This window comes from Medicago sativa, chromosome 8 (genome assembly GCF_051527215.1).
Source record: "Medicago sativa cultivar Bolivia chromosome 8, Bolivia_mono, whole genome shotgun sequence".
In the NCBI taxonomy this organism is placed as follows: domain Eukaryota; kingdom Viridiplantae; phylum Streptophyta; class Magnoliopsida; order Fabales; family Fabaceae; genus Medicago; species Medicago sativa.
Genome location: NC_140756.1, coordinates 65,801,298 through 65,873,386, shown reverse-complemented (window position 1 = coordinate 65,873,386; position 72,089 = coordinate 65,801,298). Strand labels below are relative to the sequence as shown.

Sequence of the window (72,089 nt, the reverse complement as noted above, 5' to 3'; positions counted from 1 at the left end):
GAAATCTGTCGAAGAACAATCTCAGGAGCTTCAGAATATAGCTCATGAGATTTTTGTTGAAGGAATTCAATTACCTGAGCAGTTTCAGATTGCTGTGATAATTGATAAACTGCCCCCTGCTTGGAAGGACTTCAAGAATGCCCTTAGGCATAAGACTAAGGAGTTTTCTCTTGAAAGTCTGATTACTCGACTTCGTATTGAAGAAGAGGCAAGAAAACAAGAACTGAATGAAGAGGTGTTTGCTGTCTCGAACAGCAACACTAAAAAGAAATCTGTGGGTGCTGTTCTGAAGCCTGCTGGCAAACAATTTAAGAATCAGAACCGTCCTGCAAATAAGAATTCCAATCGGAATAAGAATGGGAACCCACAAAAGGTCCCAAGAGCTCAACCATCAAAGAATGACCCTGCTCAACCGTTTAATTGCTACAATTACGGACAACCAGGTCATATGGCACGAAAGTGTAGAAACCCATCCACTCGACCGGCTCAAGCTCAGGCTCACTTGACAACAAATGAGGAGCAGCCGTATACTGCAATGATAACTGAAATCAACATGGTGGGTGGATCTGATGGTTGGTGGATAGACACTGGTGCATCTCGCCATGTCTGTTATGAACGTGCTATGTTTAAGACATACACTGCTGCTGAAGATCAGAAGGTGCTGTTGGGAGATTCTCACACCACTGAAGTTGCTGGAACCGGAGATGTGGAGCTGAAATTCACCTCTGGGAAGACTCTCATATTGAAGGATGTGCTGCACACTCCTAGAATTAGGAAGAATTTAGTTTCTGGTTTTTTACTGAATAAGGCTGGTTTTGAACAAATCATAGCATGTGATATGTACTCTATTACTAAGGATATGGTTTTTGTTGGGAAAGGGTATGCTACTGATGGTATGTTTAAGTTGAATCTTATGAATAAAATTTCTCCTTCTGCTTATATGTTGTGTGATTTTAATATTTGGCATGCACGACTCTGTCACGTTAATAAACGAATCATTTCTAATATGAGCAATCTCGGTTTAACTCCTAAGTTATCTTTGAATGAATTTGAAAAATGTCAATTTTGTAGTCAAGCAAAAATAACAAAAGGATCTCATAAATCTGTAATAAGAGAAACCGAACCATTTGAATTAGTACATTCTGATATATGCGAAGTTGATGGTAACTTGACTAGAAACGGGCAAAGATACTTTATAACTTTTATCGATGATTGCTCTGATTACACTTATGTGTATTTAATGAAAAACAAAAGTGATGCGCTTGATATGTTTAAAAATTTTGTCAAAGAAATTGAAACTCAATTCAATAAAAGAATCAAGCGCTATCGTAGTGACAGAGGCACTGAATATTTATCACACACATCCAATGAGTATTATAAAGAGCACGGAATCATTCATGAAACAACTGCACCTTACTCTCCTGAGATGAACGGTAAAGCGGAAAGAAAAAATAGAACCTTTACCGAATTAGTAGTTGCTATCATGCTTAATTCTGGTGCAGCGCCTCATTGGTGGGGGGAAATTTTATTAACTGTTAGCTACGTGCTAAATAGAGTACCTAAAACTAAGAACAAAATTTCTCCTTATGAAATTTTGAAGAAAAGACAACCTAATTTGTCTTACATTCGAACATGGGGCTGTTTAGCCTATGTAAGGATTCCTAATCCCAAGAGAGTCAAACTTGCAAGTAGAGCCTATGAATGTGTATTCATTGGGTATGCCTTGAACAGTAAAGCATATAGGTTTTATGACCTAAAGGCTAAGGTGATCATAGAATCAAATGACGCCGATTTCTATGAAACGAAATTTCCCTTTCTATCAAGAGATAGTGGGGGTAATAGTGGGGGCGCAAACATGAACACTACACCTGATCACAATCCAGTAATCAGAAATAGTGATGAAAACATCATAACTGATGTTACAGAACTTCGAAGAAGTAAGAGAGCAAGAACTGCTAAAGAGTATGGACCTGAATATGTGGTCAATACATTAGAAGAGGATCCATCAAATCTCAAAGAAGCTTTGTCTTCCTTGGATGCAGACTTATGGCAAGAAGCCATAAATGATGAAATGGATTCTCTACAGTCTAACGATACTTGGCACTTGACTGAACTGCCTCCAGGCTGCAAACCAATAGGTTGTAAATGGATTTTGAAAAAGAAACTGAAACCTGATGGAACTGTTGACAAATACAAGGCACGCCTTGTAGCCAAAGGTTTCAGACAAAGAGAAAATATAGATTTTTTCGATACCTACTCACCAGTTACTCGAATCACATCCATAAGGGTACTAATTTCCTTGGCTGCTGTTTATAACTTGATAGTACACCAAATGGATGTGAAAACTGCTTTTTTGAATGGTGAGTTGGAAGAAGAAATCTATATGGAACAACCTGAAGGTTTTGTAGTCCATGGACAGGAAAGCAAAGTATGTAAGTTAGACAAATATCTGTATGGTCTAAAACAAGCCCCTAAGCAATGGCATGAAAAGTTTGACAACTTAATGATTTCGAATGAGTTCAAAGTGAATGAAAGTGACAAATGTATCTACTACAAGTATGATAAAAACATTTGCACTATCATATGTCTATATGTAGACGATCTACTCATATTTGGGTCAAACATTCCTGCCATAAATTCTGTGAAATCACTGTTGAGTAACAACTTTGATATGAAGGACCTAGGAGAAGCTAATGTAATTCTTGGCATCAAGATTACTAGATCAGATAAAGGAATTTCCTTGGACCAGTCTCATTATGTTGAGAAGATATTAAGGAAATACAACTACATTGATTGTAAACCTGCAAGCACACCTTATGATCCAAGTGTAAAACTTTTTAAGAACACTGGAGATGGTGTTAGACAAACTGAATATGCGAGCATCATTGGCAGTCTCAGATATGCCACTGATTGTACTAGACCCGACATTGCCTATGTCGTGGGACGCTTATGCAGATTTACAAGTAGGCCAAGCAAGGAGCATTGGCATGCTATTGAGAGAGTCATGAGATACCTGAAAGGGACTATGACATTAGGACTGCATTATCAAAAATATCCTGCTGTACTTGAAGGGTACAGTGATGCAGATTGGAACACCTTGTCGGATGATTCCAAAGCGACCAGCGGCTATATATTTAGCATAGCTGGAGGAGCTGTTTCTTGGAAGTCTAAGAAGCAGACCATTCTGGCTCAGTCCACAATGGAATCTGAGATGATAGCACTAGCTACTGCTAGTGAAGAAGCAAGTTGGCTAAGATCCTTGCTAGCTGAAATCCCTTTATGGGAGAAACCGTTACCAGCTGTGTTAATTCATTGTGATAGTACCGCGGCTATTGCAAAGATTAAGAATCGTTATTACAATGGTAAGAGACGACAGATAAGGCGTAAACACAGCACGATTAGAGAGTGTATCTCTAATGGAGCGGTTAGAGTTGATTTTGTACGTACGAATGAAAACTTAGCTGATCCTTTGACGAAAGGACTTAATAGAGAGAAAGTCCGAGAAACATCCAGTAGGATGGGACTAATGTCTATAGCCCACTAAATGATGGTAACCCGACCTATATGACTGGAGATCCCAAGATTTAGGTTCAATGGGTAAAAACAAGTCATGAAGTGGTAGAACATGCTATGAGAGAAAGAATATAGAAAGCATGATCCTGCAGCGAAAGAAGGATGAGTTAATAGTAACTCTTAATGAGATCTATACTCTAATTGAGTGGGGTACACAGCTACAGGAGTACCCTTGATAGACTCACCTATACGAATGTGGAACTTAGGCCGGTCCTATGGAATTTTGAGGCAGAATTTCTAGAGCATTCGTTAAAACCGGGATACACGTGCAGGGCCTTAAAACGCACGGGCTTTTAGAATACACCTATGAAAAGGTTTGTGTGTGGATTCTATGTCTGAGATAGAGTTCAATGCTGTAAGCAACTCTTGTTAAATCAGAATACCTTCCACTATGCAAAGGTTCAAGTTGTTAACAACACCTTTGTATATTAGCAAATCTTATGGAAACGTTTTACGTTATTTCTCGAAACCATTTTGAAGTCAAGTGGGGGATTGTTGGAACACTAGTTAAAGTCTAGTGAAAAAATTGGAAAGAAAGAAAACACTATGAGAAACTAGTGTGTGGGTATGTGACTTAAAAATGTCCCACATTGGAGAGTCACCCCAACTAGTAAGTGTTTATATAAGGGTGGGGTGACCTCCAAGGGTGTGCCCTTGGGGTACCCATTTTTGTGAACGGGTGAACGCTTACAAAATACATATATCACACGCGCTACGACGACGACGCCGTCCGTCCGACCGGCCGGGCCGGGCTTGGGTCGTGGGTCGTGGGTTGGAAAATTGATATATATATTTTTTGTCACTTGAAAATGTTAAATTAATTAATTAATTTTTCATTATACGAAAGCGTTCGCGTAACAAATTAATGTGTTACATTTCGACCCGATCCAAACCAGTATCCAGAAACTTCCGGATATTTCCAATTAAAGAAAACGCGTTTGCTTTGCTTAAGGATTAAGCAAACTTAATCCCCAAGTCACGCGTAAAACGCGTTTGCTTAAGGATTAAGCAAACTTAATCCCCAAGTAATTCTCGCGAACTCTGCCTATAAAAGGAGAGCTCCCCCCACTCATTCTTCACACCAAAATCTCACAGTTGATGCTTCCTGTGCGATTTTCTCTCTTCTCCCTTCGATTTTAAATCGTTCTTCTTCTTCTACTCCTTTCTGTCCCATCGGTTTCGAATAGAGCGGTTACGTACCGTATCGAGTGGCTTCGATCAAACGATTGAACCATAATTTTGAGGTGTAATTCTCGAGCGACTATATACTGTGCAGTATATACTCGTAACAGTGATCTGGGCTGTTTTATCCTGGAGACGGCGTGGTTGTTAGTCTACCTTGCACAAACTAGGGTAGTGCCGCGAAACGTCTTAAAGAAAGCGACCTGGTCGTGACTCACCCAGTAATTTCGTTCGGTATAATTTTTAAATCGAAAAACAACACATACTAAGGAGAAATAATATTTAAAAAAGACACACAAGTATTAATCAATCGCTTAAACAAACATTCTAATCCATTTTCAATTCCTTCAATAGCCACCACCAAAGCTTCTAACCTTCCATGTGCAGATTGAATCTTCTCAGCCTCAGCATCTTTACTCAAATTCTCCATAATCATCAAACTACTAACTCCAAAATCAACTTTTTCCAACTCATTAATATTCTCATTTTGATTATCACAACCAAACACACCCTTCTGCATCAACCTTGAAACTAATGACCATTTATTAACCTTTGATCTCAAAATTGGGGAAGAAAGAAACACAACAAGTGATTGAAGAATAGAACTAGTAATCAAACTAGCTTCAATAAGCACTTTTACAATTGAACAAAGGTGATTATTAAGATCCAATGAAAAAAATGATGATCCAATTGACCCATCAATTTGTTTCAACAAAAGAAGTGATTTTGTACATTCCTTTCTCATTTTCCTTCTCAAACTCCAATATTCAGCAACATGGTTTTCCATATCACCAACTTTTCTCCTTCTAAGAACAGATTGAAGCTCTTCAACTTTTCCTTTCATGAACAAAACATCATCTCTTGTTTTGCTCAAAAGGTCTAAGAATCTTAGTGGAAAATCTAACAACTCATCCACCCATTTCTCATTTTTGTGTTGAGATAATGCTTGTTGTGTTAGTGGCAATTTTAGAAGATGTTCTATGCATTTGTACAATTCTGTTAGGCCAGTGAGACCAAAACAAATTGTTTCAACCTTTGATGTTGATGATGATGATGTTTCCCATGATTTGAGTTTGATTAATTCTTCTTCAATTTGAATTGTGCTTGGATGTGATCTTGTTGGTAAACTAATAGATCTAGCACTATATTTGCTAGAATGTTTTTGGTTTGTGGAAAAGGTTGCTATGCTAGCCTTTTTCATCATTATTAAGAGTAACCAATTGTGAGATAAACAAAATGGTGAATGATCTTTCCTATTTATATATGTATAGATTTGGACATTTGCTCAAAAAATATTCGGACATTTGGTGGAGCTTGTGAGAGAAGTCTAGATTTTTTTTATTTTTTTTATTTTTTTATATTTTATTATAATTGAAGTCTAGAAGCATTTTATATAGCTTTGTTGGCCTTGATGTCATCTTATAAATACTGAATATTAATTGAGTATGTCAAAGGGTGCTGTTTGTTTTTCTTAATGTTTGTTTTTTTTTTTTTTTGAGGAATTTTCTTAATGTTTGTTAAGTTGTCACATTATTGTATACATAAAAATTTAGTGGAGGGAGATAAGGTTAGTGACAGGGCTGACCTAAGGGTCAAGCCATCCAAGTAAGGGCTCTAGGCCTCAAGATTTTTGGGTTAAAAAAAGCCGCAAAATAAGTTAATTTAGTTATAAATATATAATATGACATACTACTAATCAATATTTATCTAACTTGGTTGATCATTTTTAAGGTTTCAAATCCTTTTGGTCCTAAGTTCAAATCTTGGATTCAACAAAACTTGACTTATTATGCTTTTAATAAGAATTGTGTTATCCCTCAAATAAAATAAAAAATAAGCATCGTGTTATTTTTTTTTTTAAATTTCAAAAGACCTCATTATAAAATTTGTTTTAGGCCTCTGTAAGATAATGAAATTGCTAGAACACACCCACTAGTTTATATGTGGGAGTGTTTTAGGTATACTATATAATTATGATACAACATAATTACAAGAAAATAATTATAACTAGTTATGACTAATATTCTATTCTATCACACCCCGCAGTCGAAGCGGGAGGTTCATGGACGCTTAGACTGGTTCGAAAATCATCAAAGAGAATACGAGGAAGCCCTTTGGTGAAGACGTCTGCAATCTGGTGTCTTGAGGGAACATGAAGAACACGTGCCTGACCACGAGCTACTTTTTCCCGAACAAAATGAATGTCCATCTCAATGTGTTTGGTACGCTAATGCTGCACAAGATTATCAGATAGGTAGATGGCACTAACATTGTCACAATATACCAAAGTGGCCTGAGGAATGGGAAAATGAAGTTCCAATAGAAGATTGTGAATCCAACATGATTCAGAGACAACATTTGCAATGCCCTTATATTCCACTTCGACACCAGAACGAGAAAGAGTAGGCTGCCTTTTGGAAGACCAAGGGATAAGGTTGTCACTGAGAAAAACACAGTACCTAGATGTTGAGCGTCGAATGTCAGGACATCCACCCGGATCAGCATCCGTGTAGGAGATAAGCTTGGTAATTGGGGATGGTGATAAATGTAACCCAAAGTGTATGGTACCCTGTACATAACGCAGAATTCGCTTGAGAGCAATCATGTGTTATGTGCTGGGTGCATGCATGTGAAGAATTTTTTTTTGAACGACATAAGAGATGCCATGTCTAGTGAATGTGAGGTATTGTAAGTCTCCTGCAAGGCTGCAATAAAAACAAGGATCCTCATAAGGTCTTCTAGAAGAGGTGCTGAGTTTCTGCTTGGTATCTACAAGATTGGCTGACGGTTTGCAAGATGTCATGCCAGCCTGCTCGATGATCTTTGAAGCGTATGTGGTTTGACTGAGAAAAATACCACCAGGATGACGAGATACATCAATACTCAACAAATAACTCAGGGGGCCCAAGTCCTTCATTACAAACTCAGAAGTTATGAGTGACATAATTGATTTGCGAAGGGTGTGGTGTAGAGGTTATAAGTATGATGTCATCTACATACAGGAGAATGTACGCCATGTTAGAGTGTTGTCGATATATGAAGAGAGAGTGGTTTGATGTGCTATGTTGGAAACCAATGGTGGTTACATAGTCAGCAAAGCGTTGATACCATGCTCTAGGCGCTTGCTTGAGACCATAAAAGGACTTCTTCAGACGACACACATAACCTGGATGATGAGAATCACGGAAACCTAATGGTTGATGCATGTAAATAGTTTAATGAAGACTACCATGTAAGAAAGCATTCTAGACATCCAGTTGATGAATGAGTCAGGATTTAGAAAGAGCAATGGTGAGCATTGTTCTAATGGTAGCGGGTTTGACCACCGGGCTAAAAGTTTCATTACAATCCATACATGCGATATGTGACTTGCCATCACATACAAGACGAGCCTTATATTGCTCGAAGGAGCCATCAGAATTTTTCTTATGTCTAAAAATCCACATATATTGAATAAGATTAGCATCACAAGGATGAGGAAACAAATTCCATGTCTTATTTCTAATCAGAGCATCAAATTCAGATTGCATTGCGGATTTCCAATTCGAACCGGACAAGGCTAGTTTTGGAATTTTAGGTATGGGAGAGACAGTGTGGTCTGAGTGAGAGAGGGATAAGTTAAATATCTTGCGGGGTTTGACAATGTCTTTTATAACACCCTATTTCTAATAAGCGATAAAACGTGCGAATATACAAACATATTCTAGAAATAGATGCTACGTCTTCGAATCAAACCACAAAAATACATGCATAAAGATCATGTTACACAACATAGCAGCTGAACATACATATAATTCATAAAACATCTCCAGATCTCAACAAAATACAATTGTATTCTCCAATTCTCAAATAACAAATAACATCTCAACTCCAAAATACATAGTCCAAAAATAAAAACCAACATGCAAGAACTACCCTAGATCAGAGCCCTAATCTAGACACTTACATAAAAAGAGGAACTCCACTCATCGGCATCATCAAGCAAACAAACTAAGCATCTTGCACTCCATCTACCCGTCCATACAGAAAGGTAGGTGGTAAACCACTGAGGGTTAGCATTACATTATCATAATCCATATAAGATTTAAATAAGAACATTGGAGATGAAAGAATATATTCAAGAATAACAATTCAAACATGTATTCACAAGCATTCACAACCTTCATATAATTCATTACCATCATTCCAAGCTCAACTCAACAAGTGTATCATACACATATCACAACTTCACCTTGTCAATCAACAATTAACAATTCAATCCGCAATTACAATTAGCAAAAATCAACCATCAAACACATCTTAATGCAATTCAATCCACCAACAGTTTATGCAATGGCTCTAAACTCATCTAGATGCATGTGGTACCAAAACACCTGAAGGTCGTCACCTTCGATGCAACAAAAACATCGTAATCACCTCAATTGGATATAAAATCCACCACCATCAGTCATGTATGCATGAACATATGACTCAACTACAATGCATATGTTCACACAAACAATTCACCTCAACATCACCAATATTTGTATATATGAAACCAACAACAACAATTCACCACCTCTTAACATATATACAATCACCAACAACAATCATAATCCAAGCAACACATAGTTGTCACATATATACATACACCACCAATCATCTTCGCATAAGATATACACCAACAATAAGGATTCACAAGACAATTAGCTCATAAGGTCATATTCAACAAAGTTCGTCTCTTAAACTACTTATACATGCAGTAGAGGTTACATAACATTTCATTGGCCACGTATGGAGAATTACCAAAAATTCCTAAGTTTGTCTCACTTGACCATTTTTCACAAAAATTCCCATTTTCAAAGAAAAACAAGTAGGTTCACTACATCACAGTTTAACCGCCTTAGTTGAACTCATAAAAATCAAGTTTCAAAGATTAAAAACATTCCACAAGGATTGGGTCGACTTAGAACTAGTTATGAGGGATTTTTCGACAAAACTTTTCAAGAGTATTTTCCCCATAACTTGAAAACTAAATATCATATTCAAGTCAAACCAACGCCTTTAGAAAGCTAAAAATATTATCTACAACTTTCCTGTTTGTACCAAAAACCAGTTCACGACTGAAACGAGGGAAAAAGATGCGAGAATGCAAAACAGGGATTCTGTTCTGTACAACTCGCCACTGCTAGTAGGTCTACTCGCCATTGCGAGTTACCAGTTACTCGTCGGTGCGAGTAAGCTTGCTCGCAGCTGCGAGTTATGACAGTCCAGTCTCGGGAAAAAGAGCCATTTTCACCCCAAAACCCCAATTTTGACTCCCCAATGCCCAAATTTGATTCCAAGGTTTATCCAAACATTTCTAAACATGAAAAGACACACAAATCCATATCAAATTTGTCCCAAAATATTCTCTTAACAAAAATCATCATTTGACCCATTTTTCATCAAACTTCAAAAACAACACAAGTTCATAGCAAACTTCACCATTATGATTACCCAAGGTTTCAATCATCAACAACATCATCTTTCAACAACAACATCAATTAACCATCATGAATTCATCAACAATTCATCACAACAACACCTCATATCATCATTTTTGGATAAAAATGCAAAACATACATATAACCACAATTTAAGCATGTAATTTCCTCTCCAACAACTCAATTAACATTCAAATTACATACTCAAACATTGCATCAAAACATGAACATGAATTTGCAATCAATTAAGTTCAATTCATCAATTTCATAAAGGGTTAATAGTGTTTTTCACCCCTGTAATATAGGCCATTTCCGGTTTTCGCCCCTGTAAAATTTTCAGTTTGATTTGCATCCTTGTAAAACATTTTTTTTCCGGAAAACACCCCTCCTCCATCCAACTCAGCAAATTCGCTTACGTGGCGCTGATTTGACAATTTTTTTTCATTTTTTATTTTTTTAGAATGGCCAGGTGTAAAAAAAAATTCCACTTCAGATTTTTACTTTAAAAATAATTTTTTAAAAATAAAAAAATCCAAAAAATCATAAAAATATTCAGTTTTTTTTCCAAAAATTTAAAAAATCGAAAAATAATTTTTAAAAAAGAAAAAAAAATCAAAAAATCATAAAAAATATTCAGTTTTTTCCAAAAAATTAAAAATCGAAAATAATTTTTAAAAAATAAAAAAAATCCAAAAAAACATAAAAATATTCAGTTTTTTTTTCCAAAAATCGAAAAATAATTTTTAAAAACTAAAAAAAGAATCCAAAAAATCATAAAAATATTCAGTTTTTTTTCCAAAAATTTAAAAAATCGAAAAATAGTTTTTTAAAAATATAAAAAAACAGAAAAATAGTCACATTTGTTTCCAAAAAGATCAGAAAATATAATCAGATTTTTTTAAAATTAAAAAGATTTTAAAAAATTCTGGAATTTAATTTTCAAAATTACAAAAGAGGTCAGATTTTTTATTCGAAAATTATATACCACAATTTTAATAAAATATTGGGAAAAAAATCATTTCATTCCACAAATTTTTTTTTGCCTAATGATTCTAACAAAAATCCATTTTGGGGCTATAATAAGAATTTTTATTCTCAAATAATATCAGAGGGTTTTGCCATCGTCGTAGAAAGATTTTATAAGATTTATGATTTATGATTTCTTCCTCCTCTAAGGAAGAGCTTGATTATAGGAAAAATGGAATTTCCACGACTTTTATAAAAACCTCTAAATTTGTATTCAGATTTTTTAAAAAATTTAATTTTTTTCCAGAATGTTTTTTTTAAAAAATCTGACCTTTTTTTTTAATTTTGAAAATTTAATTTTTTTGTATTTTGAAAATTAAATTCCAGAATTTTTAAAAATCCTTTTAATTTTAAAAAAATCTGATTATATTTTCTGCTTTTTTTCTAATTTTATAAATTTCCAAAAAAAATCTTAATAGTTTTTTTTATAATTTTTAAATTTTTGAAAAAAATCTAATTTTTTTTGGAAAAAAATATGACTATTTTTATGTTTTTTATATTTCGGAAAAATCTTAATATTTTTTCCGAATTTTTAAAAAACTATTTTTCAATTTTTTAAATTTTTGGAAAAAAAACTGAATATTTTTATGATTTTTTGGATTTTTTTTAAGTTTTTAAAAATTATTTTTCGATTTTTGGAAAAAAACTGCATATTTTTATGTTTTTTTGGATTTTATTTATTTTTTGAAAATTATTTTCGATTTTTAATTTTTTGGAAAAAAACTGAATATTTTTATGATTTTTTGATTTTTTTTATTTTTTTAAAATTATTTTTCGATTTTTTAAATTTTTGGAAAAAAACTGAATATTTTTATGATTTTTTGGATTTTTTTTATTTTTAAAAATTTATTTTTATATATTTTTAAAATAAAAATCTGAAGTGGAATTTTTTTTTTACACCTGGCCATTCAAAAAAAATAAAAAATGAAAAAAATTGCCAAATAAGCGCCACGTAAGCGAATTTGCTGAGTTGGATGGAGGAGGGGTGTTTTCCGGAAAAAAAAAGTTTTACGAGGATGAAAATCAAACCGAAAATTTTACAGGGGCGAAAACCGAAAATGACCTATATTACAGGGGTGAAAAACACTATTAACCCTTTCATAAAATGGGTAAAAAGAAAAAGTTAGGAATTATGGTTGAAACCTAACCCTCTTACCTCTAGCACCAAGATTCTCTAACCCAAGCTTCAATTTAGCTCCTAGATGATGAATCCCTCTTGCCTCTAACCCTTGTTCTTGTTCTTCCCTCTAGCCTCTATCTCTTCTCTTCTCAAATGAAAAATGAAATGAAAAATGGTTGTAACCCTATCTCTTCACTAACATTAGTTTATATAGGCTCACTTAATTGGGCTTATCTCACAAACCTTAATGGGCCTAACCCATTTCTATTTCAACCTCAAAAATGTTACTACTCACTTACAGGTAAAATATAACACTAACGGTCACTTAACGGTAAATAAAATAATTACTACACCCTCTAGTAACTTGGTAAAATAATAACTCTCACTAAACACTAAAAATAACTTTCTGCAAAATTACAAAATTACCCCTACTCTCAAAATGACTAAAATGCCCCTAAGTCCAAAATGACTAAAATACCCTTCTAACACCGAATTCTACGATTCCCAACCAAAAATACACACAGAGGCAATAATCACATAAGAACACATATAGCACACATAAATAATAAATAAAATAAATCTAGCGAAAAATCGGGCTGTTACATCTTTCATGCTACGAGTGGTGATAATCCGTGTAGGTGGAGGTGGAGGTGGATGAGGTTGGATTGATGATGTTATGGGAGATGAAATTGTAGTGGATGAGTTGATTGGAGAAGAGGGTGAGTGTTGGTTTATTGGTGAGAGTGGATGATCAATTTTGGTGTTTGGTGTCGGTTGGTTATTGGTGACAGGTGGTGATATTTGATTTTGCCACTGAAATGCATTTTGGTGAAGAGAAATTTAGTTTCATCAAAGATAACATGCCTCGAAATTATTAATTTTCTGTTTGACAAATCATAACACTTGTAACCTCTATGATTCGACGGATAACCTAAGAAGACACACAGAGTAGAGCGTGGTTGTAATTTATGAATGGTAGATGACGGGAATAATGGATAACATAGACAACCAAAAACTCGTAGATGTGTGTAAGTGGGATCAGGATGATATAAGAGTTGTGTTGGTGACTTATTTTGAAGTGTTTTACAAGGAAGAATGTTTAACAGATAAGTTGTCATGTGAGGTGCATGATGCCAAAATGACGTGGGAACAGAAGAATGAGTTAGCATAGTGCAGATCATGTTATTAATGGTTCTCATTTTGCGTTCCACTTTCCCATTTTGTGAGGATGTACGGGGACAAGAGAAACAAAAAATAAAACCACGATCAATGCAATATTGTTGAAAAAGTTCATTATTATATTCACCGTCATTGTCACATTGAAAAGACTCGACTTTTTGTAAAAAATTGAGTGTAAATAAGTTGAGTAAGTGACTGAATATAGATTGCCACGATTGTCACATCTGAGAAGAGTGATCCCCCGTCTAAAAATCAAAGACAATAAAGTCAAAATGGTCAAAGAAAACATAAACATTGTTATAAGTGGTGAGTCGTCTCACAGAAATTAGATTTTTAATAATTTTCGAAGCATGCAAGACATGGTTAAGGTGAAGAGGTTGATGAGATGTGGTTATTTGTGTGTATCCGGTGCCGTGAATTGGAATATATACCATAATTATTGGAAAATAATTATAACTAATAATGACTAATATTCTATTCTATCACTTTTTAGGTCTAACCTGCAAATTAAATTTGCTGTGTTTTAAATGAAGCAGGGATAAAAAAGACCAATCCCTGATCCTCTGCATCTGCCTCTATCTTCTAATGATTTTAGCCACGTACCTCTTATGACATGGTATTTTTTGTGATAGTTCATGAAGGTCGGTTATAATGGAAGCTCTGCATTCAATGTTCTATATACTCCCTCCGGTCTCATATGTAAGAAAAGATTCTTTTTTTAGGTTCATTGAGTAATTAATGTACATAGTCTATATTATATGTAAGATACATTCATTAATCTATGAACCTAAAAAAAGAATATTTTCTTACATTTGAGACCGGAGGGAGTATGTATCTTGAATGAATTATGGGATTCAAAGTAACGGAATATCGATCATGACTCGATACAGTTAATTGTTGCTCTTTTTCATATATAGACGGTGGTTACAAAAATAAGGTACGACTCAAATGAAAAAAAAAAAAAAAAAAAAAATTTCTATGGAACGTTGTGACAAATGTTATGTTCCTTTAAAGGATTTCAACCCACCAAAATAAGAATGCCGTATAGTATTTTAACATTTTCCACGATATTCTTTGTATGGTTGTTCTTATTACAAGACAAGTGTTGGTCTCTTTTGAAATATACAACACAACATATCTAATCTCGTGTGTGAATGAATTAAATAAATTCCTCACCGAAGATTTAATAGTCCAAATTTTATTATACAAATGCAGTTTGAAAGCAACGATTTATATTTTAATATGCTGCAAGTAGCTAAAAAATTCTAATTAGTCAAAACTCTGCCGGCCTTTATATTGATTTCTATTGAATTGGACGTGGCAACAAGATTTCCTAACGCACAAACACATCTATATGATGACATAGCAAGCAAGTTTAGCAGTAGTTAGTGAATTATGAATTTGTTTGGCTTGAAAAATTTTACTCAAATTTTAGTTTGAGAGTCAAAATAATGTTACAACTGCATAATGAGACATAATTTTCCTTTTCTTTTTTGAGCAAGAGACATAATTTTCTGAAATGCGTTACTTATTTGTAATTAAATAAATTCCTCATATTGAAATTTTAAATATCAGCAAATCATACTATGATCAACTGCTCTGAATGCATTTTGTTTTTTATTGGTTTGATTTGGTCAATTGAAGGCCAGAATTTACATTTCAGATATGGACCATATTCAGATATTGTGTGGACTCCACTAATAGGCAATAGAAACAATTTCAAGTGGCTTGTCGAAAATGACTTTTTCAATGCAAGATATTTATTGGTTCACATTTTTTTGTTACAATTATTGATTTACTTGTACTGCCTCTGTTTTTTAAGTGTAATTTTAAGCTTACTATTTATATAGAAAAAATCAATTACCAGCACTGAAGTAATCCAAATAGTAAAAGATTTGGATCACTTAAGTAAGTGGTCATGCATTTGATCTAAGACTTTTATGCATGGAGAAAGTTTGATTTATGGAAGAACAATTTATCTTGTGTGCCTCATAAGTTTGTCGATAGAGATTAGTTACTAATAGGAGTTGAAACTTCTCATCAATAACATGTAAAAAAACCTTTTAATTTTGTTTCGTTTGAAAATCTCATTTAAATTTAGAAAAATGTTAATGAAGTGTCCTAAAATATTAGTTAAACAGCTTGATACAAACGAGCAATGGGTAATGTCTGTATCTCTAACTTAATTTGAAAATCAATTCATCGCATAATAATTTTGTCCTATTCAATTAATAAATGTTCAACGCCCTTTCTTTCCTTAAATAACCAAATTATATACCTCCCTTCAATAAGAGGTTATTGTATTCTATGCTTTTGAAAATAAAAGATGATAAGCATATAATCGGTAAAAGGAAAAAGAAGGGAGATACACAAGTTCAAAATTATGTGTAATCTGTACATTTGGGAAATGTCATCCCTATAATATGAATTCATAATTCATACTAAGGAGAAATAATATTTAAAAAAGACACACGAGTATTAATCAATCGCTTAAACAAACATTCTAATCCATTTTCAATTCCTTCAATAGCCACCACCAAAGCTTCTAACCTTCCATGTGCAGATTGAATCTTCTCAGCCTCAGCATCTTTACTCAAATTCTCCATAATCATCAAACTACTTACTCCAAAATCCACTTTTTCCAACTCATTAATATTCTCATTTTGATTATCACAACCAAACACACCCTTCTGCATCAACCTTGAAACTAATGACCATTTATTAACCTTTGATCTCAAAATTGGTGAAGAAAGAAACACAACAAGTGATTGAAGAATTGAACTAGTTATCAAACTAGCTTCAATAAGCACTTTTACAATTGAACAAAGGTGATTATTAAGATCCAATGAAAAAAATGAGGATCCAATTGACCCATCAATTTGTTTCAACAAAAGAAGTGATTTTGTACATTCCTTTCTCATTTTCCTTCTCAAACACCAATATTCAGCAACATGGTTTTCCATATCACCAATTTTTCTCCTTCTAAGAACAGATTGAAGCTCTTCAACTTTTCCTTTCATGAACAAAACATCATCTCTTGTTTTGCTCAAAAGGTCTAAGAATCTTAGTGGAAAATCTAATAACTCATCCATCCATTTCTCATTTTTGTGTTGAGATAATGCTTGTTGTGTTAGTGGCAATTTTAGAAGATGTTCTATGCATTTGTACAATTCTGTTAGGCCAGAGAGACCAAAACAAATTGCTTCAACCTTTGATGTTGATGATGATGATGTTTCCCATGATTTGAGTTTGATTAGTTCTTCTTCAATTTGAATTGTGCTTGGATGTGATCTTGTTGGTAAACTAATAGATCTAACACCATATTTGCTTGAATGTTTTTGGTTTGTGGAAAAGGTAGCTATGCTAGCCTTTTTCATCATTATTGAATTGAAGGGTGCACAATTGAGAGAGAACTAAATTAAAATGGTGTATAATCTTTCGTATTTATATATGTAGAGATTTAGTGGAGCTTGTGAGAGAAGTCTAGAATATAATGTATGTTTTTAGTGAGAGAAGTCTAGAAGTATTTTATAAAATATATAGCTTTATTGGCCTTGATGTCATTCTATAATAATATTAATTCAATATGTCAAAGGGTGGTGTTTGTTTTTCTTTAATGTTTGTTAAGTTGTCACATTTTTATATGCATAACATAAAATATACATAAAAATTTATATATTTAAGGGAGATAAGGTTAGAGAGATGTTTGCATAAAACCAAATGTTAAAGAGAAGTTTGTAAACCACAAATTTCAATAAAATAAAGTTAAATGTATTTTCTATATATACCATAAAGCATTAAATTTGATTTTAGTTTTGTAATTTCTATTCTTTTTCATCTCACAATGTTTTTATAAAAAATATCAAGTTACACTTCTGTTTAACTGTGATTAATCTTGTGGAAGTATGTGTAGGACATATAAAATACATGAGAAATGCTAGCAACACTCTCTTTTGAGCACTCTTTCTAGCACTAACTCTTTCATTAGATGAAATCAATGTGGGTCCTACACTTTGGAAATGGAACCCACATAAAGTGGTGTGACATACATTGATTTTACCCAATAGAAGAGTGAGTGTTACAGAGAGTGCTCAAAAGAGAGTGTTGCTAGTGGTGGGACATACATTGATTTCAACTAACTTTTTTCATACACAAAAATCAAATGTTAAATTTATGCGACCATTGACTTAATGGATTTAAATTTCTTACTATTTACATGAATTCATTGTCTGTTACAACTAGACAAAGTGCCCGTTTGGTTCAGCTTTGAATATAATTGATTCTGAGAGAATTGATTCTGATAGAATTGATTCTGATAGAATTGATTCTGAGAGAATTGATTTATGTTTGGATACAATTATGTAGAATTGATTAAACAAAATGATTTATGTTTGGATGCAATTATGTAGAATTGCTTTTGAATGTATAATTACTAAAATAGACATAGCTAAAGGAGAATTGATAAAGAATGAGAATTGATAAAGGGCAATAAAGTAAAATAACGTGTTGTAATAATAAAATATACAAACCTATACACGTTGTTCAAGGAGAATTGATTCTAGAAAAGCTAGAAGCTAGGATTTGTAGCTTCATGGAGAATTGCTTTTGGAGGACAAAAGCAATTCTGAAAAGCTGAACCAAACACGTTGTTTTTGGCTAGAATTGCTTTTGGCACTGTAGAGAATTGATTTTGGGCTAGAATTGCTTCTCAGAAGCCAAACCAAACAGGCCCAAAGAGCCAAAGATGGATGCCATGTTATAATGCAATTTTTTGTCATAGTAAAATATACAATTTTTTTCATTTTTGGTCTCTTCAATATATTTTTAAGAGAAATAAACAAAAATTGACTTAATGAGGTAAGATTTTTTTTGGGATTGTTACAATACATACTCAAAATACTCAAGCCCTGGTCCTCTGCATCTGCCTCTATCTTCCCATGATTTTAGCCACGTACATCTTGTGACATGGTATCTATCGTGATATTTCATCAAGGTCGGTTATAATGGAAGCTTTGCATTCAATGTTACATAAATGTACCTTGGATGAATTATATGGAATTGAATGTTACGATTATGGAATATCGATCATGACTCGATACAGTTAATTACTGCACTTTTTCATATTAAAAAAAGGGAAATGTTAACTTGTGATCTTAAGGCACAAGTTTAGAAACTAAATGTAGAAATAATGTATTGGAATGCGTGCATTAAATTTAATCTTTAATGTTTTAATGAATTGAATGCACAAAGTTTAAGGGAATATTTATTTTTTTGAATTTCTTAACATGTGCCCTAAGGGCACAATTTAACACTACCCTTAAAAAAAATGATGTACTACTAAAATTAAATGATTTTCTATGGCACGTTGTGACAATGTTATGTTCCTTTTAAGGATTACAACCTGCCAAATTAAAAGTATTTTAACATTTTCCACGATATTCTATTGTATGGTTGTTCTTATTACAAGACAAGGGTTGGTATCTTTCGAAAGACCTTACACACATATCCAATCTCGGGTGTGAATGAATGAATTAAATCAATTCCTAACCAAAGACTTAATAGTACACGTTTTATTCCACTAAGAGTATTTTGAAAGCAACATATTATATTTTAGAGAAATTGTATTTTGACAACCACTTTTTGACAATTTTTGGACAACTTTCTCTCTCATACTCACATGATGTTGTTATCCTCTCTCTTCTTTTTTCTCTCTCCATTGTTTTTGACCAATAAGAAGTGAGAAAAACAAGGTTGTCAACAAAGTTGTCATCAAATGAATGTCAAAATATCATTACTCTATATTTTAACATACTGCAAGCAAGTGGCTAACAATTTCCAATTAGTCCAAACTGTGCCGGCCTTTATATTTTGATTCCCATTGAATTGGACGTGACAACAAGATTTCCTAACGCATGATGACACATCTATTTGATGACATAACAGGTTACAAGTAGTATTCTCTCTCAAAACAAAAAAAAAAAACGGTTACAAGTAGTAGTTACGAAAATTGATTTTGTTTGGCTTTTTTATTTTTACGAAAATTGATTTTGTTTGAGCGTCAAAATAGTGTCGGTGTATACTTCCACCGTCTTAAAATAATTGACCTATTCATCAGATTCGCAGCTGTGAATATTTAACATTTTTAATTATTCAGATATTTTTACAAGTCAAAATAAAATACCCAACATAAAAAAAAGAATTTTGTCAAATGAAAAGTTTTACAAACAAGTATATTGCTTGCACAAGGTGGCATTTAGGGTGGGTAAGGGAAAGAGTTTCCTACCATAGGAAAGTATTTTCTGACCATAAGATTAAAGAGGTGTACATATTTTACAATGGTCTGTCCACACCTTATATTTCCCCCCACATCATCTTCAACCTTTGGCTAAAGAATGCAAATCAGCTACAAACAGAATGAATTTTTGAAATCCATATGAATATACACATCTTAATCAGAAAGAGCATAACATATTGAAGGGATAACGTTGTCTTTTCAATCAGCTAAGTAAGTTCTCTCCTTCATTACAAGGTACACACACCATATGTTGGAAGCAAGCACACATCAACGTTACAGACACAAAATGAAAACAGCGTGCTTACACGGTGTACACACAAGAAATACAAACGGCCATGCTTGCTTATGAAATAAAAAAAGTAAGTTAAAAGGGTATTAAAAGGGCGATTTTATAAATTATCTCTGGTATCTCTGAAATTCATTCAATGTGTAATCATAACAAACAAAATTGATTTTAAGAACAGCATGATGAAGATGGATATGGGTTGATGGGTGAACTGCAGATTTGCATTCTCTAGCTAGTGGTTGAAGATGATGTGGGGGAATATATGGTGTGGACAGACCATTGTAAAATCTGTACACCTCCTTAATCCTATGGTCAGAAAATACTTTCCTATGGTAGGAAACTCTTTCCCTTACCCACCCTAAATGCCACCCTTGCACAAGATTACAAGCAAAATGAAGAGTTATATTCTAGAGAAATGATATTTGAACAACCACTTTTTGACAACTTTTGCGACAACTTTATCTTTCATACTCACATTATCCTTTTACTTTCTCTCTCTATTACTTTGATTTTTGTGCCACTACCTAAATTTCTTTGTATAATTTAGTTGTCAAAAGATTGTCACAAGAAATGGTTGTTCAAATAACATTGCTCTATATTCTAATGTCTAAACAACCTAAAGGATTTAGCCATCGATAATGATACACAAAAGCAAAATTATACTTTTTTTTTCCTTCAACCACTAAAACGAGATGATCTTGATCTTTTCTAACATTTGTTGTAACATTTCATCTTGTAATTGAAAATTTTGTTATTTCGTTCTTTCCAAATCATCCCAAATCAGATTATGTGTAACAAAGACTGAATCGGTTTACCGATTCATCCATATGCCCAAACTGAATAATGCACATGATTAAATAAGATAAATTATTAGAGAAATGATATTTGTACAACCATTTTGTTACAACTTTTTGACAACTTTCTCTCTCATACTCACATGATGTTATTATCTTCTCTCTTCCTTTTTCTCTCTCCATTGTTTTTGACCAATCAAAAGAGAGAAAAACAAAGTTGTCACCAAGGTTGTCATTAAATGGATGTACATATATCATTGCTCCTAAATTATTATGGCTAGGAGGAATAATAAGAGAGCATACAATAATCTAATTGCTCATTACACTATTGTTTACGGGCTTGATTTGGTCAATTGAAGGACAGCAGTTATATTTCAGATATTTTTTTCTACAGTAGTTTTATTTCAGATCTGTTACTGTATTTTGTCTCATAAAGTGATAAAATATGGCTCCACTCCTAAGCAGTAGCCAGAAACACTTTCAAGTGGCTTGTCGAGACTGTCTTTTTCAATGATTTAGGCTATATTATTGGTTCACATCTACTCCCTCTATACACTTTTTTTTTTTTGGATACATGCTAATTAGTGTTTTGGGTTATTAAAAAAGAGGAGGGTAATGTTGAAGGGAAAAAATATTGTACTCCCTCCGTCTCATATTATATGATTTAGTTAATTCTGTCACATATATCAAAATATGTTAGGTGAATAATACACATTTTTAAATTGAGTCATTTAAAATGGAACGGTGGAAGTAGTAATTAATTGTTTGCTTGGCTGAAAAGAAAAGCATATGGACAGCATGTGTTGATCAAGGAAATCCTTTTCTTGGATTGAGCGACGGTTTTCAAAATCTTTATTGACCTTTTAAGCTTACTTGGTAGCCAAGGTCCTATTTTTTGTTTTTTGTAGCCACATTCTTTAATCAATTCATGGACACGTCTACACGTGTACTACTGATAATGCTTCTCAAGATTTCCAAATCAATTCTGCCGGCTACACTTACATGTGTAGGAAAAGGGAATATACTTTTGTTTTTTTAATAAAAAAGGGGAAAATACTTGGTGAGCAAAAAATATATATTTATTTGGACTAATAACTTCAAATAAAAAATACTTACACAAATTATTATAAATAAAAAAGCATAGTTTTAATCTTTATTTTCACGCATCTTTAGAATTAGTTATTCATTTTAAAATAGTTTGACTCCTTTCTCTATTGTTTGGATAGAAGATAGAGAGAGATGAGAGTCAAAGATAAGGATGGGGGAGATAGTATGGGAGAGAGGAAAGATACGAGAGGGAGGGGGAAGTAGAGGAGATAGAAATAAATAGAGAAGAAAGAGTGGGAGAGAGGGGAGCATAGAGAAATGGGGAGAGAGATGACACAGAGAATAGAAAAATAATGATGAAGAGAAAATAGTTTTAGCAAATGTTAACTTGTGCCCTCAGGGGGACATGTTAAGGAACTTATTATAGAAATATGCGTATTAAAAATCGTACAGTCAACTTCTTAAAGGTTAAATTATCATGTTTTCCAGTGCAAAATTGCTCATTTTAGGTTCCTTAACATGTACTCTTAGGACACAAGTTAACATGACCATAGTTTTTAATATCTTGTTCTTAGGACTAAAAGTTGTCTTATTATTAAGTGAGAGATAACAATTTTAGTTTTTTCCTATCATTTACTTTTAATTTTGTCAAGTTATATGAGTTTTTAAACGAAACACAATATAATTGAAGTTGTATTTATTGAGCGATAATAATTTCAGTTTTTATACGATCATCTACTCTTAATTTTGTCAAATTATATGAGTTTTTAAATGAAACACAGTATAATTGAAGTTGTGTTATTCAATCACTTATTTTTCAACAAATCACACCCTCCCTCAGTCTTTAATTGTGTACACGTGACTCACTTAGAAACTCCTTTTACGAATTTAAAATGTGTATGCTCTGCTCATTTGATATGGAGACAATATTCAGAAGTTTTGATGACAATTAGAGATATACTCTCTCCATCCCTTATTATAAGTCTTTTTGACTAATTTCACACATATTAAAAAAAGTTGGTATTGTAGTTAATGTGCTTAGTTTGTGTGTGAATTTTACTAAACTGTTCTCTGTATGTATGTGTATAACTAGGGGTATGTTTAGAAAAAATAATAAATACACATAGTAATTTATATATGGACTTATATTTAGAGACTATACTTTTTTCCCAAGGACGCTTATAATTAGGGACAGAAGGAGTAGTAAAGTTGAGTATAATTAGTTTTATAATTTTGAGATATGTGACTCACTTGGATATAGGAGGGTTTCCTTAATATTATTATTTCAGCCAAATTTAATAATTTCTGTTTTATTTTTTGTTTTGGATTTTCGGTCCATTAGGGTTTCCTTAGTATTTAAACATTTTACTTGCAGCTAGAGAGGTAGTTTTTATTCATTCAACAATATTTCAGAGAGTTTTCTCAATTTCTTGTGGATTCCGAAAACCTATTTTTACAAGTTTGTCGCTTGCAAACTTGTTTCTTTTCAATCTAGGTTTAGCGCTTGCTAACCTATGCTTCTGACCGTGTCAGGTGGTATCAGAGCATGTTTCTCCTGTTCTTTTCGTAACGTGATCAGGCATGGGAGTTCAACTGATGACGAAAGCAGAGCTTGAAGGCATAACCACGACTATCAATGTTTTGACAGCACAAGTGGCGGCGTTAACAACTCAGGTGAACAACAACAACAACAACAACAAAAACAATCAAAACATGGGAGGTGGACCAATTAGGGTTCCACGTGCTAGAAACAATCAAATTATTGAGGATTAAGTTTTTCAGAGGTGGAGGAGAGTGATGAATCTCCTTTTTTGAGATTTGTCAACACTCTATCTCAATAAAGCTTGTCATGGCTTCTCATACGAAAAATGGGTTTCTTGGACTCAACTCTCCACCTCTCGTATTCAAGTCACCGCGTATTAGTGGTCCCCACCGTGAAACACAATACTCAGAAAGGCTTGAAGGTACCCATTTATCAGGTGCATAAATACCTCAAAGTAACATTGGAGACAACATCCTTGGCTCGTAGTGAACTGAAGAAATTGAATTTTCAATAACCACTACCAAAGGTGTTTATAACAGTTGCTCATAAGGATTTTGACCTCAAGAATGACGTGAATACTCAAAGTTGCAGTCCTCTAGCATCTGTCGACGAATATTTGGCTGATCTTGTCGATGATTAAATGTATCAAGTCAACCAAAAAATGGAACAATCTTCTAATGCAGTTGGACCATCACTAAATGAGTCGGAGAAAGTTATATTAAATTTGATAAGAATGATGGTCTTAGACCTAGTAATAGAGAAGAACTTTTGCCTCTGCAACAATGGAAGAGGATAAAAATGGTGTTGAATTGGTTTCTCAAGAACACATAAACTTAAGTTTGAGTTCATGTGCAGATGTTTTTGATAAACAATATTGCCATGATTCACTTCCCTAGTGTGAAGGAAATGATCAACATCACCATAGTGACTGTGTACCTCAATAGATGCCTGATCCTATCCAGGTTATAGAGAATACAATCAAACAACAATCATCATTAATCTATGTTTTTCGTTGGTGCCATCTCTGCCACTGAAATCACCAGATCTTCAATCGCCACCGCCGCTGCCGAAAAAACTACCGGATCGACATGTTGCTACATATATCGACCAACCATCTGATTATGTTACTTTATAAAAATTCCCACCATTCGCGGATTGGTCATCTAGTACCTCGATTAAAGTCGAGGCTAAAATGATGGATCTAGAAAGTATTCAACATGCTACTACATTTCTTCGATGGGATAAAGGCAACTGCTATATTTTTCAAATCAAACCATCTTTGCATTTCACTGAATAGGACTCAAGACACTACAAGAAACATTACATTTTGCCAGGGGCAAAATCCCTGGGAAAAGGACAGAATCCCTGGCAATCTGGACGTTTGTGAGGGAATTTCCCAGGGGCACAAGCACTCGCAAAAGCGCTCGTCGCTAACCCTTTGCCAGGGGTTACACCCCTGGGAAAAAAACGAGTGCCTAAACCCCTGGTAAACGGCCTGGTATTTTCCCTGACATAATCCCTGGCATTTTCCCTCACTTTATTCTGCAACTCTCTGACTCTGACTGCCATGACTGACTGACGACTGACTGATGGGAAGTCAAGTCAGTTCGAAAAAAACCAGGGACATGCGAGGGGTTTAACCCCTGGCAAACGTCCATATTATTTTTTTTAAAAAAATGTTTTATATATAAAAAATATTTTTTTATTAATTAACTAAATATTTTAAAAATAATTTTAATTAATAAAATGCATTTAAATTAATTAAAAAATCGATTTTTTTTAGAAGTTGTTTTTTAAATACAATTAATTGTTTAAAAAATCATTTTTTTAATAAAATATAATTTTAAAAATATTTAAAATTATATTTTAAAACACAATTAAATGCATACAAATAAAGCAACATAACACATACAATATTGTATTGTTTTATTTTATAAATTGATAAAATATAATAATAGATTATAATTTATTAAAAAAACAGATTTTAACATAATTTTAATTTTAGAAATAAAACTGGTTTTTAATACACTATTTTAAAAAAATGTTCTCCAACAATAAAAATTTTTAGTATATTATTTTTTATGAAGTATTTTTATTTTAAAACCAGTTTTTAAAATTAGAAAAATTTAAAAAAAAACAGATTTTTAACAAACAGATTTTATTACACAAACTTAAACAGATTTTAAAATTTTAACAAACAGATTTCATTTTAAAAAAATTCAGATTTTTTTACTATGCAAATGTTAAAACAGATTTTGGCTAATTTAAATTTTTTTTTAAAACCAGTTTTATTAAATTAACAATTTTCTGTAGTAATTAAAAAACATGCATTTTTTAAAAACCGATTTTGGAAAATAAAGGAAATTCCGAATTATTTATTTCTATATAACATTCTATATAGTTTTCTTTATTTAGTTAAATTTCGAATTAAAAAAAGAAAAAAAAACGTTTATACATTTATATATTTAAATTCAGAATTAAAAAAAGGAAAAAAAGTGTATTCTTTCATTATACAATTTTAAGAGTAATTTTCTTTAATTTAAATTAAATTAACAGTATTATTATTTTTTTCTTTAATTATACATTAAATAATTTTTAAAATTTATTTTAACAAATAAAAAACTGATCTTGGAAATCCAAAGAAGAACAAATTTACTAACTTGTTGAAGCTTGATATGAGAGAAGAACAAATCCAGAGAGCAAGCTTAGCAAGGTTCCACAGGAGGAGGCAAATACTTGAACACTGATGCAATAAAATAATTTATATATCAGTAAGTAGTAAAAAATAAAAACACAAATAAAATAAAAGAATAGATTTTTACCAAATTAGAAAGTTTCTTGATGTTGAATAAGAGTAGAGTGTAGAAGTGAGTAGAAGTGTATGAAGAAGATTGAGTTGTATAAATTTTTCTAAGTTTGAAATATGGGCACAAGGTTACATTGGTTTTTATAGAAGCAAATAATGCCAGGGGTATTCCCAGGGGCTGCCCCTCACAAATGGCAATCAACACATAGTTGTTTCTAGGTGCAGATAGGTGCAGAATGGTAGGAAAAAAAAACCAGGGATTTGTGCAATATCCCAGGGGTTTAACCCCTGGCATGACAACTTTTGCAGAAGCTTTTCAGGCTCATGTCAAGTCAACAGAGAAATTGCAGAGATTTATCACCTTTTTGTCCATCCCAGGGGCTTTCCCTGGCATATTCCCTCGGTTTTTGCCTGACAGCCACCTACTTTAGTCACTTCAAGCCTGCATGCAACAGATTTTTGAATTTCAATTTCCCTCCTTGCAATAAGTGAGGGGTTTTGCGAGGGCAAACCCTTGTGTTATATGCCAGGTGTTGTCCTTGGCATTTTCCCTGGCAAATTTCCCAAGGGTTCCAAACCCCTGTCAAAATCCCTGGCAAAATGTCATATTTCTTGTAGTGAGAGGGTGGTCTATTGTTCATTGGAGGATTCAACATGCATGGAAGCTCTTTATATGAATGAGAACTCGAGGTTGAGTTCTTCGGAGGTGGAGGAGACTAATGTAGGAGGGTTTTCTTAGTATTATTATTTCAACCCAAGTTTAATAATTTCAGTTTTATTTTCTATTTTAGGTTTCCAGCCCATTAGGGTTTCTTTAGATATAAAAATTTCAGTTGTAGCCAGAGAGTCTTTCATTCAATAATATTTCAGAGAGTTTTCTCAATTTCTCGTGAATTCCGGAACTCTATTTTCACAGGTTTGTCGCTTGCAAACTTGTTTCTTTTCTTTTCAATTTAGGTTTAACACTTACTAGCCTCCACTTTCGACTGCATCACAATTAGTCTGAAGTTACTTGATTGAGAAACAACAATGGTTAGCACAAGACACCAAATAAAGAGAATACAATTTTTCTTTGCATTTCATTGTATTACCATTGAATTTTTCACTGAGCTCAAAATATTCAATCCTCAAGTAGATCCCTACTAAAACATGGATGACTTGTAGGATTTAGAAAAAAAACTGTAATGAAAAAATGTTCTATTGAGAAATTATATTCAAGAGAGAAGCTCTAGATTTAATCAAGCGCCTAAATAAGTTCTCCAAACCATTCTCAATACTTTCAATTGCATTCTCCAAAGCCTCCAATCTTTCATGTGCAGCCTGCATGTTTTCTCCATTAGTACCTTCACTTAAAAGGGTGTTTAAAGTAGTTTCAACACACAAAAACTCATTGACATTATCTGAGTTATCTTCACATGTTATGACTCCTTTGTGCATCATTTTAGCAACAAATTTCCACTTGGTTGTCTTTGACTTTGATGAAGACATAGTCAAGAATGACAAAATGATTTGAAAAATAGACAAATTCATTGCAATGACTTCTTTAAACACTCTAATCAAAGAATAAAGGTGATGATCAAGTTCCAAAGTTGAAGACATGCAAATTTTACTATCCATTTGCTTCAAAGATGTGATCAACTTGTTGACATTTTTTTTCATCTTTTTTGTGAAGAATTTGTATTCTACCACACTTCTTTCAACACTTGAATCACCTTTTCTTCTCCTTAGACAAGAGTGAAGGGCTTGAACATTTTCCTTGATTTGAAGAATTGTATCCCTAGTGATGCCACAAATATCCAAAATTCTCATTGAACTATCCAACACCTCTTCAATGCATTTCTCACCTCTATGGTGAGAAATCACTTGTTGGGTTGATGCCATGTTGAGAAGATCATCCAATGAAATATATAAATCATCTATTAAGGAAAGACCACTATGAATGGAACATGATGTAGATGTTCCTTCCCATGTCTTGAGCTTGTTCAATTCCTCTTCTACTCTAATTGTGCTAGGATGAGATCTAGAAGGCAAACTAATTGAACGAACATGATATTTGATTGCCATGGTGCTAGCTCTTTTGTTTCTTTTTAATAATTGAAGCTCAACGTTGAAATGCATGCTTTATAAGTCCTTGATCGTTTTCTTATATAGCGGTCATTGTTCACATTTATTATTAGAGAATAAAGGTAAAGAAAGAAGCACAAATCGGTGATCAAAGTGTTAGGCATGTGCTAGGGCATGGGGCTACATTTGAAATCGGGTAAATTGTCACACCTCTGCCCAATATTGTGTATTATTATTAAATGTGAAACAAAAAAGGACACAAGAATTATAAAATGGGTTTGAAGTTATTGGTGTATACATGGCTTGCTCTCCGTGTGTTGGTAAACAAAATTTTCATTAGTCATCACCTAGTTTGCATTCTCTTCATGCCACATTACCCCTCTCTATACTATTAGGTTGTCTCAGTATATTAGGATGTTGGAAAAATTTGAGATCCACAATAATTTGAGTTATAGATAAGCTAGCTATTTGGATTTTCAAAAGTGATGGCCGTCGTGGGTATATTTAACGTTTAACATTAACCCAAATCGACGATGTACACCCCTACTCGTTTGCAACGCAATGGATTAACACGTGTGCATTTATAAAATTGCATTGGTGCAGAGTATGTGCCAAATTAGATCTTTAGCATAAGGCATGACCACATCAAGATTAGTCATTTTTTAAGGAACATTAAGATTAGTCTAGTGGTGAAGGATTTGGATAATATATACATAAGATTTTATATTTAAACTTTATAGCCTTAATGTACACAAAAACAAAAAAAAGAGACAGTTTTTCATTTTGGTCTATATTATTTTTTTTGGAAAAATTTATTGAAATTATTGTAAATATTAATAGAGATCACTTAACCACATAATCAAAAGCAATTCTTTCAAAGATGAAACCTAGTTTTTTTTATTTTTTTTATTTTTTACAAAACCAGAACCAAAAATTCATTTATTTTACGATCTATATACACGGAAAATATATTTTAAACTTTAAATAAGCATCCAAATGACGGTGAACAAAATGTTTAACTATATGTGCCAGTATGATGTCTTTTTGTTTTTTTCGTAGACAAAATTAAGTCATTGTAATGCCTTTATCTTATGATGTCATTAGTCATTACATATATATTTTTTTGTATTTTTTTTTAAAAAAGATGATGTCTTTATCAATAATAATACAACAAGCCCTCAAGATATTTTTGTTAAAGAAAAAGCCACTGTTTATCGTACAAATATTTTCAACGCAGCAGGGATAAAAAGACCAATCCATGTTCCTATGCCTTTATCTTCTTCTAATGAATTTAGACACGTACATCTTATGACATGGGGCCAATGGGATAGTTCATGGAGGTCGGTTATAATAGAAGCTTTGCATTCAATGTTCTACGTACCTTAAATAAATGAGTTATGGCATTCAAATCAAAATCATGATCATGACTCGATACAGTTAATTGTTGCTCTTCTTCAAATATAGACGGTGGTTAAAAAATGGAGTGCAAAAATGGGGAAAAAATTGATTTTCCATGGCACGTTGTCACAATGTTGTGTTCCTTTTAAGGATTACAACCCGCCAAATTAAGAATTCTATATGGTTGTTCTTATTACACGACAAGGATTCGTCTATTTCGAAAGATCTCATACACATATCTAATCTCGTGGGAATGAATATGAATTGAATCAATTCCTAACCAAAGATTTAATTAATAACAAACTTTATTCCACAAAAGTATTTTGAAAGCAACAATTTATATTTTAGGGTTAATAGGCTTTTACCCCCTGTAATATAGGTCACTTTTGGTTTTGCCCCCTAGGAATTTTTTTTTTTTAGATTCCGTCCTCGTAAAATGAAGATTCTTTGGTTTTGCCCCCTGAGCCAGTTGAGTCAGCAGAATCTCCTACGTGGCATGCGACGTCAGCAGATTCTGCTGACGTGGCGCGCTGACTGTATAATTATTTTTATTTTTTTATTGGGGTACACGTGGCATTTTTGTTTTTTTTTTGTTTTAAAAAAAAATTAAAAAATTCTGGAAAAATAAAAAATTAATAAAAAATTCAGGGAAAATTAAAAATTAATAAAAATTTTGGAAAATCGAAAAATTAATAAAAAAATCTGGAAAAATGAAAAATTAAAAAAAATATTAAAAAATTCAAGAAAATTGTAAAAATAATAAAAAACGGAAAAAATAAAAAAAATATGGAAAAATTAATAAAAATAAAAAAAATATGGAAAAATTAATAAAAATAAAAAAAATCTTGAAAAATTTAAAAAATCTGGAAAAATGAAAAAAAATAAAATAATCTAATAAAATGAAAAATAATTAAAAAATTCTGGAAAAAATAAAATTTCAAAATTTTCTATAAAAATTAAAATTCTGGAAAAATTAAAATTTTCGAAATTTTAATGAAAATTCTGGAAAAATGAAATTTTAATGAAATTTTTTCGAAATTTTCGAATTTTTGAAATTTTCATTAGTATTTCTCAAAAAATTTCTGGGAATTTTGGTGTATTTATAAACCGAGAATAAGGGAAAAAATACACTGAAAAAACCGTATTTTTCGAAATTTCAAAATTTTCATTAGTATTTTTTCCGGAAATTTTTGTGTATTTATAAACCGGGAACTTTTGTGTATTTATAAACCGAGAATAAGGGAAGAAATACACTGAAAAAACCTAAGCTCGACATATATACTAATCAAAATTTCGAAAAAACGAATGAAAATTTCAAAAATTTCATTTTTTAAAGAATGATTAATCTTTTTAATTTTTTTTGAAAATTTTGAATTTTTTTTAAATATTTTCCAGAATTTTTTCATTATATTTCATTTTATTAGATTATTTTAATTTTTTAATCATTTTTTATTTTTATTAATTTTTCCAGAATTTTTAAATTTTTTCAGATTTTTTTATTTTTATTAATTTTTTCAGTATTTTTAAATTTTTTCAGATTTTTTAATTTTTATTAATTTTTTCAGAATTTTTAAATTTTTCCAGATTTTTTTTATTTTTTTTCAATTTTTATTAATTTTTCAATTTTCCAGATTTTTTTTCAATTTTTTATTGATTTTTCATTTTTCCAGAATTTTTTAATTTTTTTTATTAATTTTTTATTTTTCCAGAATTTTTTAATTTTTTTTAAATTTTTTAAAAAAAAACAAAAATGCCACGTGTACCCCAATAAAAAAATAAAAAATAAAAATAATTATACAGTCAGCGCGCCACGTCAGCAGAATCTGCTGACGTCGCATGCCACGTAGGAGATTCTGCTGACTCAACTGGCTTAGGGGGCAAAACCAAAGAATCTTCATTTTACGAGGACATAATCTAAAAAAAAAATTTCCTAGGGGGTAAAACCAAAAGTGACATATATTACAGGGGGGTAAAAGCCTATTAACCCTATCCCTTACTCTAAAAGCTTATTAGGTGATGCAACCATTAACCCTAATTTTTCCCTCTAATATTCTGTCATTAAATGCTAATGCATACAATCCTAAAATATTTTCCCGCCCATCTGACTTGAAATTTGAATTTTGGTGGTATTTTGTGGGGTTTGTATTGTTAACCGAGTCATTGTGGCTTTCAGATTCCCATGCAGAATTTTTTTCAAACTTTCCCTGCTTGATATACGTAAAACATTAAATTGTGCCTATTGGAAACTAATTATACACTCCCAAAACGGTGCCATACAATTCTCCTGCTTAGTTGTTTGACACGCTAATTCCTCTTCTTCTTCTGTCTATTTCACTTTCTCTTTCTTCTTTACCCATTCATTTTCTAGATCTCAATCCTTTCTCCCTCATCCAATCCATCTCTTTCTCTCACGAGCATCCTTCATAATAGCTCCTGCAATTTATGCTTTCTACTTCTGTATTTTCTTCTGCAACTCGATTGCTGCCATAACCAATTTCCCTGTTACTACCTTCACGGCGTCGACATATCAAGCCTTCCTGACAGTTTGAATCTCACACTACAATCTTCTTCTTCGAAACAAAATTTCTAAACCCTAACGCTTTGCTGATGTACTGGCATCCACGGTTCAGCCTTCGTTGCTTGCATGTGTCTTCAATTGTAATTCATTATTTATACAAATCGGCGGTATGTTTCTTTCAAAATATATGTTTCTGATTTTTTGCTTTGGTTTGAATAATTGTCATACGTTCACAATTTATTTGCTTTCTCTATTATGTTTTGGGTTTTTATATTTTCACTCACATGTTCATATCTTTTGGTGTCTCATTTTTGTTTTTCAATCGATGATTTAATTGAAAAGTCGAAATAGTTGCATTTATGTTCATTAGGAAGATGATGGGTTTGAAAAATCAGTATGTGGAGCGGTTTTATTGGTGGTATGGGAGAACAACTTTAATTTTTCTATAAATAATTGCTTCATTGGTCGTTTGTCTTTTATGCTTTAGAAGTTAAACAATGGCCCTGTTATGGTTGTTATATTTTTCATGGTCTACAAATTTGATTGTTGCTATATATGTTATGAATCTAAACAGGATAAGAAACATTGTATTCTTACTTAAGTGGTTTTATGTTGTTTGATCTGTTTTGTATTTGTGAATGTTGTAATTAAATTGCTTGCTACTTGCTAGATTATGAAAATCAAAGGAAATTGAAAGCAGGATAAGCGCATAACTTCTCAATGCACTACTTATTCTCTTTATTGTGATAAAGTCAATTGTTAAAGTTGTGATAGGAAAAAGACAAGAAAATCATGTTATTATTTATTCTCTGCATACATGGTTGTTTTAGTTGGTATTCACATATTAAAGTTTTGTTTTGATTTAACATAATCTTTTCAGTTTTTGATTGAATTTGATGTGAGGTGAGTTGAGTTGAGATGATTTCTGTTACTTGAATTGTTTTTGAAGATATACTCTGCTTCATCCATTTCAGGTTTCACGATTTTAATAGCATGAGCTTAATTATTGACATGCCTTTCTGGTCAAATTAATGCAGCATATCAAAGGACAGAAATGGATATGGCAACTTATTTGTTTTGTGCCTTGACTTTTTTTTTTCTTTCTAAGAACTTCTTTGTTAAATTCTGTGACATGGCTATCAATGGTGATTTTTCTAAGACCTTGGTTATTTTCTTTATATGTGTAACTTTTTTTAGATATATTGTGTTATGGATTTTTCTCTTTGAACAAAATAATGTGGATCTAAGCTGGAATTTTATCGAATGCGTGTCAATCCAATGATCACAATATTGTGTTATGGTGGTGCTCTTAGGTCAACGGGGGATAACTAGCTTTGTAAAAAAATTGAAGAAAAGGGGCATTGCTTCCTTTTTCGAACGACAGATCACCATGGAACACGAGACAGTTGTGACTCACTATGAAAAGGTGGAAATAAACCATGATGCTTCTCTCCAAAAAAAAATTGTGAACTGATCATTTGTTTCTCTTTTGCTTTTAGCAGTAAAATGTATCTTCCTTAAACATAAATTTAACTTTTCACTCTTGATATCAATCATTTCTTTAGGTGTTTTATCATTTGACATAACAGAGGAGAACATACAATTTATTTCACATCAATTTTTCTTATATATTACGGTCAATATGACCCGTGCGACGCACGGGTCAATGATCTAGTATTTTAATATGATGCAAGTGGCTAACAATTTCCAATTAGTCCAAACTGCGCCGGCCTTTATATCGATTCCATTGAATTGGACGTGGCAACAAGATTTCCTAACGCATGATGATAGAACAGGTTTATAAAGTAGTAAATGAATCATGATTTTGTTTGGCTTGCAGATTTTTACTCAAATTATTGTTTGAGATTCAAAATAATCTTATAACATAAAAATATTTTTGTAAATAAAATAAAGTTTATGATCATATCATACAATAATCTGATTTGCTCACTTTGCTTTTTACGGGATTTATTTCAGATGATCTGTTACCATATTTTGTCGCATAAAGATATGGCTTCACTTCTAGGCACTAGAAACACTTTCAAGTGGCTTGTCGAGGATGACTTTTTCAATGATTTAGGTTGGGGTGTTTTTTTTAGACCGAAAAAATTCATAAGTCGGTCCTTGCTGAAAATTAATGATAAAAATGTCCTTGTTATAAGGATGGTTTGGCGAACATAGGTGTTTTTGTTAACATAGGCTTATAATTAACATTTTTCACACCAATTAGACACAATAACTACACTACCAATTTCCTTAATATACTTTTTTAAAGGAATTTTTTTTATATTTTTGAACAAGAATACATATAGTATCAATATTAAAAGTTTTATAACTATCTTTAGAAGACAAAGCACAACTTTGAGTCAACAAATTCATTGCTTGCTCACTAAATCTACTATCAACTTTGAAATTGTTTGCCAATGGTACTAAAAAGTATTTCAACTCTAAACTATTGCTATATTGTGACCTAATTCTTTTCAAGACAAGAGCACCCAAATCTTGTTGGTAAATGAAAATTATTAGGTCAAAAATTTTAATACCATGCTTTTGGCAAACAGATACACACATTTGTGAATTCATAATTAAACTCACACCAATATTTAGATGTGTGGAGCAAAATAGGCGGCAACCAAAACTATAAACAAGCACAAACAATAACATAAAATAACAGGAGAAGAAGGAAATAACAATATTTGTTTACCCAATTCATTCCAAATTTGAACTACTCTGGGAAGAGAGCAGATCTCTAATTCACTATCAATGAATTCTTTACAAAGAGATATAAGAGTTATAAGAAATTAGCCTTCAACCTGTTCTATAAGAACAAATCCTAATTTCTACTTTTTTTCCAAACTAGATCATTGACCCGTGCGTCGCACGGGTCATATTGACCGTAATATATAAGAAAAATTGATGTGAAATAAATTGTATGTTCTCCTCTGTTATGTCAAATGATAAAACACCTAAAGAAATGATTGATATCAAGAGTGAAAAGTTAAATTTATGTTTAAGGAAGATACATTTTACTGCTAAAAGCAAAAGAGAAACAAATGATCAGTTCACAATTTTTTTTTGGAGAGAAGCATCATGGTTTATTTCCACCTTTTCATAGTGAGTCACAACTGTCTCGTGTTCCATGGTGATCTGTCGTTCAAAAAAGGAAGCAATGCCCCTTTTCTTCAATTTTTTTTACAAAGCTAGTTATCCCCCGTTGACCTAAGAGCACCACCATAACACAATATTGTGATCATTGGATTGACACGCATTTGATAAAATTCCAGCTTAGATCCACATTATTTTGTTCAAAGAGAAAAATCCATAACACAATATGAAGGTGAGAAAAACACAAGAAGGGGGGTTGAATTGTGTTTTAGAAAAATTCTTCGTTTCTCCTAAAAACTGAACACACTGATCAGAAGCTAAGCGAGACAGCTTCTGAAGTGATAATCAGAATCTAAATGCAGCGGAATAAAACAGAGAGAGAGAGAAGAAGAACGACACAAAGCAATTATACTGGTTCCTTCCACAATCCGGAAGTAGTCCAGTCCCCCTTGCACTTCCAAGGAGATTTCACTATGAGTAATATCTGATTACAAATGCTCAAGCACACAAGCAAGAGACTTCCAATGCTCAAGCACACAAGCAAGAGACTTCCAATGCTCAAGCACACAAGCAAGAGACTTCCTTTGCTCAAGAACACAATCAAGAGACTTCCTGCTCAAGCACAACTGCAAGAGACTTCCTAACTAAACAAAATTACACAGAAAATTGTTTAAGGTTGAACACTTGATATACAATCAGAGGTGCTCACAATACAAATCAGATACAGACTCAATGGACTTAAGAATTTCTAAGATATGACTTTGAGACACAGAAATTCTAAGTGAATGCAGAACAATTTCAGCAGAGGTTTGGTACTTGTGAAAATCTTTGTGAGTCTTTCGTTCAGAGTTCATGCATTACCAATTCTCTAGGTCTTCACTCCTTTATATAGTGGTGTGAAAGAGACGTTGTGAAATTGCCAGCACACCAAAGAGTCGTTGTTGAAGCTTGATCTTTCACCAATAATCTTTTGCCTGATTTGGCTGTTGTCCTATGAAGAACAAATTTGAAATCCATTCCTTATCCAAAGGAACATCTATGCAGGCGAAACCGTATTCTGGAGCTGTTTTCTTGTCCTGTAGCGCGGACACAAAACAGAGTAGTGGAGAACGTGGTTGTACAATTCGTACAAAGTACAATGTCAACGCTTTCGTCCAAATTGCAAACACACGCCTTCAAACACCTTTGAAATGACCGTTGCAAACTCCACTAATCCTTTGTTTGTGTTTTCGAATCCAATAGACAGCTTTTGCATTGATAATTCTTCAATTCTTGATTCTTTGCAAATCCAGTTGATATTCAGCTTCTGGTGAAATGGCTTCTGATGAGGCAGCTTCTGATGATGCAGCTTCTGATGATATGACTTCTGCAGCTTCTGATGACGCAGCTTCTGATGATGTGGCTTCTGGACCTCTTGTCTTCAGAAGCACTATTCTTCAGGAGCAGCTTACTTCAGGAGCGCTATTTCTTCAGGAGCAGCTTGACTTCAGGAGCGCTTTTTCTCTTCAGTAGCAAGTTGCCTTCAGGAGCGTCCAAGCTTCAAATTTTTGTTGTTTCCATAGCTCTTTATTTGCTCATTCAGAACCAATGATGATGTAACTTTATAATTATGGTCCTGTACACTTGAACAAATATTAGCTAGTCCAATTTACAATTTTTAATACCTTGTTATCATCAAAACCCTTTAAGGTTCATTGTTAAACACATTTTGTTCCAACAATCTCCCCCTTTTTGATGATGACAAACAAAAGTATTTAAAATTGATCAATTGTTGTTAATCTAATTAACAAGTTGACTTTGGGGTTCTGAGGTTTGTAAGCTCAGAATCTGAGGTTTGTAAGCTCAAACTCCCCCTGAGTCTGATAGTCTTTAAGGTGAGGTTTGTAAGCTCCCCCTAAGTTCTATCCAGGTTAATTAAATTCATTTTTCGCGCAATAATATTATCAGAGCTTAAAAACAAAATTGAATCATTGAAAGAATTAACTTATAGATAAGAAGAATGGTTCAATTAATTTTACTTGAATTTTGATACTCCTTCGTTCGTTCATAGCTTATACCAATAAGGTAAAAAAAATGATAGAAGGTTTTCAAAAATTTCAAATGCCATTAATGGGGCTCAGAGCCTTTAAATACTTGTCACATATACTCCCCCTTTTGTCATTATAAAAAAAAATTGAAATATATAGGCATAAAAGACAAAGAGATATGAGAAAAACTCAAACATGAGAGAGTATACTAAGCAATGAACTAAATAAATCAGAGCAAAATATATGAACATGTATATTCAATTGTCAGAAGCAGCTAAACAGTCAGAATCAGTAAGCATTCAGAAGCAAGAGAAATAAGACAAGATGGTTTCAGAAGCAAGGACTAAGAAATTTTAAAACAGACAACAAACAAAGAAAAACACAAGGGTGTGCAACTAAGGGTTGGTTTGTTGTTGTTTCTTCATCTCTTCCATTTCTTCAATCTTCTTCTTCAACAGTTCTTCAAGTTGTTGTTGCCTCTGAAGAAGAGCTTGTTCCCTTTCTCTAGCTTCTTGCTGCTGCTGTGCCATCTGTTTCTTCAGAAGCTTACACAACCTTGCTTCTCTGGTCAAGTAATCCGTTTCAAAGAAGAAAGGCTGGTTTGCCAGGAGCAGTGTAGAACTTCTTACTCTGAGACTCTAATTCAGATGCTCCATTAACTTCCTGACAGTAGCTTCCTTGCTTCTGATGCACTTAGCCCTTATGCTTTCAATTAGCTCAGTTGCCCGGTTCTGAAGAGATGCCCAGGAGTCTTCATATGCACCTGTGAGATCAATTGTCCCTCTTTGATCCACCAGATTATGCAATTGACTCAGAATTGTCAGAAGCTCAGAATTAATATATCCAGATTCCAGGATGTCTGTGGGTGGTTGTTCAAGGATTTCAAGATCAGAATCATTGATTTCCAAATCTTGAACAGGGTTAGGAACTGGAATGGTAAAGTGTGTTTGTGTGTTTGAAGATGAAGGCTGGTCAGAATCAATGTGTGTGGTGGAGGTTGAGGCTTGAACATTGACTAGAGAGATGTCAACATCCATGGGAGTTGGTTCAGGGGAGTGTTCAGGTAAAGGTTGAAATTCAATTTCAGTTGATGGTTGTTGTGGTGAAGATGATGTTTGAGTGTTGAGTTGGGGGTCAATAGTAGCTATTGGTGATTGAGGGGGTGTTGTGGGTTTATGTGGTTCAGGTGTTTGTTGATGGGGGTTTTCTGAAACAACGTTTTCAGAAGCAGCTGCTTCTGGAGTTGCTTCAGAGGCCTTTTCTGAGGTAGATTTGTCTATGGGTAACTCACCTGAGTAGTGGAGAGCAAGATTGTCTAAGACAGAAGTGTCTTCTAATGATTCAGGTGCTGATGGTGAAGAGGGTGAAATGGGGATAGAGGTGACTGGAATCTGGATTGCCTGATCTGCAGGGCCAGCTTCAGAAGAGATCTTCTGTGGACCAGCAGATTGAGGAACTGCTTCTGAAGTTCCCTCTTCTGGAGCATTTTCAAAAATGAGCATCATATCGTCTTCCTCATTGTCTTCAGAAGGCTTACCAGCAATGGCTCTTACTTCAGCCAATTTCTCTTTGAAGTACCTATCACAATCTTCCATACCCAAGGCCTTGAGCTTTTCATCTCTTTGATGAGTGTATTGTGCTTTTAGATACTTGTTGTCTGAAATAAGTTCAGAAGCACGTTCATCTGCCATCCTTTTCCTTATTCGAGTCATCTCAACCATAGGACTCACAAGTTGAAGGGGAGCCTTCTTCTTCTTTAGCTTGGGATCAGCCTCCTCTTTCTCTATTTCTTCAAGAGCTTCATCCAGCTGCTCTTGAGTGATTACCAAGTCTGCCTTACCTTTTCTCCTCTTCTGTGGAATAGAAGCAGCACCAACCTTCTGCATCTTTCCTTTTTCCTTGATAGAAACAGGTTTAGCAGCTTCTGACTCAGTACTAGTTCTGGCCTTCTTTCCTTTAGTAGGAGCAGCTTCTGATTCAGAACTAGTTCTGGCCCTTTTCCCTTCAGGTGCATCAGAAACAGCAGCTTCTGACACAGCAACTGCCTTGGCCTTCTTGCCTTTCCCTTTAGCAAGAGCAGCTTCCTCCTGAGACCTCGCATCTTCCTCCAAGACGTACTCAGCTACTGATTGAACTAGGAAATCAGAGTCACTTTCCTTAAAGATGGGAGGAAAGTCCCTGATTATCTCAGTTTCAGCAGTTGTCATCTCTAACCACTTTTCATCTTTAGGGGCTTCTTTGATGAACTTCATAGAGCATAAGCTCCTGCTACTGATAGTCCTTTCAGCAGTAGAGACTTCGAAACATTTATCAGAAGCACTCCTTGTCCTTTTTAAGAACTCCAGCACCCTTCCTTGATGAAAGATTTCAGACAGCAATCTTCCATAGGGTACTTGTTTTCTTCCTCTTGTAGTGCTTTCGTTTATGGCCCAGCAGAGATGATCCATTACATATCTGGGGAAGTTTATCTTTTCAAGATTGGTCATGAAATAAATTGCTAGCTTCTGTTGGTTGTTGGGTTGGTCAGACCCTCCTGCTCTTTGAAAGAAGCAATCATTACTGAATTTCACCAACATTCTGTTGTGAATCTCCATCTCTGAAGGCTTGGCATCTTTCTTCCCACCCAGAAGAGAGTTGTAGTAACCTTTTAGCAGGACATCTTCCTTCCTGACTATTTCTTGGAATCTTCCCTCTGCATGCATCCTACAAGCTTTAGCTATAACGTCCTCAGTGATGGTTATAGGAATGCCCATCACTTCAGACCTTATTTCTAAGCTATCAAATGATGTAGGATTCATATCCATGACCATTTTCCCTTTCTTTGACCCCGCTTGTTTGCTTACGACTTTTGCAGGCTTTTCATTGTACACTTCAGCTTTTAACCAAAAGTCCTTGACCAAGTTCACATATGTTGGCCCATTTAGCATCTTGAAATACTCAGACATCATCTGAGTTTCTATCAAACCTTCCATGTTTACTTCATACTTCTTGAGTGAAGCAAAATCCACCGGTGACTCTACTTGAACTATTAAGGATTCCCATGGAATATCCATAGTCTTCTCTTTGTAGATGGACCCAGATTCTGATACGCTTTGCTTGTTTGATGTAGATTCTGAAACTTTTGAGCTTGATGATGCCATTTGATGATTGACGAAGATTTGAAGAAGATGAAGATTTTAGGGTTCTAAGGTTGAGAGAATGCGCTTACTTCGCAAGAGGTTTGAGAGCAAATGTGTTTGTTGTGAGTGAGTAGTGTGTGAATTGACAAAGTGTTAAAAGTAAAACGATTGCAATTCAAAAGAGACAAACAAACATAACATTAATGACAAAATTGGGGGCGCGTGAAAAGTACTTTCAAAGCTATTAAATCATCATTGCCCTTTTTAGTTATACACCAACACATACAGGCCACGTAAGAAGTTCACAGAGTAACTACCAAGTTAGTGGGCCAGAAGTTACTTTTTAAAAGGTAACTTCCTACGTTTCCACTAATTCAACTATTCAGAAGCAACAAATCCAGCTTCTGGACTTCAGATGCTGACGTCATCATCAGAAGCGAGTTTTCCTCAGAACCTCAATAAAGAGCTTCTGATGGACTACTGCTTCTGAACTAACTTCAGAACCTAAAATCCTATTCAGGAGCAAGCAAGCATTTAATCAGATACAAAGTGCATGTTCAAATTTTTCTTTATAAAATCAAATCTTTCAACAGTTAAAGGCTTAGTAAATATATCAGCCCATTGATTTTCAGTATCAATGAATTGTATATCTAAAATTCCTTTTTGAACATAATCTCTGATAAAATGGTGTTTGATTTCAATGTGCTTCGCTCTTGAATGCAAAATTGGATTTTTAGACAAACAAATAGCAGCAGTATTATCACAATAAATGGGAATACTGTTAGCAGTTATCTGATAATCTTCCAACTGATGTTTCATCCAAAGTAGTTGTGTACAACAACTTGCAGCTGAAATGTATTCTGCTTCTGCTGTAGACATAGCAATAGTTGTTTGTCTTTTGCTAGCCCAGGATATAAGATTATCACCCAGAAATTGACAATTGCCACTGGTTGACTTTCTTTCAATCCTATCACCAGCATAATCAGCATCACAGAATCCAATTAGCTTATAATCTAAGGATTTCCTATAAAGGAGTCCAAGATTAGTTGTTCCTTTCAAATACCTGAAGATTCTCTTGACAGCAGTCATATGAGATTCTCTAGGATCTGATTGGAATCTTGCACACAAGCATACACTGAATAAAATATCTGGCCTAGATGCAGTGAGGTATAACAAAGAACCAATCATACCTCTATACAGCTTCTGATCTACTTTAGCTCCTTCATCTTCTTTGCTCAAGTTGCACGTAGGGTGCATTGGAGTGTTCATCACTTTACAATCTACAAGTTTGAACTTCTTCAGAAGCTCCTTTGTGTACTTTGATTGATGAACATAGACTCCATCTTTGCATTGATTGATTTGAATGCCCAGGAAGAACTTCAGCTCTCCCATCATGCTCATTTCAAATTCATCCTGCATTAACTCAGAAAATTCCTTGCAAAGAGATGCATTAGTAGAACCAAATATTATATCATCAACATATATTTGCACAACAAGAATATCTTTCTCAAGGGTCCTTCTGAAGAGTGTAGTATCGACCTGTCCTCTTTTAAAATCATTTTTGATTAAGAAATTACTTAGTCTATCATACCAAGCTCTGGGAGCTTGTTTCAAGCCATATAGTGATTTCTTCAGTTTAAAAACATGGTCAGGATATTTAATATCCTCAAATCTAGGAGGTTGCTTGACATACACTTCTTCTTCTATGACACCATTTAGAAATGCACTCTTGACATCCATTTGATATAATATTATGCCATGATTAACTGCATAGGAAAGAAGTAACCTGATTGCTTCCAATCTTGCAACTGGAGCAAACGTTTCAGTGTAATCAATGCCTTCTTGTTGACTATACCCTTGTGCAACAAGCCTGGCTTTGTTTCTTGTTACTTCACCTTGCTCATTCAGCTTGTTTCTGAATACCCATTTTGTTCCAATAATGTTCTTGTGCTGAGGTTTGGGTACCAGATCCCACACATCATTTCTTTGAAATTGATTCAACTCTTCTTGCATAGCTAGGATCCATCCATCATCTGAAAGTGCTTCATCAACTGTTGTAGGTTCAATCATTGAGATTAGTCCAATCATTGACTCTTCTTGTCTGAAATGTGATCTTGTTCTTCTTGGACTATCTTTGTTTCCAATGATTAGCTCCTCAGGATGTGAAGACTTGTGTTTGAATGTGTTTCTGGGAGGATCTTCTTGATGTGAGCCATCTTGTGCTTCATCAGAAGCAGTTTCATCTTGCGCTTTTGATGTGGGTTCAGCTTCTGGACTATCTTCAGACTCAGCTATCTGATCAGGTTCTGGAGTAGCCTCAGGAACCTGTATCTCTGCAAAACTTTCACCTTGCTTTGAAGTTTTATCTTCAAGCTCCTTGTCATCAAATTTAACGTGCATAGATTCTTCAACACAAAGTGTTTCTGAATTATACACTCTGTATGCCTTTGACCTTTCAGAGTAACCTAAGAAGATTCCTCTTTGGGCCTTGGCATCAAATTTCTTTAGGTAGAGCTTGTTGTTCAGAATGTAACATGTACATCCAAATTGATGTAAGTAAGAGATATTGGGTTTTCTTCCTTTAAAGAGTTCATATGCTGTTTTCTCCAAAATAGGTCTAATATAGATCCTGTTTTGAACATAGCAAGCTGTATTCACTGCTTCTGCCCAAAAATGTTTTGGTAAATTGTTTTCATGAATCATGGTTCTGGCCATTTCTTGTAAAGTTCTATTCTTTCTCTCTACAACCCCATTTTGTTGTGGTGTTCTAGGAGAAGAGAATTCATGGAAAATTCCATGTTTTTCACAAAAAGCTTCAAATGGCTCATTTTCAAATTCTCCACCATGATCACTTCTGATTTTCAAAATTTTTGATTCTTTTTCAGATTGAATTTGAGTGCAGAAGCTACTGAATACATCACACGCAACATCTTTACTCTTTATGAATTTCACCCAAGTCCATCTGCTGTAATCATCAACAATGACTAATCCATATCTACTTCCATATAAGGATGCAGTACTTACTGGTCCAAATAAATCAATATGGAGTAATTCTAACGGTCTTGAGGTTGAAACAATGTCTTTGGATTTAAAAGATGATTTCACAATTTTCCCTCTCTGACATGCACCACAGAGTGCATCTGAATGATAGTCAATGTCTGGTAGCCCTTTCACAAGTTGTAACTTACTAAGCTTAGAGATTAACCTCCAGTTAGCATGTCCCAACCTTCTGTGCCACATCCATTTCTTATCATTCACTGATAGTAGGCAAACCACCTTCTGATCAGCCAGTTCAGAAAAATTGATTTTATAGACATTGTCAACTCTCTTTCCTTTGAACACAATGGATTTGTCTTCCTTGTTGATTACTGTACAGTTGGGTCTTTCAAAAAGCACATCATAACCATTATCACAAAATTGACTAATGCTCAAAAGGTTATGTTCAAGACCATCTACCAACCATACATTATTAATTGAGGTAGAGGAATTACCAATAGTTCCTGTACCTATGATCCTGCCTGACTGGTTGCCTCCAAATTTCACATTTCCTCCCTCTTTCATTGTTAGACTGAGGAACATGGACTTGTCTCCTGTCATGTGTCTTGAGCAACCGCTGTCTAGGTACCATGATCTTTGCTTTGGCACTGCTCTTAGACATACCTGCATCATTGACATTTTTAGTTTTAGGTACCCATTGTTCTATGGGTCCTGGAAGGTTAGTACTTAAGGCTTTACTCTTCACTTCTTGTACCTTGTGCTGTGAGTTGGGTTGCTTCTGATTAACCATCACCTTAGGTTTTGGTACTTCAGAAGCAGTAACTGTCTTCTTCTGAAACTTAGACTTCAGAACCCCAGATTTTGGTTTCACCAGACTCTGAGGAATAGGTTCTGATCTTTTCAGGATCCTAACCTTTGAAGTCTTGGAATCAGATTTGATCATAGCCTTTGACTTAGAGTTCTTTGGCTTTGAAATAATCTTAGCCTTAGAACTAGAAGCTTCAGGTTCTGATTGAACAACAGTTTCCAACTCAGCCCCTTCTGGTACAAAGAATGTTTTCAGACCTTCCTTGATGCATTCACAACAAGACTTTAGATTGGTTTTCTCCAGTTTCACTTCTGGAAAACCAATTCCTCTGCCATTGTTCTTGTAAATGCTATAAATCATAGAAGCCACTCTGCTTCTGTCAATGCCAGATATAATAAAATCTTCAAGAGCAATTTCATGGTTACTTAAAGGTTTTTCATTACACTTTTCTTGTAGCTTCTGACATAAGAACCTGAGCTGATCTTCATATGTTTTACACATGAAGTCAAAGCCCCTAAGTCCTTGTTCAGAAGCTTTCAGATCCAATAAAGTTGATTTTTGCTGTTGTACCAAATCAGCATATTTTTCTTTTAAATCCTTCAACTCATTGGTTCTTACTTCAAAATGTGTAAGAAGTTCTTTAAGTGACTCAACAAGTTCATCTCTGGGAATTTTGGAATATACCTCGTTTTCATCTTCTGAGTCTGAATCTGACCCAGCTTCTGAAGTTGCTGTTGCTACCAACCCAACAGCTACCTTTGCATCTTCATCAGCTTCCTCTTTATCAGATCCAGATTCACTACCCAAATCATCCCAGGTTGCCATTAAACTCTGCTTAATCTGCTTCTTGAATTTGCTTGGTTTGAATGTAGACCTCTTTGACTTGTCCTTTGACTTTTCTCCTTGAAGATCAGGGCATTCAGCAATGAAGTGACCTGGCTTCTTACAGTTGAAGCATCCCTTCTGATCTTCTTTCCTTGAGCTTCTGGAGTTACCCCTTCTGGAGAGAAACTTTCTGTTCTTCTTGGCCAGATATTGAAGTCTGTTTGAGAGCATGGCCATTTCTGCAGCATCTGGTTCAGAGTCTGAACTTGACTGTTCTTCCTCTTCAGATTCAACCACTTTGAGAGCTTTTGATGACTTGCCTTTGGATGGAAGAGCTATTGATTTACTCTTCTTAGTAGACTCATGTTCATTAAGACTTAACTCATGAACTTTGAGAGAACTAACAAGATCTTCGACACTTAAAGTGTTTAAATCTTTAGCTTCCTCAATGGCAGTCACTTTTGGTCTCCATCTGGCAGGTAAGCTTCTGAGTATCTTGCTTACATGATCAGAAGCAACATAGCTCTTCTTTAGAATCTGTAGACCAGAAACTAAGGTTTGAAACCTTGAGTACATCTCCTCAATAGTTTCATCCTCCTTCATTTTGAATAACTCATACTGATGTACAAGCAGGAGAGCCTTTGCTTCTTTGACCTTCTTGCTCCCTTCATAATTTGAACAGAGAGAAGCAAACATAGCTTTAGCAGTGGATTTGTCACTCATCTTCATGTATTCTGCTTTGGGTATGGCAGTGACAAGAGCTCCTCTGATAATATGATGCTTCTTGTAAAGTTTCCTCAGTTCTGGAGTATGTTTCTTTCTATCCACAGCAGCTCCTTCTTCATCAAGGACTAAATCACCAACACCATCTTCCAGAATATCCCATAATTCTTCATCTAGGCTCATGATGTAACTGTAAAAGTTGGTCTTCCACCAAGAGAACTCTTCAGCATCTCCATTGAACTTTGGAACTTTTCCAATACTGGTTTTCTTACTATCACTATAATCATGTGAGACATGTTTATAGCTAGTATCACCAGGACCAGTAGGAGTAGGAGTAGACATGTTTTTCTCAGATCTTTGACTGTTGCACGGTTAAGTGATACACAACAGACCAAGGCTCTAGATACCAATTGAAGGTGAGAAAAACACAAGAAGGGGGGTTGAATTGTGTTTTAGAAAAATTCTTCGTTTCTCCTAAAAACTGAACACACTGATCAGAAGCTAAGCGAGACAGCTTCTGAAGTGATAATCAGAATCTAAATGCAGCGGAATAAAACAGAGAGAGAGAGAAGAAGAACGACACAAAGCAATTATACTGGTTCCTTCCACAATCCGGAAGTAGTCCAGTCCCCCTTGCACTTCCAAGGAGATTTCACTATGAGTAATATCTGATTACAAATGCTCAAGCACACAAGCAAGAGACTTCCAATGCTCAAGCACACAAGCAAGAGACTTCCAATGCTCAAGCACACAAGCAAGAGACTTCCTTTGCTCAAGAACACAATCAAGAGACTTCCTGCTCAAGCACAACTGCAAGAGACTTCCTAACTAAACAAAATTACACAGAAAATTGTTTAAGGTTGAACACTTGATATACAATCAGAGGTGCTCACAATACAAATCAGATACAGACTCAATGGACTTAAGAATTTCTAAGATATGACTTTGAGACACAGAAATTCTAAGTGAATGCAGAACAATTTCAGCAGAGGTTTGGTACTTGTGAAAATCTTTGTGAGTCTTTCGTTCAGAGTTCATGCATTACCAATTCTCTAGGTCTTCACTCCTTTATATAGTGGTGTGAAAGAGACGTTGTGAAATTGCCAGCACACCAAAGAGTCGTTGTTGAAGCTTGATCTTTCACCAATAATCTTTTGCCTGATTTGGCTGTTGTCCTATGAAGAACAAATTTGAAATCCATTTCTTATCCAAAGGAACATCTATGCAGGCGAAACCGTATTCTGGAGCTGTTTTCTTGTCCTGTAGCGCGGACACAAAACAGAGTAGTGGAGAACGTGGTTGTACAATTCGTACAAAGTACAATGTCAACGCTTTCGTCCAAATTGCAAACACACGCCTTCAAACACCTTTGAAATGACCGTTGCAAACTCCACTAATCCTTTGTTTGTGTTTTCGAATCCAATAGACAGCTTTTGCATTGATAATTCTTCAATTCTTGATTCTTTGCAAATCCAGTTGATATTCAGCTTCTGGTGAAATGGCTTCTGATGAGGCAGCTTCTGATGATGCAGCTTCTGATGATATGACTTCTGCAGCTTCTGATGACGCAGCTTCTGATGATGTGGCTTCTGGACCTCTTGTCTTCAGAAGCACTATTCTTCAGGAGCAGCTTACTTCAGGAGCGCTATTTCTTCAGGAGCAGCTTGACTTCAGGAGCGCTTTTTCTCTTCAGTAGCAAGTTGCCTTCAGGAGCGTCCAAGCTTCAAATTTTTGTTGTTTCCATAGCTCTTTATTTGCTCATTGAGAACCAATGATGATGTAACTTTATAATTATGGTCCTGTACACTTGAACAAATATTAGCTAGTCCAATTTACAATTTTTAATACCTTGTTATCATCAAAACCCTTTAAGGTTCATTGTTAAACACATTTTGTTCCAACACAATATATCTAAAAAAAGTTACACATATAAAGAAAATAACCAAGGTCTTAGAAAAATCACCATTGATAGCCATGTCACAGAATTTAACAAAGAAGTTCTTAGAAAGAAAAAAAAAAGTCAAGGCACAAAACAAATAAGTTGCCATATCCATTTCTGTCCTTTGATATGCTGCATTAATTTGACCAGAAAGGCATGTCAATAATTAAGCTCATGCTATTAAAATCGTGAAACCTGAAATGGATGAAGCAGAGTATATCTTCAAAAACATTTCAAGTAACAGAAATCATCTCAACTCAACTCACCTCACATCAAATTCAATCAAAAACTGAAAAGATTATGTTAAATCAAAACAAAACTTTAATATGTGAATACCAACTAAAACAACCATGTATGCAGAGAATAAATAATAACATGATTTTCTTGTCTTTTTCCTATCACAACTTTAACAATTGACTTTATCACAATAAAGAGAATAAGTAGTGCATTGAGAAGTTATGCGCTTATCCTGCTTTCAATTTCATTTGATTTTCATAATCTAGCAAGTAGCAAGCAATTTACTTACAACATTCACAAATACAAAACAGATCAAACAACATAAAACCACTTAAGTAAGAATACAATGTTTCTTATCCTGTTTAGATTCATAACATATAAAATATACATATATAGCAACAATCAAATTTGTAGACCATGAAAAATATAACAACCATAACAGGGCCATCGTTTAACTTCTAAAGCATAAAAGACAAACGACCAATGAAGCAATTATTTATAGAAAAATTAAAGTTGTTCTCCCATACCACCAATAAAACCGCTCCACATACTGATTTTTCAAACCCATCATCTTCCTAATGAACATAAATGCAACTATTTCGACTTTTCAATTAAATCATCGATTGAAAAACAAAAATGAGACACCAAAAGATATGAACATGTGAGTGAAAATATAAAAACCCAAAACATAATAGAGAAAGCAAATAAATTGTGAAGGTATGACAATTATTCAAACCAAAGCAAAAAATCAGAAACATATATTTTGAAAGAAACATACCGCCGATTTGTATAAATAATGAATTACAATTGAAGACACATGCAAGCGACGAAGGCTGAACCGTGGATGCCAGTACATCAGCAAAGCGTTAGGGTTTAGAAATTTTGTTTCGAAGAAGAAGATTGTAGTGTGAGATTCAAACTGTCAGGAAGGCTTGATATGTCGACGCCGTGAAGGTAGTAACAGGGAAATTGGTTATGGCAGCAATCGAGTTGCAGAAGAAAATACAGAAGTAGAAAGCATAAATTGCAGGAGCTATTATGAAGGATGCTTGTGAGAGAAAGAGATGGATTGGATGAGGGAGAAAGGATTGAGATCTAGAAAATGAATGGGTAAAGAAGAAAGAGAAAGTGAAATAGACAGAAGAAGAAGAGGAATTAGCGTGTCAAATAACTAAGCAGGAGAATTGTATGGCACCGTTTGGGGAGTGTATAATTAGTTTCCAATAGGCACAATTTAATGCTTTACGTATATCAAGCAGGGAAAGTTTGAAAAAAATTCTGCATGGGAATCCGAAAGCCACAATGACTCGGTTAACAATACAAACCCCACAAAATACCACCAAAATTCAAATTTCAAGTCAGATGGGCGGGAAAATATTTTAGGATTGTATGCATTAGCATTTAATGACAGAATATTAGAGGGAAAAATTAGGGTTAATGGTTGCATCACCTAATAAGCTTTTAGAGTAAGGGATATTTTCATGTGGCCAAGAGGAGTCTTAATGATTTCAAACTCAAGGTGTTTGAATGGTGTTTCCAAACCCGAGGTTCTACCCCAAAACCCCTAGACAGTTAGCCTATTGATTCCCTAAAGGTTCCATCTTTTGTTCTCTCTAGGTTTGCCTTTTTCTACACTCTTAAACCCTAAACTCGTGTTGTCTATTTATAGGATTCGTCTAGCCCTTAAAACTTGACAACCAGGAACACATAAAACTCACGCATGCGCGTTGCACACCCCTTTTTGCGCATTGCATAAGAGATAGATGTTGGACATCATAGGAGATAGTGGTTGGACATCCTGTAACCCTTCTAGCTGCACATTGCGCAGTAAAGAGAAGACAACACTGAACATTTCAAGGCACAATTCAACATATACCACTCCAGCTTATCCCACCATTTTCTTTAAAATCTTGAATAAAAGCTTTTATTGAATAAACCAAAAGCATGACATTAACTAAAAAAGGAATACAATTTTTCTTTGCATTTCATTGTATTGCCATTGAATTTTATACAATTATACATCATTGAGCTAAAAATACTCAATCCTCAAGCAAATCCCTACTAAAACATGGATGGCTTGCAGGATTTTTTTTTAAAAAAATTGTCACTGAACAATGGTCTATTGAGAAATTATATTCAAGAGGGAAGCTCTAGATTTTATTAAGCGCCTAAATAAGTTCTCCAAATCATTCTCAATAGTTTCAATTGCATTCTCCAAAGCCTCTAATCTTTCATGTGCAGCCTGCATGTTTTCTCTATTAGTACCTTCACTTAAAAGAGTGTTTAAGGTAGCTTCAACACACAAAAACTCATTGACATTATCTGAGTTATCTTCACATGCTATGACTCCTTTGTGCATCATTTTAGCAACAAATTTCCACTTGGTTGTCTTTGACTTTGATGAAGACATAGTCAAGAATGACAAAATGATTTGAAAAATAGACAAATTCATTGCAATGACTTCTTTAAACACTCTAATCAAAGAATAAAGGTGATGGTCAAGTTCCAAAATTGACGACATGCCAAATTTACTATCCATTTGCTTCAAAGATGCGATCAACTTGTTGACATTTTTTTTCATCTTTTTTGTGAAGAATTTGTATTCTACCACACTTCTTTCAACACTTGAATCACCTTTTCTTCTCCTTAGACAAGAGTGAAGGGCTTGAACATTTTCCTTGATTTGAAGAATTGTATCCCTAGTGATGCCACAAATATCCAAAATTCTCATTGAACTATCTAACACCTCTTCAATGCATTTCTCACCTCTATGGTGAGAAATCACTTGTTGGGTTGATGCCATGTTGAGAAGATCATCCAATGAAATATATAAATCATCTATTAAGGAAAGACCAATATGAATGGAGCATGATGTAGATGTTCCTTCCCATGTCTTGAGCTTGTTCAATTCCTCATCTACTCTAATTGTGCTAGGATGAGATCTAGAAGGCAAACTAATGGAACGACCATGATACTTGATTGCCATGGTGCTTGCTCTTTTGTTTCTTTTTAATAATTGAAGCTCAACTTTGAAACTAAATGTATGCTTGATCGTTTTCTTATATAGGGGCTATTGTTCACATTTATTATTAGAGGATAAAAATAAAAAAGAAGCACAAATCGATGATCAAAGTGTTAGGCATGTGCCAGTGGCATGGGGCTACCTTTCAAATCGGGTAAAATGTCACACCTCTGCCCAATTTTATGTATTTTTAAATATGAAACAAAAAAGGACACAAGAATTATAAAATGGGTTTGAAGTTATTGGTGTATACATGGCTTGCTCTCCGTGTGTTGGTAAACAAAATTTTCATTAGTCATCACCTTGTTTGCATTCTCTTCATGCCACATTACCCCTATATACTAACTATGTTGTCTCAATATATATTAGGATGTTGGAAAATTTTGAGATCCACAATAATTTGAGTTATAGATAAACTAGCTATTTGGATTTTCATAAGTGATAGCCGTCGTGGGTATATTTAACGTTTAACATTATGCGCACGAGTGTCATGTATATATCTTTGGCAAATTAATGCTATTGGTTATTATAATCACCACCATCCCCTGATTTCCGCTGACAACCAACTTTCAATTTTCACCAACCTTTAAAAATGGGACATGTGTACGTCGGGACACTTCGGGATGAAAGTGTTCGCTGCATATAGCAGCGCTCTTCCAACAATGCTAGAATGATAATGATAATACTTCATCCATTCCAAAATACATGTCGTATTTAACCGCTGGACACATGTCAATACACAACTTTGATCATTAATATCTTTAATTATATGTAATAAAAAATTATAAAAATTTGATATGTTGAAAATATTTATCAAAACAAATCTAACATCTTATATGCTAACATTTGTATTTACATCTTAGTTAAAAAATATGGTCAAAGTAAGTTATGTGAATAATATACGTTGTAAAATTGCGACATGTATTTTAAAACGGCGAGAGTAACAAATTACGGGTATTACAAACGTATTTTCGAATATTTCCAAAGGATTTCAAATTAAAAGACGATTCTTAGATAAAATTAAATATTTTAATTTTTAACATATTGAATACACAAAATTTTATTATTTAAAATCTATAAAGAATGTATAAAAACCCTAATTTATATTTCTCGTAAATTATTAAAAAAGAATGGTTCATAATTTTTGGTTTAATCAATACTTACACGTGTGCATTCATAAAATTGCATTGTTGCCAAATTAGATCTTTGACATTTGTGTATGACCACATGACCATATGCACATAATCAATCAATATTATAACCAGCCGTCCCTGGTTAACTTTACGACTTCTGTGAACAAAATGTCTAACTATATGTGCCATTGTGATGTCTTTTTGTTTTTTGCAGAGACAAAATTTAAGTCATTGTAATGTCTTTATCTTATGATGTCAATACATGTAACATATATAATTTTTTTCTCTATATTTTTATAAAAAGATTATGTCTTTATCAGTAATAATACAACAAGCCCTCAAAAGATATTTTCGTTAAAGAAAAAGCCATCGTTTATCGTACATATATTTTCAACGAAGCAGGGATAAAAAGACCAATCCATGTTCCTATTTATCTTCTTCTAATGAATTTCGACATGTACATCTTATGACATGCATGGGGCCATCGTTATAGTTCATGAAGGTCGGTTATAATAGAAGCCTTGCATTCAATGTTCTACGTACCTTAAATAAATGAGTTATGGCATTCAGATCAAAGTCATGATCATGTCTCGATACAGTTAATTGTTGCTCTTCTTCATATATAGACGGTGGTTAAAAAATGTAGTACAAAAATGAAAAATAATATTTGATTTTCCTATGCACGTTTACAATGTTACATTCCTTCCTGTTAAGGATTACAACTGCCAAATTAAGAATTCTATGTAGTTTTTTAACATTTTTCCATGATATTCTCTATGTGGTTGTTCTTATTACAAGACAAGGATTGGTCTCTTTCGAAAGATCTTATACACATATCTAATCTCGTGTGGATGAATGTATTAAATCAATTCCTAACCAAATATTTAATTAATAACAAACATTATTCGACAAAAGTATTTTGAAAGCAACAATTTATATTTTAATATGCTGCAAGTAGCTAACAATTTCCAATTAGTCCAAACTGTGCCGGCCTTTATATTGATTCCATTGAATTGGACGTGGCAACAAGATTTCCCTAACGCATGATGATATAAAATACAATAGGTTTAAAGTAGTAACTGAATAATGATTCTATTTGGCTTGCAGATTTTTACTCAAATTATTGTTTGAGATTCAAAATACTGTTATAACGTCAGCATATCTTTGTAAATAAAATGCAGTTTATGATCATATCATACAATAATCTGATTTGCTCATTTCATTTTGCTTTTTTACGGGCTTTATTTCGGATCTGTTACCATATTCTGTCTCATAAAGATATGGCTCCACTTCAAGTGGCTTTGTCGAGGATGACTTTTTCAATAATTTAGGGTATATACTTGTGATTTTTTTAGACCGAAAAAATTCATATGTTGGTTGCTTGTTGAAAATTAATGATAAAAATGCCATTGTTTTTTTAGGGAAACATGCTTATAACATTTCATTGATAATAAGAATTTCAATATAATCGGGTATATCAAAATAAACACGAGACTAGCTAAAGACGTGACTTCTTTTGCAAGAGCATGAGCAACCACGTTGAGTTGTCGCCTAATAAACTCCACCCTAGAGTTAGAAAATAAATTACTGAACAACGAACTGCCATTGTTATAAGGATGGTTTGGCGAATATGTGTACATAAAATTTGCAGACTTTTTTCATGTTTGTAGGATGGTTTGGCGGAAATGTTAATTATAAACTCCCATAGAAAAAAGTTTCGTTTGAAATATAAATCCCAATACAAATTACTACTAGTTGCATTTATATTTTTTTCTCTAAACGTACTCCTAATTAATACTACTAATTTGTCTTAAAATATGAAAAATTAATTTAAATGCACATACAAACAAATGACAATTTGATAAAATTTACACACAAATTAGACACAATAATTACACTATCAATTTTCTTAATATACTTTTCAAAGGATTTTTTTATAATATTTTTGAACAAGAGTACATATAGTATTATTATTAAAAGTTTTATAACTATCCTTAGGAGACAAAACACAACTTATAGATTCAACAAATTCATTGTTCGCTCACTAAATTTGCTATTCAACTTTGTAATTGTTTGCCAATGGTACTAAAAAGTATTTCAACTCTAAAGTGCTCTATTGTGACCTAATTCTTTTCAAGACAAGAGCGCCAAAATCTTGTTGGTGAATGAAAATCATTAGGTCAAGAATTTTAATACCGTGCTTTTGGCAAACAGATAGAGTTGTGAATTGGTAATAAAACTTATCAATGTTTAGATGTATGGAGCAACATAAGCGGCAACCAAAACCATAGTGATTAAACAAGCACAAACAATAACATAAAAAAGAAGAAGAAGAGGGAAACAACGATATTTGTGTATCCAATCCGTTTCAAATTTGAACTACTCTAGGGAGAACAACTCTCAAATTCACTATCAAAGAGTTCTTTACAAAGAGATATAAGGGTTATAAGAAATTAGCCTTCAACATGTTCTATAAGAAAGAAAAAAAAAAAATCCTAATTTATACTTTTTTCCCAAATCTTTTCTTGTCGTCAAGAGTCTCAATGATTTCACACCCAATGTGTTTGAATGGTGTTTCCAAACCTCAGGTTCTACCCCAAATCCCTCGACCGTTAGCCTATTGATTCCCTAAAGATTCCATTTTTTGTTCTCTCTAGGTTTGTCATTTTCCACACTCTTAAACCCTAAACTTGTGTGTCTATTTATAGGATTTGTCTAGTCCTTAAAACTTGACAACCTGGAAAACATAAAACTCACACGTGCGCGTTGCGCACCCCTTTTTGCACATTGCATATGAGATAGAGGTTGGACATCCTATAACCCTTCTAGCTGCACATTGCACCGTAAAGAGAAGACAATACTGAAGATTTCAAGGCACAATTCAACATATACCACACCAACTTATCCCACCATATTTTCTTTCAAATCTTGGATAAAAGCTTTTATTGAATGAACCAAAAGCATAACATTAAATAAAAAAGGAATACAAATTTTCTTTGCATTTCATTGTATTGCGCATAAGTGTCAGAAAACAATTAAATAGAAAGTGCATTTTAGACACTTTGATTACTTGTTTTGCAAGTTATCCAATAAGAAGCTCACAAATATTAAAGAATCATTCATTTATGCTTTTTACATTTAATACCAACCTTCTGTGTAGGAAAATGCATGCCTGGACACTCAAAAAGCAAGGAAACATGAAGAAATGCAATGGTAAGCTCGCCACAACGGAAAGTAGTTCCAGAGACCAGTTTTCAGAAGATAAAAAATCTTGCCTGGCGAGAAAATCTCGTCATGGCGAAATCTTGCCCGGCAGGATAAGGCGGTTTGGAACAGTGAAAGCTTACGTGGCAGAAACCCACTAAGGACGCAAGGTCAACTCGCCATGGCGAGATTTACATGCACGACGAGATCATAAATTCTGCAGAAGTATAAAAGCCTCTTTTCCTCATTTCAGAGAGGGGATTATCAGATCTTATCTTCATTTTAGAGAGGGAATAGGGCGAAAATATCTGTACTTCATAGGGCAAGAGTGTTAGAGGGTGAATTCATCAAGAAACTTTGAGAAATCAAGATCTTAGCATGAATCTTCACCATTTCTTCCATGATTGTAATGTTATCATGACAATGATCAACTAAATCTCCTTTGTTGGGATTAGAGGTACTTGATCAAGTTTATAATGTAATCTTTTATTATTTTAATATATGATTCTAGCAATTTACATGATATTGAGTTTATTCTTGCTTTCCATTCCTTATCTTTGATTTAAATTCTATTGAAAAATACTTTTGAATCCAGGTCTAGACATAGGATTAATGTTTTGATAATCACAGAAAGTATCGGATCTTAAAGCTTTCAGATCGTTTAATAGATTGAGAAATCGTTGATTAAACAATACGATTGATCTCACAATATCATTTAGACATGAATGATGTTGTTGAACGATACGTGATAATATCGGTAGAACGCTAGAATCCATATATGTGATCAATAGGTGATATTTGACGCTTAATCCACAAACTCTAATCCCAACACTTTTACGCCTTATTACTCTCCGTTTTTATCTTCACAAAATAGTTTCCATAGTTTTAAACAAACAACCAATTTAAACCCTAACTTAAAATGATAATCGATGTTGAACAGTTTATGATATCGCACTAGTCCCTGAGGAGACGATACAACAATACTTACTTTTGATTGATAGAAAAATACTACATCAATTGCCATTGAATTTTATACAATTATACATCATTGAGCTAAAAATATTCAATCCTCAAGCAAATCCCTACTAAAACATGGATGGCTTGCAGGATTTAGAAAAAAATTGTCACTGAAAAAATTGTCTATTGGGAAGTTATATTCAAGAGGGAAGCTCTAGATTTAATCAAGCGCCTAAATAAATTCTCCAAATCATTCTCAATAGTTTCAATTGCATGGGCAGCCTGCAAGTTTTCTCCATTAGTACCTTCACTTAAAAGGGTGTTTAAAGTAACTTTGACACACTGCAACTCATTAATACTATCTGAGTTATCTTCACATGTTATGACTCCTTTGTGCATCAGTTTAGTCACAAACTTCCATTTTGTTGTCTTTGACTTTGATGAAGACAAAGTCAAGAATGACAAAATGAATTGAAAAACAGATAAGTTCATTACTATGACTTCCCTAAACACTCTAATCAAACAAGAAAGGTGATGATCAAGTTCCAAAATTGAAGACATGCCAAATTTACTATCCATTTGCTTCAAAGATGTGATCAACTTGTTGACATTTTTCTTCATCTTTTTTGTGAAGAATTTGTATTCTGCCACACTTCTTTCAACACTTGAATCACCTTTTCTTCTCCTTAGAGAAGAGTGAAGGGCTTGAACATTTTCCTTGATTTGCAAAATGGTGTCCCTTGTGATACCACATATATCCAAAATTCTCATAGAACCATCCAACACCTCTTCCACACATTTTTCACCTTGATGGTGAGAAATCACTTGTTGGGTTGATGCCATGTTAAGAAGATCTTCCATTGACATATACAAATCCTCAAGCAAGGAAAGACCTATATGAATAGACCCTGATGTGGATGTGGATGTTCCTTCCCAAGTCTTGAGCTTGTTCAACTCTTCTTCTACTCTAATAGTACTAGGATGAGATCTAGAAGGCAAACTAATTGAACGAACATGATACTTGTTTGCCATGGTGGTTGCTCTTTTGTTTCTTTTTAATATTTGAAGCTCAACTTTGGAATGTATGCTCTAAGCAAGTTCTTGATTGTTTTCTTATATAGGGGTCATTTTTTACATTTATTATTAGTGGTAACTAGATTCAAAAGAAAAGTAAAAAACACAAATTAGTGATCAAAGTGTTAGGCATGTGCTAGTGGCATGGGGCTACCTTTGAATTCGGTTAAATTGTCACATCTCTACCCAACATTGTGCATTATTAAACGTGAAATGAAATAAGGCACAAGATTTATAAAATGGGTTTGAGGCTTTTGGTGTATACATGGCTTGTTCTCCGTGTATTGGTAAACAAAATTTTCATTAGTCATCACCTAGTATTGCCTCCTCTTCATGCCACATTACACTCTTCGTTTCATATATAAAATTAGTTTTGAATATTAAAGAAATGCTATTGGAAAGACTTGAGATCCACAATAATTTGAGTTATAGATAAGCTAGCTATTTCGATATTCAGGCCGTCGTGGGTATGTAACGTTTAACATTATGTGCACGAATGGCATATGTATATTGGTTTCCAACCATGCTTGTATGTAAGCTTGCTTTAATAAATTAAGAATAAAGAATCTTCACTTTCTTTATTAGTTCAATCTTTTTATTTTTTTTTAGCAATCTTGAGGTATGTAAATGAGGACGTGTATTCTTGTAATAGGATTGATGCGTGTGGAGAGGATGTGTAACTCAACTGGTTTGAACTATAAGATAAAGCATTGTAGATTCTGATTCAAATCCAGACGAAGTAATTAATATCAATCTAACAACTAATTACTAGCATGTGTCATTCACTATAAAATAAAAAATAAAATTTATGAGTGTGCATTCATATAATTGTTTAGTTGTGTATGCTTAATTCATAATCAACCACCAAGTTTCTAGCTCTTTAGGCTTTGTTTGTGAGTTTCAAGGGAGGGGAATGCAGGGTTTTGGGAGGTGAGAAATATACAGATAAATTGAAAAATCTTTCATATTTTTTATTTTTACTTTTTGAAGGATATTATGCATTTTCTTTAAAGCAATTTTTTATTATTAATATATTTTTTTATTTCAAAAATATTATAACAATATAGATTGAATTTAAAAAACGCATATAAACCCTCCAAAACCCTTCTCAGCTACAATTTGAGTTTCTCCAAATAAAGGAGATTTTGTATTATGAATAAAAAATTAATCCCGAAAGCATTCTCATTTCAATGTCTTCTATTTCTTTCACTCTCTCCTCCTTTTTTTTTATTTTCCAAAACCCTCCCCTCCCCTCCCGAACTCCAAATTCCCAAACAAAACCTTAAGGTGCTCTCATGATAAATCTCTAAAATTATCAATATTTAATAATTGTCAAACAAAGTAAAATGTTACCCACTCAAGTCCCTACGTTAAATGGTTTTCGACGTCATTACCACGTAGCCAATTAAATACTGACATGGTCAATTTAGTCAAGTGATGCCTACATTACCTTATGAAGTATTGAGGATATTTCACACTTAATGATAAGTAGGATTCGATTTTGGAACGAATTGGAGATGAAGATCACATGTTTAAGGAGATGAAGAAGTTTGATGTTCTTGAGATGAAAATGGTATTATATGAAAAACATCAATTTTGATGAGACCTACATTACCCCTTGATGAATTGGGAATTATTTACCCCTAATGACAAGTAAGATTCAATTATAGAACGAAAGAGATGAATATCACATGTTAAATGAAAAAGATGAAGAAGTTTGATGTTCTTGGGATAAAAATAATAAATGATTTTAAGAATAAATTAAAGATGAAGAAAATAGGTTTTTTCTTTGATATGGGTTAATTCCCCAATTCATATAGGGCTAATGTAGAAAAAATCGTTTAGTCCCTACATTTACCCAATCTTGTAAAATATGTCAACAGACCAAAAGCTGGGTAAAATATAGTCACTCTAAACCCCAAAACACTTTCTCATTTGATATTATATGTAATAAATACAAATTGTGTCATACTATTCTCATTTGATACTATGTAATAAATCACTTATTGTGTTGATGATGCCATGCATGTTGAAAAGATCTTCCATTGAGAGATATACAAATCTTCAAGCAAGGAAAGACCAATATGAATAGAACCTGATGTGGATGTTGACGTTCCTTGCCAAGTCTTGAGCTTGTTCAACCCCTCTTCTACTCTAATAGTGCTAGGATGAGATCTAGAAGGCAAACTAATTGAACGAGCATGGTACTTATTTGCTATGTTACTTTTTCTTTAGTTTTTTCTCTCTTCTATATTTGAAGCTCAACTCAACAATGCATGCATGCATGCTCTAAGTATGTCCTTGTTCATTTTCTTATCTATACCTAGCTAGATTAAAAAAAAAAAAAGTAAAAAAAAAAAAGCACGTGTTCGTGACATATGTGGCTCCCTTTGATTTCGGTTAAATGGTCACAACTCTGCCTAACATTATGTATTATTAAATGTGAAATCATATGTCTTCGTGAGCTTAGCTTAGTTGGTATGGACAACGCATAAAATATACAAGGTCCGGGGTTCAAACCCCGACCACCCAAAAAAAAATGTGAAATCATATAAGGTACAAGGATTATAATATGGATATAAGGTACAAGGATTATAATATGGGTCCGAATTATAATATGGATATAAGGTACAAGGATTATAATATGGGTCCGAAAGAAAGAGAAACACTTGTGTGGACCAAGACCAAAAATTTTGGTTTGGTCACACACAAAGAGAGAAGAGAGAAGAGAGAGAAGAGAGAAGAGAGAGAAAATGTAGAAGAGATAAGAGAAGAGAGAGAAGGAGAAAATCTTGTGTGTGTGACCAAACCAAAATTCTTGGTCCTAGGCCACATAAATAATATTGTCCGAATTATAATATGGATATAAGGTACAAGGATTATAATATGGGTCCGAAAGAAAGAGAAACACTTGTGTGGACCAAGACCAAGAATTTTGGTTTGGTCACACACAAAGAGAGAAGAGAGAAGAGAGAGAAGAGAGAAGAGAGAGAAAATGTAGAAGAGATAAGAGAAGAGAGAGAAGGAGAAAATCTTGTGTGTGTGACCAAACCAAAATTCTTGGTCCTAGGCCAGATAAGATTTTCTCCCTAGTTTGCCGCCTCTTCATGCCACATTACCCTATTCATTTTCAAATATAAAATTGGTGTACCTTACATGATTGTCACAGTATGAAGGTACTTGGACTGCAAACACGGATTAAAGAAAGAATATTGAAAATATTTGAGATCCACAATAATTTGAGTTATACATTATGTGCACGAGTGGCATATGTATATGTCTTCTTTGGGTTCCAATCCAACCATGCTTGCATGTAAGCTTGCTTTAATAAATAAAAATATGATAATCATTGCATATTTTTTGCTGGTTAGATCGATTTTAGGGTAAATACAGACTTTGGTTCCTTAACTTATTTTTGCGTTTCATTTTGGTCCCTTAACTTTAAACTGTCTCAATTTGGTCCCTTAAATATCTCTCCGTTTACCAAAATGGTCCCTTCCGTTATGTTTTCCGTTATGTTTAATAAAAAAAATTAAATGTGGACGCGTATCCATGTAGTAGCATGAGTTAAATTCTGCCTATTAGGTTTTGGCATGGATGTGACCTTGCATTACCACCCACTATGATTTGTTTTTTTTCCATCTTCATGTTTGTATGCACCACATGATTAATTAAAGCCTTTTTAAAGATGAACAATGCTATATCTCTAGAAAAATAACATCAAGACAGTAAATGTTTTGATGTTAAGATTAATAGTAAACGTGGTGAAAATTCTGCCCATTGTGTTAAGTAAAAATGTTTGTTTAAGAACATTTCCTTTGTTTGGAAAAAAACACAGTTAATTGGTAAAATAATTTCAAGACAGTAAATGTTGTTGAAAATGTAAAAAATAAAACAATGATTTTTATACTAACTTGATAGGTACGTTTAGTTTGTTCACACTATGAAGGTTTTTTTTCTTCACTATAATCAATTGATTATAATACAAAATAAAGTGTATTATAGTGTCTCAAACTTTGATAAGATTTCAAAAAAGGGTGTTAAAATGCAACTTCTTTTTATCAGTTTTCCTTTTAGATTTTAATAGTTTCCTCCTTCTTCTCTCTCGGCGTAAAAAAAGGAATTTTTAGGTTTTATTTACCATCCCAAAATTGTCAGTTGATTGGTAGTCAATAAAATTGATAGTTTTAGGAGGAATTAACTTATGATTGAAAGTTGAAGCAATCAAACAATTGAAATACTGTGTGAATTTTTATTTTATTTTTTCCTGACGGAAAGGATACATAAGAATGATGCTCACGTTATAAAAAGGAAATTAAGGGTTAAGATTTAGAGTAAGAATACAGACTTAATCTTGGAGTAAATATATCCATCCTTGTGATTGATTTCCTTCAATATATTGATTATTTGCTTATTTATCATTTCATGATATATATTTCGCATTCATTTAACTCGATTACTTGATACATTTGTTCAAATGCGCAAAGATGTGAAAACTTTTTAAACAAGGTGTTTCCGCTACATGATTGTTGGTTTTTAATAGAGTCATTTTGCTACTTTATTCTATGTTTTTTAGAATTTTAGAGCGAGTTACTCATGGTTTTCAAGAAAATTCGATTTTGTATTGAAAATAGGTCTTTGCAAGTCTTTTTACATCCCTAACTAGACAACTTTGTAGGTGTCAGGGTATTTTTGGTATTTTCTGACATGTAAATCCGATTAGATTAGATGATGTTCGGTAAAAGTTAGAGAAATATTTAGACTGATTACAATGAAGAATTAAAGATCAGAACTATAATTGATTAAATTTTGTCTGAAGTCACAAGATATAACAAAAATTGAGATACTTGAAAGTTGTAGAATTTAGAGTCAAAAAGAGGATTTCGCCAGTGTCCTATGAATGAGACGCATAAGGCCAAACACGAGGCATGTGGCAGCTGCAAATTCCCCCGGGCTTAAGTTAGCGTGCGCGAGGTGGACTTGAACAAATAATTGGTGTCATTTTATCATGACTTAAATATGTTATTCGTCCCTGCAAATAGGGGTCGCTTAAAATTTCGTCCCTGCAATCGCTAATCCTTTTTTTTTGCCCCTGCAAAGTTTAATCAGTTAAAAATTCATCCTTTGACCCAGTTAATCACTGCCACGTCAGCAATTTACCAAAAATGGCATGGGAATTGACGAAAATACCCCTGGCTTATTTTTTTTCCTTAAAAAAAAATTTCAAAATTTTGAAATTTTTTTTTTAAATTAAAAAAAATCTGAAAAAATAATTAAAAATCATAAAAAATTTTGGACAAAAAAATGTTAAAATTAAAACTGAAAAAACTGAAATTTTTCGGAGAAAAAATTGTAAAAAAAAATTCGGGAAAAATCTGGAAATTTTTTTTTTGAACGAAAACAAAAAGCCAGGGGTATTTTCGTCAATTCCCATGCCATTTTTGGTAAATTACTGATGTGGCAGTGATTAACTGGGTCAAAGGACGAATTTTTAACTGATTAAACTTTGCAGGGGCAAAAAAAAAGGATTAGCGATTGCAGGGACGAAATTTTAAGCGACCCCTATTTGCAGGGACGAATAACATATTTAAGCCTTTTATCATTTATGGGGTGTGTGATAAATGAGATAGCTTTGATGTACATTGCATCTCTTTTTTCAAATAGAATTTTAATATTTAAATAAGGGTTGAGATTGTCCATCAAGCCGCACAACCGATTAATATTTGGCCAGGGATCGATTTTTCTAGCTCATTTAACAAGTGAGTCAGTCCACACTAGTCAATTTATACATATGGTTGCCCATCAGGCTAAAACGGACTTGACCGAACTAGCCGATTTGACAACTCTATTTGCAAGGACCACAATGGATATGCTCTATTGCTCTCGCCTCACTCCATTATGATTTTCATCACTCTTAGATCCTCTTAAACTCCAGATCTTAGAGATTTAACTCCAAAGGTTCCTACATATTTTCAAAGTTCAGTGATGACAATTGGTCATACTCTTGTTTTTAGTCATTTTTATTCCTTGTTGAGCAAGGTAGAGAAGCTTTTTCATGAATTACATGCTATAATGAGCTGAAAGTTGTCAGAAGTGTTAAGAGGTCATATATGAAATGGGCAAATTTTGTACAATTTGGAGAAGACTTTGGAAGCTTGAGCTGCTGGAAATTTCGTGCCACAATGGACCTGTATAGTGGCACGTCTGGAGGAGCATCATAATTAGGGTTTGTAACTTTTGTGACCATCATGGAACGTTGGACTTGTGTTGCGCCACGATGGGAGTTTGTTTTGACTGCCACATGGATTAATGAAGCCATCGTGCCGCGATGGACGCATAACATAGCAAGATGGTGTTGTTACATAAATATTTTCTATAAAAGCCCGATGCAAATTCAGAATAAGGGTTCAATTTTTATGTATGTTCATTATTCTTTTGTTATTGATTGTCTTAGTTATGACTAGTTAAGATTTTTGTTGATTTTTTTTTTGTTACAAATTTTTGTTGATTAAGTCATGATATGAATCTATTGTAAACTATAATCATGTAATTTGTGATAAACGCTCTTTGACATCAATGAGATCATAGTATTATTTAGTTTTATTTGAGTTTAATGCCTTTTATATGATTATTTATGACTAGTAGCCCTAACTTCTTAATTATAAGAATTGATTTTATAATTTAATTGACTACTAGTGATAGCTGTTAAATTTGACCTAATAAATCTGTTTGACTTACATATTAAGCTAGAGATAGAAAATTGTTGAGTTATGACATAGGAATTAGCGAACTAGTAATACTTCCAACGGTTATGAATTGACTTAAGATGTTAAGGGATTATAATTTAGGAAAGGATTTTGACCCAAGAGATTGATCAAAACTATTGTGTTAATTCGTCGTAAAACGTGAACATTGAGAGAGAAGGAGCAAATTGTTTTACAATGAGCAATAGTGGATTCAAAGACTTGATCGTCTATTTAACCTAATTTTCAAACCAACATAATCACACTTTCTATAATTTTTATGCAATCAAAACCAGATGCCTAGGGCAACCCAAATTTAATACATCTTTTACATTAATGCAATTGCAAAGTAGAAATTAGTAACAGTCCTCCTCGTATATAGATACGAATTTAAGATTATTAATTCGATAGTTTTAGTACATTTGCCAAATATCTATCATGCAACAACATCAACATCTTCAATCATTATTTTTTCTTATGTTTTTACTCTAATACAACAACAAAGAGTTGACCATGCGTAAAATCTAAAAACAATTTGCGGTTGATACAATTCTACCTTCAAAAGTGATTAATTGACCTTGGTACTTTATTGTTTGTCATAGTAATTAAAATATAAACATAGACAATTTTTTCCACTGAATTTTTGAATGACAATCCAAAATCAAAAGGAGTGACAAAACATAGATAACCTAAAACAACAAAATGTAGAATGCAATCTTTTTCATTCCATTTCATTGTACTACTACTGAAATTTATACATTATAATTATTGAGGTAAAATTATGTACTCCTCAACATATCCACACAAAGGTTTTGGATGCCTTGCAAGATTTAGAGAAATTGTCATTGAATAGTTCTATTGAGAGATTATGTTCAAGAGGAAGGATCTAAATTTGATTAAGTGTCTATATAAGTTCTCTAAACCATTCTCAATGCTTTCAATTGCATTCTCCAAAGCCTCCAATCTCTCATGTGCAGCCTGAAACTTTTCACCAATAGTGGATTCACTTAAAAGGGTATTTAAAGTAGCTTCCACACATTGCAACTCATTGATATTCTGTGAGTTATGTTGAGATGTTATAACACCCTTGTGCATTAGTTTTGTCACCAACAACCATTTGGTTGCCTTAGACTTTGATGAAGACACATTCAAAAATGACAAAATGAATTGAAAAACAGACAAGTTCATTGTAATCACTTCCCTAACCACTCTAATTATAGAGCAAAGGTGATGATCAAGTTCCAAAATTTGGGACACCCCAAATTTGCTATCCATATGCTTCAAACTTGTGATCAACTTGGTGAGATTTTTCTTCATCTTTTTTGTGAAAAATTTGTATTCTTCCACACTTCTTTCAACACTTGAATCACCTTTTCTTCTCCTTAGACAAGAGTGAAGGGCTTGGACATTTTCCTTGATTTGAAGAATTGTATCCCTAGTGATGCCACAAATATCCAAAATTCTCATTGAACTATCCAACACCTCTTCAATGCATTTCTCACCTCTATGGTGAGAAATCACTTGTTGGGTTGATGGCATGTTGAGAAGATCTTCCAATGAAATATACAATTCTTCAATCAAGGAAAGACCCGTTTGAATGGAGCTTGATGTAGATGTGGATGTTCCTTCCCATGTTTTAAGCTTGTTCAATTCCTCATGTACTCTAATTGTGCTAGGATGAAATCTAGATGGCAAACTAATTGATCGAACACTATACTTGTTTGCCATAGCACTAATTCTTTCAATATTATTAATTTGAAGCTCAAGTTTGGGATGCTCTTACCTAGTCTTAGATTCATTCTTTATATAGGGGTTACATAATTCATTCCTAGAGATTTAGATTCAAAATGAAAGTAAAAGGAAGCACAAGTCACTAATCAACGTGTGAGGCATGTGCAACTGCCATGAGGCACCTTCAATTTCGGTTAAATTGTCGCATCTATAAGCCCAACATTGGGCCGTATTAAATTAATTTTTTCAGCGCGTAAGGTCGGAGCATAGACTACAGTGCTACTCAAATGTGTTAGGAAATAATAGGACTGAAGAAGGAAAAATAAACAACAATCACAACAGAAGAATATAAGGTGGAAACTCTAAACTGGAGAAAAACCACGACCGTTGTCTAAACCGACAACCAGAGAATTATATAACACTTAGACTTCTCTCACTCTCACCCCAATGCCCCAGTACACCCACACTCTCACAAAGCAAATATTTAAACTAAGTCAGATATAAGCTTAAAGTGCTATTGACTGGTGCATCTAAAAACAAAGAAACTAGGTTCAATATATAGTTTTGGTCTTCCCCTTGCTTCAATGAACTAAGCGATGTGGGACATAATCACCAATAACTAATATTTTCTAACTTCCTTCTTTATTCAAGAAACTTTGACAATCAAACCCAACAAAATGAACATCAAATTCTTGAAATATTAAAGTGCGTTTCTCCCAAAGTCTCACGTTCGATTCCCTCTGATGCTAATTTCGATAGATAAGTTTATATAAAACTTTGCTCTGGTTTTAAATGGGGACCCTGCAAATGGACAATGAGATTGGTTCGCTTAGATTACTCAGTCCTTGGATTAAATACCGCATCTGAAATTCAAACCCTACCTACATATATTATGTAATATCACTGTGAACTGAGTTAAGTTTGTGCGTACTTTTTTCTTCTAATGTTAAAGTCTCTTCTTTAATATTATTTTAGGAGTACACAATAATTAGAAAGGCTTTGAGCCTTTAGGTGTATACTTGGCATGCTCTCCGTGTGTAAGTAAACAAAAATTTTCATTAGTCACCACCTAGCTTGCCTCCTCTTCATGCCACATTACCCTATTCATTTCAAATATAAAATTGGTGCACACTACTTGATTGTCTCGATATGAAGGTACTTGAACTGCAAAATCGGATTAAAGAATGGTTTTTGGAAAGATTTGAGATCCACAATAATTGAGTTATAGATAAGTTATTTCAGTTTCCAGGAACGATGGCCGTCTTTAGTGACTATCAATCAATATAAGTTTAATATTGTGTGCACGAGTGGCATACGTCTAGGGTCTCCTTTGGTTTGCTTTTAAAAAAACCACGCTTACTTACAAGGTTGAGTTAATAATTACTCATTCTAGTCTTCTCCTTTAAAAGAAAACTCATTCTAGTCTTTATTATAAGAAATTTTTTCAAAAAGAATTTTGTAGTAAATGTCAGCAAATTTAAGGTCTAATTATTATTTAAAAGATTTTTTTTATCTCTCGTTTAATATTTTTTTTAATATTAGTTAATGTATTTAACGTTTAACAATTTTTTATTAAAGTATATTTATAAAAATATTTAAAAAGTTGCAATAACTAATCATTGCATTGTTTTTGATCTTTTTAGGTTTTTCTTTTTATAATAAAGAGTGAAGGGAGTATTTAAAAAAAATTATCTTCACATATTAATTACAAAAAGAAATATGTCCTCGTGAGCTTAACTCAATTGGTAGGAACAATGCATAATATATGCAAGGTTTGGGTTCAAACCTTGGCCACCACAAAAAAAAAATTACAAAAAGAAATCTGCTTTCAGGAAAATAAAAATATCTGCACATATTATTTGTTTGTTTTTCTCTATTTTAATTTCTTGAGGTAATTAAGGAGGACGCGTATCCTGCTGGTATAGGATTGACACATCACGTGTGAACGTCTTGATATAATTGTGTAAAGGGACCTCATAATGGTATGTTTAGTTCAATGAGATGAGAGGGGAAATATTTTAATGAAATTGATGAGAGTAAATTCTTTTTGGGGTGAAGTAGGGGTTAAATCTCACATTTAAACATGGAGGAGTAATTTTTTTTTTAAGATTTGAATCTTAATCCCTACAAATAATATATATTTTAGTTTTTTTTTAAGGAATTTATGTTTATCAACTTAGTTACACTTAACAAGATAATAAGGGTAATTTTTTTTATATTATAGAGGACTTTAGCCTCTTAAATTTCAACGGATTTGTGGTAGTCCTCAATCCTCATATATACCCTGAACAACAACATAAATTACAATAGCAACAACAAGTTGTAGGTAGTCATCAACATATTTCACGTGTTACCCATGGTTTTCTCGTTTTAGAAAGTTGCCTTCGTGCATCACTGATGTTATGAAACTAGTGAGTGTAGTGGCGGAGCGAAGCCCTTATATGTGGGGAAGCACTTGGGTGACCCATCTACAATGATAGTTTTTTTTAAAGGCTAAAAGGAGATATATATTAAGTGTAATGCTATTTATAGCAAGAGATTTCAACCCGAAAGTTTCATTTCTGCTCAATAGTTTTTCCTAATTTATAGTAGGAAAATGCTACTTCTCAAGAAAAATAGCTTCAAAAATTTTTCAAGACACAGTTGACAAATTTTAATTGGATGATTTATTTGTCCACTTCCTATTTTTCAGTCACACCTCCTTGAATTGTGACAAATAGTGCATTGTGATTGGCTATTCTTTATTCTTGAAGAATTCTTGATGTTATTTTTCTAGAGATATATCATTGCTCATAGCACCACCTTCCTTGTTTTGTGGCCAGAAACAATTGTGATTGGTTAATTGTTATTCTTGATGTGATCGGGACAGTTTCTCTCTAGAGGTGCTCATATATAAATCACACAAAACAAGTTGGTTCAGCAGTATCGGAAACAACTTGTGCCGAATAAAATGAATAGTTGAAATTTAGAAATAGAGAGTTTTTGATTTCAAAACCCATGAATAATTTTAGACATATCTGTGTAAATTATTTATTTTCATAACTACCAATACACTGTTTCAATATTGATAAACTTTGAAAGTCTACATGTTAGCTCTATTAACACTCGTTTCCTATCTTAGGAATTGCTTCTTTATAGGTGTGACCAATGCATGTGCATGACCTTTATCAAATTTTGCAACTTCTTATTTACCCTCTATTGTCCTCTTGAAAGTAATCTTTGTATAATCGCATTACATATCTTTCTTGTCAACTTTCTTTTCCTATTTTTAACTGGGCAAAATTTAAACAAAGGTTAATTAAGTAAATTTTCTCTACAAATATTTAGAATTGTATTTTTAGTCTCCACGAAATAAAATCACATTTTTTAGTCACTGTAAAATTTTCAGCATTTTTAGCTCCTGTAAAAATTTTCATCAACATTTTTAGGCCTTATAAAAAAAATTTGTCAACATTTTTTTGTCCCTAAAATCCTAAAGAAAAATGCCAGAGATTAAAAAATGATTTTATTTTGTAGGAACTAAATACAAAATTCTCGATACTTATAAATATCATTTACTTAATTAACTCTTTAAACAATTCAGGTAAGGCTATTTATTTCTCTACTTTTAAACCGTCTTTTGAATGGAGAAAATATTATACTTCCATTTGACACTATTTTTTTTTTTTGTTAAAATACACTACAAGAATTACCCAATTTACTAACCAATTCAAAATTGCATTACTGAGGGATTTAGGCCCTCAGTAATTACTGGCGGAATAAACCTTCAGTAACATCCAAAAAACCCTCAATAACGTTACTGACGGAAAAATCCCACAATAATTCAGTGAGTTACATTTCTGACGGATAAATCCGTCAGTATTTATAATAAAGAACCTACGAATTATTACTGAGGGATATAATCCGCCAATAATGTAAACACACATGCCTTTTCTTTACTGAGGGATATAATCCGTCAGTAATAGTATAACGGAATTATATAATCCGTCAGTAATTCAAAAGATCCGCCAGTAATGTTGTTATTTAAGAATCCGTCAGTAACGCTTCCAATCTGCCAGTAATTAAAGCAAACAATCCGTCAGGATTGAAACCAAATCCGCCAGTAATGTTGTTATTTAAGAATCCGTCAGTAACGATTCCAATCCGCCAGTAATTAAAGCAAACAATCCGTCAGTATTGAAACCAAATCCGCCAGTAATGTAATGCAGTTTGATTTTTTTAGCCGATGCACTCCTTCTCAGTAGCTCTCATTCACAACAAACATCATCTCTCTAAAACAATTCTCTACGATCTTACTAAATTTCTTCAACATTTTTTCACATAAATTTTTTTCTCATCAAGGCAAAGACTTATTTTTTTTTTATTAATAGATGTATTGAATTTATTTTCTTAATTATTTTAATATTGATAGATTTTAAATTCTTATATAGTTGATATTCTATATATTTAGCTGTTTATTGGTGGTGTTGATGGGAGCAATTCTTAAAGTGAAATTGTAATTGACACAAGGTTAGTAGTCAAATTAAAATTGTACAATTTATTTTGTTTAATAATTGTAATTTTTTTAGTATATATATTTGATTTAGGAAAAAAATATTTTAGTGTTATTATTGTGATTTTTTTAAGAAGGTTTATCACTATAACTTGACTCTAAAAATGACATTTTGTAAAAAAAAATTTTATAATTTATTGACTCTTTCAATTTGTATGTATGTGAATTTAATTTAAAAATTTTAACAATTTCGAAAATAAATTAAAAAAGTAGTAATTAATTTTTTTTAATTATTGTAATTTTTTAGTATATATATTTAATTTAGGAAAAAATATTTTTGTGTTATTATTGTGATTTTTTTTAAAAAGTGTTATCACTGTAACTTGACTCTAAAAAAGACATTTTGTAAAATTTTATTTTATAATTTATTGACTCCTTCACTCCTTCAATTTCTTTTTTTGAACATATACTCCTTCAATTTCTATGTGTGTGAATTTATTTTAAAAATTAAAACTTTTTAGTAATTGAAACAATTTCAAAAATAAATTAAAAAAAGTAGAAATTAAAACTTTTTAGTGATCTTTGTTTTATATTGACCATGTTATATGCATTACAGGTATGGGTGATCGTAGTTGGATGTATGATAGAAGTCATCATGAAAAAAAAGGGCAAGTTAATGAGCTTTTTAAGTTAGGTGTTGAACTTTTTATCTGTACCGTAAAATTTAAGCCTGTTGTCATAAATGAAGGGGGAATTAGATGCTCGTGTATAGTTTGTGATTGTAGGCGCATTCGTAGTGAAAACGAAATTAGGTTGCATTTATATAGTAAAGGTTTCAAACCTAACTATTGGATTTGGACAAGTCGTGGTGAATCGTCATCTGTGGCACCTCCGATAGTTAATGTAGGTGTCCAAGAGAGTCATGCATTAGGTTCATCAAGTATTACCCGACATGTTCAATTTGAAATGATGGATAATATGATAGTGGATGCTCTTGGAGTTAATGCTGGATTAGATGCTGAATATGATGAGGTGCATGATGATGTCGAGGTAGATGAACCCTCAAATGAAGAGGCCCAAAAATTTTATAATATTTTATAATGTAGATGATGTGATAGAAGTTGAGCCTTTTAGTCGCCTTTTTAATGGAGAAGAATTATAAGAAGTGGTACATGAAGAAGAAGAAGACTTCCAACAAGTAGAAGAAGAGGTAGAAGAGGTCGTGACAAATAGAGATGAAGAAGCGGATGAATATTATGTTAGTTTTATAGATTGTATGAATATTATTTAAATATTTATGATTTTTTACGAAAACTATTTAAGGATTGTACAAATATTATGATATATTGATTAATTAATTTGTGTCTTATTAAATTAAAATTTTATTTCTTTTATTTATTTGTGTTGAATTAATTTTATTTGTTTAATTAGAATTAAAAAGTAGGAAGGGATCACAAAAAAAAAAAGGTCCATTACATTACTGGCGGAATTTTTCGTCACTAATGCAAATCTGTATAAACATTACTGGCGGAATTTTCCCTCAGTAATGGAGAGGTAGTTTTGACAAAGCATTACTGAGGGATTATTCCGCCAGTAATTACTGACGGATTGCAATCCGTTAGTAATTACTGGCGGAATAATCCCTCAGTAGTGCTTT

The 72,089-nt window shown here is 33.3% G+C and overlaps 6 protein-coding genes and 2 long non-coding RNA genes across 8 annotated transcripts; 1 reads left to right on the top strand and 7 right to left on the bottom strand.

The window, feature by feature from the left end:
- Window positions 1–5,018: 5,018 nt before the first annotated feature.
- On the bottom strand, window positions 5,019–6,222 carry LOC146900603 (uncharacterized). Its single transcript, XM_085734227.1, has one exon. The coding sequence runs from the start codon at window positions 5,957–5,959 to the stop codon at window positions 5,021–5,023; it is 939 nt and encodes a 312-aa protein (XP_085590353.1). The 5' UTR covers window positions 5,960–6,222; the 3' UTR covers window positions 5,019–5,020.
- Window positions 6,223–15,856: 9,634 nt separating this feature from the next.
- LOC146900602 (uncharacterized) lies at window positions 15,857–17,157 on the bottom strand. Its single transcript, XM_085735582.1, has one exon. It carries the CDS (start codon window positions 16,923–16,925, stop codon window positions 15,987–15,989), a length of 939 nt encoding a protein of 312 aa, XP_085591708.1. The 5' UTR covers window positions 16,926–17,157; the 3' UTR covers window positions 15,857–15,986.
- Window positions 17,158–27,367: 10,210 nt separating this feature from the next.
- LOC146900601 (uncharacterized) lies at window positions 27,368–28,708 on the bottom strand. Its single transcript, XM_085736258.1, has one exon. The coding sequence runs from the start codon at window positions 28,432–28,434 to the stop codon at window positions 27,514–27,516; it is 921 nt and encodes a 306-aa protein (XP_085592384.1). The 5' UTR covers window positions 28,435–28,708; the 3' UTR covers window positions 27,368–27,513.
- A 3,404-nt stretch (window positions 28,709–32,112) lies between these two features.
- Window positions 32,113–33,843, top strand: LOC146900600 (uncharacterized). Its single transcript, XR_015023420.1, has 2 exons — window positions 32,113–32,463; window positions 33,610–33,843. It is a non-coding gene; the product is annotated as an uncharacterized LOC146900600 (long non-coding RNA).
- A 1,437-nt stretch (window positions 33,844–35,280) lies between these two features.
- Window positions 35,281–49,453, bottom strand: LOC146900599 (uncharacterized). The gene is made up of 2 exons (XR_015023488.1): window positions 48,855–49,453; window positions 35,281–35,515 (listed from the first exon to the last, which is right to left on the bottom strand). It is a non-coding gene; the product is annotated as an uncharacterized LOC146900599 (long non-coding RNA).
- Window positions 49,454–50,026: 573 nt separating this feature from the next.
- On the bottom strand, window positions 50,027–51,389 carry LOC146900598 (uncharacterized). The gene has a single exon (XM_085735125.1). The coding sequence runs from the start codon at window positions 51,060–51,062 to the stop codon at window positions 50,196–50,198; it is 867 nt and encodes a 288-aa protein (XP_085591251.1). The 5' UTR covers window positions 51,063–51,389; the 3' UTR covers window positions 50,027–50,195.
- Window positions 51,390–56,408: 5,019 nt separating this feature from the next.
- LOC146900597 (uncharacterized) lies at window positions 56,409–57,491 on the bottom strand. The gene has a single exon (XM_085735126.1). The coding sequence runs from the start codon at window positions 57,422–57,424 to the stop codon at window positions 56,576–56,578; it is 849 nt and encodes a 282-aa protein (XP_085591252.1). The 5' UTR covers window positions 57,425–57,491; the 3' UTR covers window positions 56,409–56,575.
- A 7,275-nt stretch (window positions 57,492–64,766) lies between these two features.
- LOC146900596 (uncharacterized) lies at window positions 64,767–66,052 on the bottom strand. The gene has a single exon (XM_085735849.1). It carries the CDS (start codon window positions 65,935–65,937, stop codon window positions 65,065–65,067), a length of 873 nt encoding a protein of 290 aa, XP_085591975.1. The 5' UTR covers window positions 65,938–66,052; the 3' UTR covers window positions 64,767–65,064.
- Between the last annotated feature and the right edge of the window lie 6,037 nt (window positions 66,053–72,089).

What these genes read in the sequence shown, in the direction of transcription:
- LOC146900598 (XM_085735125.1), bottom strand. Translation starts at nt 51,062, where the DNA reads ATGGCAATCAAGTATCATGGTCGTTCCATTAGTTTGCCTTCTAGATCT.
- LOC146900602 (XM_085735582.1), bottom strand. Translation starts at nt 16,925, where the DNA reads ATGATGAAAAAGGCTAGCATAGCTACCTTTTCCACAAACCAAAAACAT.
- LOC146900596 (XM_085735849.1), bottom strand. Translation starts at nt 65,937, where the DNA reads ATGGCAAACAAGTATAGTGTTCGATCAATTAGTTTGCCATCTAGATTT.
- LOC146900597 (XM_085735126.1), bottom strand. Translation starts at nt 57,424, where the DNA reads ATGGCAAACAAGTATCATGTTCGTTCAATTAGTTTGCCTTCTAGATCT.
- LOC146900601 (XM_085736258.1), bottom strand. Translation starts at nt 28,434, where the DNA reads ATGCATTTCAACGTTGAGCTTCAATTATTAAAAAGAAACAAAAGAGCT.
- LOC146900603 (XM_085734227.1), bottom strand. Translation starts at nt 5,959, where the DNA reads ATGATGAAAAAGGCTAGCATAGCAACCTTTTCCACAAACCAAAAACAT.